Source organism: Myotis nattereri, assembly GCF_964212035.1.
Source record: "Myotis nattereri genome assembly, chromosome: 1".
Taxonomy (NCBI): domain Eukaryota; kingdom Metazoa; phylum Chordata; class Mammalia; order Chiroptera; family Vespertilionidae; genus Myotis; species Myotis nattereri.
The window spans coordinates 184699931-184772019 of NC_138075.1; the positions used below are offsets into that span (position 1 = coordinate 184699931).

A 72089-nucleotide genomic window follows, 5' to 3' on the forward strand; every position below is an offset into this window, starting at 1 on the left:
ATAGAATTTGTTGAGCACTTATCATGTGCCCAGAACTGACTTTCACAGAATTACTTCATTTTAGCCCTCACAGCAGATAAGGAAATTGACACTGAGAGAAGTTAGATAACTTACCCAAGGCCACAGACATAGTTGGGAAATAAGCCAAGATACAAACCTACGTCTGATTTAAGCACCTGCCTCTTAGGATTCACCATGCTATAGTGAAATAGCAATTCATTATATCTTGCAGCAAATGCAGTGTTTGGAGAACAGTGTATATGAACACAGACTTGGATAGCATACTCTTTGATTGCCACTTCATACATAGGCTGGTGCAAAGAAAGTCACCCAGTTTTGACAGGACTCAAGGCTCCAGGAGAATTGCTATGCCTTCTTGCAGACAACTGTTTAAATGTCTAAAACATTTCATGTGGTACATAAATTATAAAACAAGAAATATATAAGCAATGACATTCAAATAAAACAAAAAGGAAATACAGTAAACATTTTTTCGTTGATTTTTAGGAATCAAAAATCCCTCAAGGTGAGTATAACTTACAGTTATGATATAAAAATCTTTTTTCTCCACTTCTTATATACCTAAGAAAGAACTTAAAGGCAAATACAGTGGGGTCTTGACTTACGAGTTTAATTTGTTTCTAGACCAAGCTCATTAAGGAGCTCATTAAGGAGCTCATTAACTCAAATTACTCTGTCAACTCAAAGCAAAAAATTGGCCGAGAGACAGCCTATATCTCAAAAAACTCGTTAGTAGGGACTCTCAGAAGTCAAGGACCCACTGTATATTACTTATATAAAGGGACTTATTTGCATTGCCTTAGTGCACCATTAAGTAACTCGAATTCCTTTGTCAGCCAGTCAATATTTCAAACACCTGTCACTTTCTTGGAATTTATCCAAATATTTGTGTGTGTGGTGCTTTTTGGTGTTTAATTTTCTGTAATGTCACTGCATGGCCATAGAAGCTTTTGTACATTAAGTTATTTTGGACTTCAGGGAATTGATAGATGATAGACATTTCTGCAGTGTTTTATATGCGAAAAAATATCTTCCATAGAGGTAGGATTTCTCTGATGAGAATAAAAACTTAGAATTTGTTAAGCACTTTCCATGTGCTCAGAACTGACTTTTACAGAATTATTTCATTTTAGCCCTCATAGAAAATAAGGAAATTTATGCTTGAAGAAGTTAGAAAGTAAGCCAGGCTACAAACCCACATCATATTTAAGCACCTGTCTTAAATATTACCATAATGTAATAAAGAGCAGTTCATTATATCTTACAGCAAAGTCAGTGTTTCAAGGATGCAAATGAGAAAGGCTTAAAGAGCATAACCTTCCTAGTTCTTCTATACCTAACCATTAACCATAACAAAAGAAGACAGAGGAGGAGAGGAAAGATTTTTTAAAAAAATAAATTTTGTACTTTTCGTCCCTAAAAAATAAAAGTTAGATTCCAAAAAATATTATTTTTTATGATATTAGTTGGTTCTTAAGTTATTGTCTTTCGTGTTCAAGTGCATTCTTCTGCTTTTTATAAAGCTGTGAGTAGGATTATGCATTTCTTTTCTGTCAACTAATTCCTATTAAATTCTATCTGGGGACTTTAGAAGGAAATTTAGAAGGCAGGAGGAGGAGTAATAAATGTGAAAAGTAAAATATGTATATAAGAGCAGAAGTTGGTGAAATGGAAAAGATAAAACAGAAATTCATTACACACAAAATCTGGTTCTTTAAAAATATTAATAAAATCTCCAAACCTCTGGCTAAATTAATCAAGAAAAAAAAGAAAGCACGAGAAATTTTAATTGAAAAGAGAACACACAACCAAAGTTACAACAAAGATGAAAAGAAATAATAATATTGGAGGTTTCTGTTTCCAGCATAACAAACTAGATTATTTTAGATTTCACAAATCTGTAAAAACTAGAAGCCAATAGAAAATGGGCTACAAACAAAGAAAAAAATGTGAGATAATAACACCATATAAAAGTAAACTCCAAACATCCTATATAATAAAAGGCTAAATTCAAATAGACTGAACAGTGGAAAGACTGAACAACCGGTCGCTATGATATGTGCTGACCATGATGGGGGCACTTGTGAAACATGGTGGGCGTCAGCAGCAGGTGGTAGAGAGGGGAACATGGTGGGCATCGGCAGCAGGCGGTAGAGAGGGGAACGTGGTGGGTGTCGGCCATGGTGGAATGGTGGAGCAGGTGAGCGGGGGCACCAGACAAAGGCAGGGCACCAGTTGGTGTCATTGGGGCGAACCTCTAGTGGTTACTGAAAATTCTTTGCTCCCGTGCACCACAGTCCCGCCTGGCACTTGCACCTGCTGCGGGCACCAGCCCCACTCACACCTGCTGCTATCAACGGGTGTGAGTGGCAGCTGCCGGCACTAATTGTCCCTGAAGCTTCCCCACCTCCCCCTATTCCTGAGTGGCAATTGGGGCAGCAGTTGCCACTCGCACCCACTACTGGTGCTAGCCCCAATCACTCCTGCTCCAGGCCATCAGCAAATACGAGCAGGGCCAGCCCTTCAGCACATGGGGGTGGCTGTGGGAGCGGGGCTGCTGGCATACAGGGAACCAGGCTGTGGCAGGAAGGGCCAGGCAGGAGCACAGAGGATGGGCCGAGACCAACCCCTGTGCCCACCACTGCCTCAGGGCCCACAGTTCCTTTCAAGGTACACAAATTCATGCACTGGGCCCCTAGTAAACTAATAAAAGGATAGTACAATGAATCTTTGCAGAAGATGGGACTCAGACATTTGAGGAGGTTCATATTTCTAAGCCAGCACAATAAGGCTACTTTTAGGAAGATATAAAGAAGATTAAAACTGGAACCAATTGCTATTTGTCAGGGTAAACGGCCATTAATAAAGCTAAGCTGAGCTATCAGCCAACTAACAGGAAACAAAAAGCAAACACAAAGCATGTGACATTGGTGTATAATAGTGTACAACCTTTTCGAAGGCAATGTGGCGATATGGATCCAAAACTATAAAAATGTTCATACCATTTGACATGGCAATCCATACTTTGTAGCTTAACCAAACACAAGATTTAGAGATGTGCCCAAACATTTATATTCATGGTAGTTCATGACAGTATTAAAATTTACCTACATGCATAATAACTACATGCATAAATATGTCCTATGCAGATAGGGTTCTCCTTTTCACCCTAGCTCTTTCAGTACTCATATTAATTAAATATTACATACATAGAAAGTCTTTACTTCAGCTCCTGATTAAGCAATTCCCAAACCACTAAAATGTTACCAAAAAAATTAGTCAGAAAATTAAGATCATAATAAAAAAGAAATGAAGTAATGATACATGCCACAACATGGGTGAATCTTGAAAATATTATGCTAAATGGGAAATATAGTTTCAAAAGACCACACATTGTATGATTCCATTTATATGAAGTAACATAAATGGGCAAATAAACAGAGACAGAAAGTAGATTTACAACTGCTTTGTCCAGAAGGAAGTCGGACATCCGGAAGATGGCTGGTTGACCCGGTCTAATTAACATATTACCCTTTTATTACTATAGGTAGATTATGTAGGATAGAAGTGCTTAAATGGAATAGGGAAGCCTTTTACAGCAGGAGGAGATGCTCTTGGCAGACAAAAACACATAATTCCTATATCTGGACTGATAGCCAGCCATATGCACTATACTGCCAAACTGGTCATGAAAAAATGGAACTTCTTTCTTACACCTTACACCAAACAGCGGATGCCCTTAAAACTCCTCCTCAGCCCCTACTTTAGGTTCTGCCTTCACAGTTCACCCAGATTAGGTTCTGATTGGTCAGTTTCTATGACAGTCAGCATCTCTGAGCCTATCTCTGAGCCTGATTAAAGAGGCAGGGCTGATCAGCAGCCCCCAGGTAGGCCCAGAGAGAAATAGAGGCAGGCTGCTGGCAAAGCTGGGACAGAAAGAGAGAGGCAATGGCTGATCAACAGCTGCAACAGAGGCTGTGGATCAGACCCTGCCTCTCTCTCTGCAGGCCATTCTCCCGGCCTTATCCACAGCTCCCTTGGCAGTCAGTGCTCAGTCACTGGACCGGCACCAGCTGCAGTCAGTGCTGGGTCGCCACAGCAATCCAGCACTGATTTCCAGTGTACTGGTGGAGTCTTCGGTGGTTGTGGATGTTACAGACCCTGGCTCTTTATATATATAGATAGATAAAAATGAAAGCAACCGAAAGGTCCATCAACTAATAAATTGGAAAATAGAGCATGGCATACACATACAGCTGGAAAAGAGTGTCACTGGAAAGTGACCAGGCCCAGGCCCAGAGCAGGTCTACCTCAGGATGTCCTATACCAGTGATGGCGAATCTATGACACGCGTGTCAGAGGTGACATGCAAACTCATTTTTTTGGTTGATTATTTTTTTTGTTAAATGGCATTTAAATATATAAAATAAATGTCAAAAATATAAATCTTTGTTTTACTATGGTTGCAAATATCAAAAAATTTCTATATGTGACACGACACCAGAGTTAAGTTAGGGTTTTTCAAAATGCTGACACACCAAGCTCAAAAGGTTCGCCATCACTATCCTATACTGTGTGGGTTCTGACGCTGTGCAGGGAAGATTTCAGGTGATTTTGAGAGTAGATTTATTAATGCTGGGGACAGTGAAACAAAGGAAGGGCTTAGGGTAGAAAACGCAACAGGAAAGAGCCAAGGCAGTGCTCTGCTCTGGCTGTCTAGAAACTTGATAGGAAAGGAGAGAGCCATACTGGGATGCATGGACTCCCTGAGAAGTAAAAGTAGCAGTGAAAGAAGTGAGCTAAGGTGGGGCTGTTTTTAGCTCCCTGAAAAGTCTAGAATAAAAGAAGCAACAGGAAAGAGCCTAGGAGGTGCACTGCTTTGACTCTATAGAAACATGATAGGACAGAAGTGAGCCATGCTGGGACTGCTGTTAGCTCACTGAGAAGTCAGAGAAAAGGAGGCCTTGGAGACAGGCTGAGGGAGTAAGCCCTGGACAAGCTGCCACTCACTGCCTGTTAGTCTCCTAGTTGCAGGTTCATCCCTTAGATACAAGTCTTGTATCTTAGAATTTAGGAGAGAAAAGTAAAGATGCACACCTGAGAAGAAAGAAAGGTGTGGGCCTGCTTCAGAGACAGCCCTCCCCACATGCTGATTTTGAAAGAATGTGATAAGTCAGATGTGAATATAAAACACTGCAAATCTCTAAACTTCATGTAGCTGCCTTTCAGAAAATATTAAAGACATAGTAGAGGCCCAGTGCACAAAAATTTGTACACTCAGGGGGGTCCCTCAGCCCGGCCTGTGCCCTCTCGCAGTCTGGGACCCCTCGGAGGATGTCCACCTGCTGGCTTAGGCCTGCTCTCTGGGGGATCGGGCCCAAGCTGGCAGTCAGACATCCCTCTGGCAGCCCGACAGCCCTCAGGGGATGTCCACTTACCAGCAGGGAGCAGGCCTAAGCTGCAGTCGGACATCCTTAGTGCTGCTGAGTAGGTGGGAGAGGCTCGCGCCACCACCACTGTGCTGGCAGCCATCAGCCTGGCTTGTGGCTGAGCAGAGCTCCCCCTGTGGGAGTGCACTGACCACCAGGGGACAGCTCTTGCATTGAGCATCTGCCCCCTGGTGGTCAGTGTGTGTCATAGTGACCAGTCATTCCCAGTTGTTCTGCTGTTAGGGTTAATTTGCATATTACCCTTTTATTATATAGGACTAGAGGCCCGGTGCACAAAAATTTCTGCACTCGGGGGTGGGGGGAGGGTCCCTCAGCCTGGCCTGTGCCCTCTCGCAGTCTGGGACCCCTCGGGAGATAACGACCTGCTGGCTTAGGCCTGCTCCTGGGTGGCAGAGGTCAGGCCTAATCCCTAGGTTCAGCCCCTGGTCAGGCTCAGAGCAGGGCCGATTGGGGAGTTGGGGTGCCAACCCTGTCATACACAGAGCAGGGCGGATCGGGAGGTTGTGATGCCACCCTCAGTCATGCTCAGGGTAGGGCCAATTGGGTGGTTGGGGCACCGCCCCCTGTCACACTCAAGGCAGGGTCGATGGGGAGGTTGCGGCACCACCCCCTGTCACTCACAGAGTAGGGCCCATCAGGGGGTTGGGGCGCTGCCCCCTGTCACACACAGGGCAGGGCCCATCAGGGGGGTTGGGGCTCCGTACCCTGTCACTCACAGAGCAGGGCCAATCAGGGGGTTGGGGAGCTCCCCCCTGTCACGCACAGAGCAGGGTCGATCAGGGGGTTGGGGAGCTCCCCCCTGTCACACACAGAGCAGGGCCCATCAGGGGGTTGAGGAGCTCCCCTCTGTCACACACAGAGTAGGGCCGATAGGGGAGTTGGGGCACCGCCCCCTGTCACACACAGATCAGGGCCGATCATGGGGTTGGGGTGCCGCCACTGTCACGCTCAGGGCAGGGCCGATGGGGAGGTTATGGCTCTACCCCATCACACACAGAGCAGGGCCCGTGGGGGGAGGGGGGGACAGTTAGGGCACCGCCCACTATCACCCACAGAGCAGGGCCGATCAGGGGGTTGGGGCACCGCCACTCTCACACTCAGGGCAGGGCCGATGGGGAGGTTATGGCTCTACCCCGTCACACACAGAGCAGGGCCCGTGGGGTGGGGGGTTTGGGCACCATACCCTGTCACACACAGAGCCACAGGGCGATCAGGGGGTTGGGGAGCTCCCCCCTATCAGGCACAGAGCAGGGCCGATCAGGGGGTTGGGGCACCTTCCCCTGTCAGGAACAGAGCAGGGCGGATTGGGAGGTTGTGGCCCCACCCCCTGTCACATACAGAGCCGCAGGGCAATCAGGGGGTTTGGGCGCTGCCCCCTGTCACGCTGATCCCGGTGCCAGGAGGCCTCACGGCTCCGCTGATCCCGGTGCTGGGAGGCATATTACCCTTTTACTATATAGAATGGAGGCCTCGTGCATGGGTGGGGCTGGCTGGTTTGCCCTGAAGGGTGTCCTGGATCAGGGTGGGGTTCCCCACTGGGGTCTCTGGCCAGCCTGGATGAGGGGATGATGGCTGTTTGCAGCTGGTCACACACCCTTCAGGGTGGGGGTCCTCAGTGGGGTGCCTGGCCAGTCTGGGTGAAGGGCTGAGGGCTGTTTTCAGGCTGGGACTGAAGCTCCCAACTGCTTCTTTTTTTCTTTTTTCTTTTTTATTCTGGGCCAGCTTTAGCTCTGGCTCCAGCTCTGAGGCCTCAGCTGCTGAAACAATCAAAACTCTGTATCAACTCCAGCTCTGAGATCCCGGCTTGCTGAAATCTGGTTTCTGAGGTTTTGTTTAGCTTCTATATTTGTTAAAATGTTTCAGAGTGCAAGCTTAGAGGCCGGCAAGGCAGGCGGGGAATGTTGGGGTCCTCTGTCACTGAATCAAGCAAGCCTCATATTCAGTTTAAGCTGCCTGGCTGCCGGCCGCCATCTTGGCTGGCAGTTAATTTGCATATCGCCCTGATTAGCCAATGGGAAGGGTAGCAGTCGTACACCAATTACCATGTTTCTCTTTTATTAGATAGGATTGGTTTCAAAAATTAAAGTGCTAGTGAGCAAATGAAGGAAAAGTACATAAAGTACAGTGGGTCCTTGACTTACGAGTTTAATTCGTTCTGTGATGGAGCTGGTAATTCAAATTACTCGTATGCCAAATCACTGTGAGGTTTGCTGCGCCAACTAGCGGTGGGGTATCTGAAGCTGGCTCGTAACTCGAATTTTAGCTCGCAATTCAGCTCAAAGCAAAAAATCGGCTGAGACATGGCTCGTTTCTCGAAAAACTCATTAGTTGGGACACTCGTAAGTCAAGGCCCCACTGTAGTGAAACTGCTGCAAAGGTTACCTTGATGATATTGAAGATACAAGTCGTGAAGGCAAGTCATTGCTACACACAATGGACTTTCATGTCCCCTTTGCTGTGGGAAGCAAGGAGAAAAATGAGTCAATATACTTGTGCCAAACATGCAGTGTTGGCAAGCTTTAATATTTTTCAGTTCCTTTAACCAGCATTCAAATGACAATAACAGAGAGTCAGGAAATCATATTGCTTTAGAAGACTGACTCTTCAGTTCATCTTTGAAAATATTGAATCTCTAAGGGATATTACTATACAGAGTATACATGTAATATCTTAGAAATGAAGAATTGCTTTTGAAAAATATTCATTTTTACTGGGAAGGGCCATTCAAGGATTTAAGGTAGAAACTGCAAGGAATATTCTGAGTAGATATATAGGTCAATTTCCTTAATGTAAATGTTATACTTATGTTGTATTTTTAATTTTATAATTCATTTCCTTAATGTATATAAGCATATACACATATACATGTGTATATACATAGCCTTTATGAGTTTTATATTAAATTTTAATTATCTTAAAATTTAATTAGGAACTTATATGCAATTATTGATGAGTTTATATACCAATCTTCTTTTACTAGCTTATACTACAATAATAAAAATCCCAATCTCTCAGAGATTTACAGCATTTACAATAACAAAAGTATTTTTACTTTATTTGTGAACTGGTGATTAGTGTGTGCTCCACATGCCCTTCCCTTCATGATCTGGGTACAAAGTAGCCTCTATGTGGAACTTTGTCACTGTTGTGGCAGAGGGAAAAGAGAGAGAGCAGGACATAGGATGTCTCTTCTTAGAACTTCTGGCCAGAAATGGCACACAACTTCCACTTACACTCCTGTGGCCAATGCGTGTAACCTGGCAACACCTGACATCACTGAGCTGGGAGATATAACCTTCCCACAGGAAAGGACACCATGAGCCATGTGGCTGAGCCTGACATCACAGGAGGGGGAATCATCAAGCTTTCATAGGAGGAAACAGCAAATATCCTATCTAATAAAAGACAAATAGGGTAATTAACCATACCTCCGATACACTTCCCATTGGCTAATCAGGACGATATGCAAATTAACTGCCAAGAAAGATGGTGGCTAATTTGCATACTGCAGGGCGGGCAGGACAGCACCATCCCGCCTGACCCGCTGCCATCTGGGCCTGCTATCTGCAGGTGACCACAGTGATCTGCCACCGACCACGCCCACAAACGGCCCTCCCGTGGGGATCCCTGGTTGGCGGGTGCTAATGCACTGATCTGCCACCAGCCACGCCCACATACGGCCCTCCTGCGGGAGGTATGCAGCCAGGAGAGGGGTGCCAGGGCTGGGAGCAAGGGGAACTTTCCCGGGGTGGGCTTCAGGGATCCTGGAGTAAGGCCAGAACTTCTGCCATGTTGCCATGGCAACGTGTCACAAGTTCCCGCCCCTTAGCTGCTTGTTCATTCACTTACTCTCTCATTCATTCACTCATTCACTCACTCATTATTCACTCACTCAGCAAACCCTCTCAGGTCCATGGCACCAGGCCAGCCAGGCACTGAAGTTGAAGCAGGATAAGACAGAGGTATGTCCTCAAGATGTTAGAAATTCAGTAGGGTGAAGCAGGCACATGAACGAGGCAGTTGTATGCACAGATGCACTGTACTGGGTTCGGTGAGGGCTGTAACTAACGCCGACTTTGTTCTCTTGATAAAATGGGGCCTCGGGAGCCAGGCTGCCCAAGCCTGTAGGCCTGTGCCTAGGCCAGGAGCGGCCGGGGTCCCGGAACATGACAAAGGGTGCAGGTCAGGCTGAGGGGTCTGGCCCCACCCCTCACCCTCAACCCCGAATGCACAAATTTTTGTGCACCGGGCTACTAGTCCTATATAATAAAAGGGTAGTATGCAAATTAACCATCACTCTGCTACAAAGATGGGGGCACCTGCTGGAGCCACGAAGCTGGTGGGGCAGGCGGGAGGCTTGCCTTCCAAGCATCCCACATGCCCAGGCCAGCCGCCAAGGGAGACATTCGGGGAGTGAGCGAGGTTCCTGGTCTGGGGGTTCCAAATCTGCCATTGGTTCCTTTCACTGCTGATTCTCCTCCTCGCAAAAGCCATTCCATGCAAATATGTCATGTCCTAATGGGTGAATCCTCAACCGAATATGTCACACCTGGGCAACCTAACTCTCATTAGAAAAAGGACCTAAGAGGAGGGGTTTAGGAATCACGAAGCCATCCTGACCTGCTCGGTCTCCGGAACTGCTGTCAAACACGGGCAGTCTGACACCCTCCCAAATACCTGTGCTAAACCTGAGAACCAAGGTATTTTCAAGGCCCAAAGTTGACGGGGGTAAAAGGGCAGGGGAGCAAAGCAAGAAGAACAGCCAGCTCAGCCAAAGACACAGGAGCCTAGGTAATGCAGAGAAATGTCCTGGCCACTGATGCTCTCCCGCAGACATGGTGCTCACACCCAGCAGGGGGCGGAGGTGTGTACCTGAGGAATTTAAGGCCACCGGCAGGAGGGAAAGTGAGGCATGCTTAAGGATTGTTTGTACATGTCCCACAGTCAAGAAGCAGAAGCAGAATCAAGAAGCGAAGTCTTACCTCAGCGCTGGGGTGTTTAAAAGTATCTAAAAATAGCAGTTCCATCACCTAGTCCACCACTATGTTTGCCCCCATGAGAGGTGTGCGAAGGACTTCCAGGGCAGCCCTATTACCTCCAGGCTGTGACAGCAGCTCTGGAGAGGGAAAAACCGCAGCACTTCCTGTGTCCACAGTGCTTGCGCTGCAAACCTTGACCTATCTCCAGCGGCAGGGAAAGGCAGAGAGGAGAGGTAGGTATGGTGGCTCCAGTGGTCCAAATCCTGTCATTGTCTCGCATTACCTAGCCTCAGTGCCCTCCAGGGAAGCCTCAGTGCCAGTGCAGAGGAGGCTTTGGAGAGGGTGGTGGTGAGGAGAATGCTTCCGACTCTGGATACCCAGTGAAATTGCTGTCAGGAGCCTTTCTAGAGCTGGCAGGGAAACGCAGCAATGAGTGAAGAATAACGTCTCAAAATGAAGAGGTTGGTTTTGTGGGGTTTTTTTTTTTCTCATCAGCAAAATGTGAATATTACCTAACCCACAGACTCTGCAAGAATTAATTGAAATAAAGTTCCAGAAATTGTATAATGGCTGGGCTGAAGCGAGTAGGGTGGTTGAGTGTGGGTGAGGTCCTGTGCACGGAAAGGTTGCAGGTTCGGTTCTAGGTCAGGGCACAGCCTGGCACATACTGGGTTTCAAGTTGGATCCCTGGTCGGGGCTCCTGAGGAAGGCAACTGCAGGGATGTTTCTTACATTGATGTTTCTCTTTCTCTATCCCTTTCCCTTTCACTTTTTCTAAAAATCAATGGAAAAATGAACTAATGCCATATCTACAAATGTGGATAATCTTTAAAAAAAAAAAAAAAAAAAAGAGTGGGCGGGGGTCCTAACTGGTTTGGCTCAGTGGATAGAGCATTGGCCTGTGGACTGAAGTGTCCCAGGTTTGATTCCAGTCAAGGGCATGTACCTTGGTTGTGGGCACATCCCCAGGTGGGGATGTGCAGGAGGCAGCTGATCAATGTTTCTCTCTCATTGATGTTCCTAACTCTCTATCCCTCTCCCTTCCTCTCTGTTAAAAAAAATCAATAAGATATATTTAGAAAAAAAAAAAGAACAGGGTAAAAGAGGTTCAATATGTACTATATAATTTAAAGCATGTAAAATAATATAACTTTTTAGGAGCATATACGTTATCTATACTAATAAAATGGTAATATGCCAATTAGACCGGACATCTTTCGAACATCCATCCAGACGTCCTTCTGGACAAAGGCACAGTGGTGGGGGCCAAGGCACAGGCCGTTACAGGTGATCAGGCTAGCAGGGGAGGGCACTTAGGGGAGACCAGGCTGGCAGGGGAGGGCAGTTAGGGGAGATTAGGCTGGCAGGCAGAGGCAGTTAGGGGTGATCAGGCAGGCCGGGGAGCAGTTAAGGGTGATCCAGCTGGGAGGGGAGCAGTTAGGGGCGATCAGGTGGCAGGCAGAGAGGTTAGGGGCAATCAGGCAGAGGTGGTTAGGGGTGATTAGACAGGCAGAGAGGTGAGCAGTTAGGAGCCAGCAGTCCCGGATTGCGAGAGGGGTCCCAGATTGGAGATGGTGCAGGCCAAGCTGAGGGACCCCTCCTGTGCACGAATTTCGTGCATCAGGCCTCTAGTGTAAGAATAATAGTTTGCCATCATGGCAAATAACAGGATCTGAAGGAGACCTTAGAGATCATCTCATTCATCTCATTCAAGCCCATCTGTGGGGAAGAAATCAGAGGCCTAGAAAAGGAAGATAATTTGCTGAGAGTTATGTAACTCATTAGAGCCAAATCTCTAATAAAGAGTGCCCTCTCATCATAATAGAATTTACCTTTTATACATGAAAAATCTATAAATGAAAAAGCAATAGAGTAAAGCAATTTAACTATGAATCTGCACAAAAGAAAAATAGATGCCAAGAGTAACTCTTTCAACCAGCAAATTCAGATGTATTCTACAAATGATCAATATTATTTATATTCACAGGATACTTAAAAAAAGCAAAAGTATTAACATTTATTTTGGGAAACATTAACAATCAAATCTTTTTTTTAAAATATATTTTATTGATTTTTTACAGAAAGGAAGGGAGAGAGATAGAGAGTCAGAAACATCGATGAGAGAGAAACATCAATCAGCTGCCTCCTGCACATCTCCTACTGGGGATGTGCCTGCAACCCAGGTACATGCCCTTGACCGGGATCGAACCCGGGACCCTTCAGTCCACAGGCCGACGCTCTATCCACTGAGCCAAACCGGTTATGGCAACAATCAAATCTTGATTTGTTGTTTGAATGATGGATTTAAGAAAATGTTAATGCAGAATAAATTCCATTTCTGGAGCAGAGACATCAGTACACTTAACCACATGCTCCGTCTTAAAATCCCTGATGATAAATCATGTGGATATCATGTACCTCCTGATGAGAAATGAGAAGAACAATTCACACACTCACACACACAGTCACATCTGGGTGTCTTCATGTTCTGGTTGCCCAATCTGTGTAGCAAAAGACATACAGTGAGAGCCAGACAGAATAGCCACTGTCTCAGAACCAGGGCGGGCATTGGGCTCCTGGACCACTCTTAGGCTCAAGTGTTCAGAAACTTTAGGGAATCTGCTTGACCCTGCAGAAATTGGAGGAAGCTAGGCTCCAGGGTCCCATATTGTAGAATGTTTTTCCAAAAGGTTTAAGTCCCCACTTGGTGTCTGAACAGCAAGACATTCCAGGCAAGGGCACGCAGACCAAATCCCATGTGGGTCCAGTTATATGGAAACATCTTACTCAAAATCTAGGTCTGCCTCTGAGATCCTGAACAAGCCACTCCACCTCCATTTCACCCTTCCCAGGCTCTCTTACCCCTTTGTGATGATGGCAGCAAGTGGGGAAAGTATTTGATACAATCAATATGAGGCCAAAGTCAGGGTTGGGTTTGGATGGGGGAGAGTGTGTAAAACTCCAGATGCAAAAGGAGCCTTTTTGTGTTAACTTGGTACCAAAACCTTTTGCAAGCATCATACTTAAAACTATAAAGCATAATTATTAAGGACAAAATAAACAAGTTGTGGAATACCATGTACAATATAAAACCACTACTATAAAAGTAACAAGGCTATAAATTACTTTTAAGTATGTAAATTCATAGACAATGATCTGACATCAGTGACAACATCTAGAACCAGTGAAAAGAGGCCCAATATTGAGTGTAACATCTAATTTTTATAAGAAAATCTTATCTTCCAACTCTTTTACTTCCTCCATTCTACAAAACTTGTTAAATTTATTATACTCTTAACGTATTGTCCTAGACTGTTAAATTTCTTTCAGGATCAGTGTTTTCTTCCCCACACAAATAACTATCCTTACAATCATCTCTATCTTCTTTGTACTTCGCATTGCTTAGAAAGTTCTAGTGGTAAAGACACACCATGTTTCATATACCCTACCTGTACCACAATCTTTACTCTCTTTCCAGAATTATAATAATACTAAAATGTTACTTTCAATGTTTATAATCCACAACTCAGAAGAGTATTAATGTTTCTTTTAATTAATGATCCCAAAGGAATGCGAAGCTGTGCAATGAAGTGGGGGGGAGGGGGGGACAGCGAGACTGCAAAATTTTCAGGATGGCGACGACTCTGAAAAATAACAGTCCTCAACCATGATATTAGATTTTTAAATTTGTTTTATTAATTTCATAACAAATAACATAGGCAAAATATTTTTTACATTGTATGTTTTTTAGATGGACCATGAAATGAAAAACAGATGAATAAGATGCGGGTCTTCATTTCTCTTTCTTTCAGGGAAATCTGAAAAATAAAAGTACAAATATAAGTACTGTTTGTAAAATATCGTGCATTTTCAAATCTATTTATTTTATTTTTTAATTTAAGTTATTTATTATATAAGCCTCTTTTTCCCTCATTGATCTATCCCTGGACACCCCCAACCTCTTCCCCTCCCCCACATCTGTGTCCATTGGTTATGCTCATATGTATGCACACAAGACCTTTGTTTGACCTCTTAACCCTTCACTCCCCCCCACCTTCCCTCATTCAAATCTATTTAAATGAATGTCAAATAGCCTCCAGTGGTCAGCAAACTGCAGCTCGCGAGCCACATGTGGCTCTTTGGCCCCTTGAGTGTGGCTCTTCCACAAAATACCACGTGCGGTCACGCACATACAGTGTGATTGAAACTTCATGGCCCATGCGTAGAAGTCGGTATTTTGTGAAAGAGCCACACTCAAGGGGCCAAAGAGCTGCATGTGGCTTGCGAGCCACAGTTTGCCGACCACTGGAGATTGTCTTTCTGCAATTTCCATTTTCACCAATGAAAATAATTCAAGCTTGCCTTCAACCCATGGCAGCTGAATTCTTCTGCTGAGCTAGGGGAGAGGACACTCCACTAGTTATTGTAAAGTCCTCTCTTAGTCACTGACATCCTCCTACTCCTCAAGCTTCAGAGTCACAGATGCCATCATCACTCCTCCAAGTTATTCACTAAATATCTATTTCTTACCTTCATAATTACAAATAAGCAAGGTGTCTTCCCAAATTACACCTCAAGGAATAAAATCTTACCACTTAGTACTACAACAAACCATTTTCAAACAACCAAATTTTCAAAGACAGGAAGTTCTTCCTTGCCTGAATGCACAATATGTAGATACTAGAGGCCTGGTGCAGGTACTTCTGAACCTGTGGGGTCCCTCAGGCTGGCCAGCAGGGATTGGCCAAGACTAGCTCTCTGACATCACCAGAGGGGTTCCAGATTGCGAAAGGGTGCAGGCCGGGCCAAGGGACCCTACTGATGTACAATCGGTGCCAGGGAAGGACCGCTGGAGGGCCCATCTTGCCCAGTCCTGATCAGCCAGACCCCAGTAGCAAGCTACCTACCGGTCAGAGCATCTGCCATCTGGTGGTCAGTGTGCATGATAGTAACTCATCAAACAGTCGGACACTTCACATATTAGGCTTTTATTATATAGGATTATCATTTAGCAAATAGTAAGTTAAAACGTAGTTAGTGGAATAAGCATCATGGTCAGTTTGAAAAATATTAAAGAAATCCATGCTACAAAATTATTAGACAACTTATTTTAAGAAAGTTTATTCTATTTTTTAATTTTCCCCAAAATATAACAACCAAAATGGATAAAACATGTTAACATGTTTATTGTCAAACACCTAAATTTTAAAGTGGACCTTTTGATCTAAGAAGAGCAAGTCTTAAAACTCAGAATGTTGACATACTGGAAACTTAGTAGCAAATTATTTACTATTAAATAGGAGCTCACAGGGCAGATTTCTCATATTCTCCAATGACATGAATTTGGTATTGAGTTATTAAGTTGAACCTTGTGCAATCATTGTCATTCAGCTTTTTTACCCTGCAAGAATGCATATGGTCCAGCCTAATTCCTGAAGTAATCCACTGTGAATCATTGCTTAGTTCAATGGCTCTGTCTATCTATCCTACCACACTAAGTCAGAACAGGAAGCAATTAACTGTCAACATCTGGTTTCAGCTTTAAATTGTGGCTCCACCTCTCAGAAGCCCAGTGATCCTCGGGTAAACTACTTAGTCTATGGTTGATCTGTGCTTTCATTTTAGCATCTGAAATATGGGAATAATAATGGAACTCAATTCAGAAAACTATTGTGAGAATTAAATAAGTTCATCTACACAAGGGCCCTAAAAATAGTGATTGGCACTAGACCATATGGTTCTTATCTATTTTAATATTAACTATTATCATTAATTTTTTAAAGAAAATCCCGAGGATAGTTACCTGAAATGCTTGTGATTATGCTGATTTTAGGCTAAGGCAGCTTGACTTGAAGCAACAAGTTTTGGACCCTGAATACAAAGAAATGACATATTTCAGGGAAGTATTAGAATCATTATTAGGATAAATGAACATTATACAGACATTGATGATTACAAAATAACTGTCCATGCTTCACACCCTTTAATACCAACTTAGTACTAGAATCTCTAGAAGGAAAATTACTGACACCCATTGTGCCCAAAGACATAAAAACATTACTGTCAAGTCATAGGAAAAAACAATAAATGACTCAGACATTTAAAGATAAACTCCCCCACTTTCCTGTGAAATCTTAATTGTAAAACTTAAGTTCAACCAAATTGCAGACCAGAACTTTTAAAGAAAATGCTTAATAAATTAAGGTTCTGGTTTAATGATGTCTCTACCAAAAGATTTCAGAACTTCTGAATATTCCTATTTGAATTCATAAATGGCCCAAGTTTGTAAACAGAACAAACACTACAAACATTTAACAATATGCTTCAGTGCAGCAGGAGGGGAAAAACACAAGAGCTAATTTAGGTCATTTTTTCAGACAATGTATGTAGAATAAGATTCCTGGGCCCCAGGTACAGGGTGTCCTTCAGATACAGAGACCACTGAGCCCCAGCCTGAGCAAGCAACAAAGGACACTGTATATTAAAATGAATGTGACTCCAGCACCTCCTCTGCAAAGCAGGCTTCTTTGTCAGCAGCTGCGCAGCACTTCTGGAAGAAAGCTGAGAAGTTCCCCATAACAGTTTTCAGTTGTTCCCTAGTTGCTTTGGGCTTGTGTTTCAACAGCTCTGCAAGTGCACTGCATTTAAATGAACCAAAACAAAACACGGAAGAGGTTACTCACAAGAAAAATGGAGATGCTTCTGCATACTTCTCCAGTCTGCAGTCTCTGACTTTCTACTAACAATAAAAAGCCACACGACTGAAAAGTCAAAATGGTTCCATATAAAAAATATTCCCAATGAATTTCTAAAACATTAAAAAATTTTCAAGATGTAAGAAATGCTTTCAATTCGTATTAATATTTCTCATATGGTGTATTCACTGCAATCTGAAAACTCTAAATATTTACTGTCATTGGTGGGAGTCCAATGGGAATGGGAAGAAGGAAAGCCACTGCCTAAGTCAGTCAGAGCATTTCCATTCCGTACAACAGCTCCTATTCCAGTAAACAGCACCTCACCAGATGGGCTGGCTTCATTGCGCTGTTGTTTGAGATCATAATTCTTGGAGCCAGGCAAGTCTCTGATCCTGAGGCCCAGGCTTACCACTACAAAATTCAATATTCTCATTTCCATAGGAGGAGGAGAAAAAAATTTACCTTCTTGGGGTTGGTGGAAGGTTCAAATAAAATCATCAATGCAAATTGCTCAATAGTAATAGTGTCAATAAATCAATAAACTCTTCCCAGACATATTTTGGAAATTATATGTCATTACATTTAAAAAGTATTCAGTTTATAGCAATGTAAGAACTAAAATTGATCCTTAACAGCTTAATTACCTTGGACTCCATTTTAAAGTTTCTAATTCAAGAATCTATATATTTTGTCTTAGAAATTGGCCCATTCAAAATAAATATGCAGGAGCCATGGGAAATAAACTATCCAAACTCATGGACCTGGCGGTTCTCTTTCATTGACGTCTGCACAGATAAAAGTGCTAGAGAGTCGTGTGAGCACAATAAGTTTTGCAATATTCCAATTAAGTCTATGGCCATGATCAGAACCCACCAGACAGGACAGCAACTTTATGTTGCCTATCTAACCCCTTGTGACAGCCTCAGAGAGTCTAGTCTCAGAACTCTCATTTCTAGATGTTTTTCATCCAAATTCCTTTCACAAAAGTTACATCTCAGAGGTTTGCCTTGCCTGCAGGTTGCCATAGCACAGAAAAACAACTTAAAATCATTTATGTCTAGACATATATTCTTCTAAGACTTCTATTAAGTTATTTACTATCTGCACAAATGAATCAGTTAATTGTTCAGCTTTTTCAATTGAACCTGGATAAGATATTATTCTACTGCAGTCTTTATTTACATGACTATTCTTGCCTGGCCAGTGTAGTGCAGTGGTTGAGTGGCAACCAATGAACCAGGAGCTCAGTATTAGAATTCCTGATCAGGGCACATGCCTGGGTTGTGGGCTCAATCCTCAGTAGAGAGCATGCAGGAGGCAGCCATTCGGTGATTCCCTCTTATCATTCATGCTTTACCTCACTCTCCCTCTCCCTTCCTCTCTCTGAAATAAATTTTTAAAAATAAGATTATTCTAAATGATTGCTAGGCCAAATTATAATATAGTTTTGTTGTACTTTTCTTTCTTTCTTTTTTTCTTTTTTGCTAAGAAAACAAAAATCTATCCATTTTAATTTTTACACTTTTATCACTTTCAAAAGGCCAATACTTACATATTAAGGAATTTAATCACTTTTCTAAGGAATTTAATCAATACTTCATAAGAAGTCACCCATTCAATGGACAGTTCTCACTATCAAGATTACAAACATATGCAGGAATGAAATGCTCCTCACGTTTGTTTCTTGACTTGTTGCTCAAGCTCGGGAAGTGTGCATACATCTGCATGGAAGGTGAATGTTTCAGCACTAAATTCTTTGGGAGCGTAGGTTTCATCAACCTCCAGAGCATAAAAGCATGATGATCTGTTCACCAATGACCCTGTGCAGCATTTGGTAACTCTGTCGCTCACTGGTGACTTTTCATGTGCCACACACAAACTGTTCAGGACCTTGAACAGCTGACAAACAGAGAATAGAGCAGAAATTCAAAAGAAGCATAATGAAAAGTTTTCTTGAACTCTACTTTCCAATGGACCAAAAAAAGTGTTGTGTTTTAATTACCAATGCTGAATGCAAGGTTGACTTGAGGGAGTGATTTACTTACTTCAAGTATTAAGGGACATTTATAAGTCTTTTCTCTTTTAGATATGCCTACATTTTCAGAATAATCCATTTGAGAAAATAACTTATTAAAATAATTTGAGGTGACTCCTAGGTATGTATTGGATTGGGGAGAAAGCAGTCATATACTGATACATTCAGGGAAAGTCACCCCAAAAAGTAAATATATTTTCATGCCAGGATGAAACATTAAAAATTCATGGAATTTTTTTCAGAATAATTTATCATCTTTAGAATCTTATCTAAATCCTGATTCTGATAGTCAGGATAATGTGGACATCCAAGTCCTGGCTAACCCTAACACACACACACACACACACACACACACACCACATATACACACACACACACCACATACACACACACACACACACACAACACACACACACAATTAGTTCACTCTTGCTTCTGAAAGTTAATTTTGTAAATATTTCAAGGCCAAATTTCATCACTATTGACTTATTATATTTTAAAGGACTCACATGGTCATCAGAACAAGCTGTTCTTTGTGATTCGGGGAGCTTGCAACACTCGCTGCCCGCTCTTGCAAGTTTTCTTGAGAAATCCACAAGAGTTGGAGTTGACACTTGGGGTACTTTCTTGGTGTAATGAACTAAGACTCTGTAACAAAAGAGTCCATGAGTTCTCAGCCAGGCAAGAAACTACTTTTTCTAGCATAGTAGGTGAAGCAGAGAACACCTAGACAAAATTAATTACAATAATTTTCCATTCATGAAGTTATCTCCACCATGAGGTAAAGTTGGGAGACCTTGTCTTAAGCAACAAGGTAAGCCTAATTTTGAATTCCACGTGTGCTGTATAATCTTAGGAAAGTGATTTAGCTTACTATAACTCAGTGTAATTCATGTATTTATTAATTGCTTCTTTCTTTCAATAAAACCTACTTAGAGCTTAATATACAGGGTGGAATGAAGTAGAATTACAGTTGTTCATCTGGAAAAACACATGCGGGTTAGGATTATTACCACAGATTTATTAACTATGCTTAGCTTACTCACAACTGTAGACCTACTCTTGTCCACCCCTGTGTAGCAGCACTGTGCTAAATTAGAAAGATATGAATGAGTTTTCTGGCCTATACAATGGGAGGATCTGTACCTGACCCAATAGGAATGGTGCAGAGATTAAATTAAAAAAGACAAAGTATGCCATCAACCTGGCACAAAGTGACAATCCTTTATTAGGAATTCCAACCACCATTTTAAGGCAATATATGGCTGTAATCTACTCAAGGGAAGAGACTTGTTAATTATTGCTATCCCTTCCACCCACAGTTAAAAGAGTGCTGACATGACTAAGTTGAACAGTAAATATCTACCTAATGGTGTGTCCCTCCTTTGACTTTACCTCTATCTGTAAGGCTCTATTAGATCAGGATATTAGTCTATCAACTCATATATTACAGTACTTCCTGAGCCACTGCTACTCAAGACAAACCGTTTCTTATTCTGGAAAGCATTGCTGTCTTTTGTTTGTTCATAAACTATTCCTTAACACTCACAGAGCATCCACAGTTCCTATATTCCAAGGAAAAGATTTTGTATTTTCCTTCCCAGTCTCAAGAGGATAATTTTTAGAACTTCATTCAAATATAGGTCTCTTCAACCCATCAACTATTTCATCTCCCATTATCCAGTCTTTCTTGTCAAAGAAGAATTAGAAATATATACTATATTTTAATGACTGAAAGTTGTATGACAGGGAGTATCTATAATAATAAAAGCATAATATACTAATTAGACCTGACGTCCTTCCAGATGTCTTTCTGGATGAAGCTGGGGTTGCGAGGGAAACATGGGTCCCAAGTGCCTGCCAGCAACCAGAGGATAGCCTGGAACTGGGGTGCCAGAGGGAAGCCAGTGCCGACAGAGGGGGGAAGGAAGGCCTACTCTAGCATGAATTTCATGCATCGGGCCTCTAGTATATACATTATGTCTTTAAAAATTACAAATTGAATAGGAAAAAAATTAGTCAAAAACAAAAATACATACACATTTTGGAAGCCATACTCTCCAAGGTTTCCTAAAACTTCACAGGTTTTTTCTACTATTTCATGTGGCTCCTTCACAAGAGGCTGAAATTCATCAAGCTAAAAGATAAAAGAATTGTGTTTACAGGATTCCACCGGAGGGCCAGATGCAGGTTTCTTCCTTTCTGCTCAAAGTCATATAAATAAATCTTTGATGCAAATCTTCTCAGGTACCTCAAAACTGCATAGCATAACGTAGTGAGTAAGAATATTCACGCTCTGCAGGCTCTGGTATTTGCTCATTTTCTTGTTGTGGAACTTTACTTCTGATTACCAAGTTTTAGAAACCTCACTTCTAAGATAGGGATGAAGATGGTACTCAACTCAAAGAATTGCTCCGTAAAAACCACCTGAGCTAATGAAATGATAAGCTTAAAACAGTGGTTGGCGCACAGTCAATGCTCAAGAAATTATAGCTGTGATTATAAGCATTATTTTTATTATAAAGCCAACTCTCCAGCTGGATTCTGAGCTCTCTGAAGTAAGAGATTTCACCTTCAGTCATGGATTCAGCATGGTGCCTAGCATACAGCAGGTTCTTAGTAGAGGAAAAAATGACTTCCCTCTAAATCTAAACTTTGGAAACCACTACATTTGTTAAAGGTGCTAAATATGCTAAGCCTGCTAAAATCCCATCTGAGCATAGCGAAATATGCTAAAAATCCTCAAGAACAGATTCCCTCACCTTACATAATTTCTTATATATCCATTTCTAAACCTTATCAAAAAATTTTTAAATTTTTTTAAATAAATAGATTTCACAACCTCCCTTAATATCGTAACTCTTGATACTTCATAAACCTTGAAACCAGGTAAACTCTCTTCATATTTAAATTACATCTCTTTTCATTAACATTTACATTCACCTTATCTTATTTTACTCTCAGGACCTGGAGAGAGTAGAAAGATATGGTCAAGATTTTGAAATTAGAGCTTGCTGCATTCGAATCATTTTCTCTTGACTTATCTAGGTTTTATTTACCATTCTATTGAAGTCATTCTTCCTAAAATGTCGAAGAGCACAAAATTGAAATTATCTCAAGAGAATGGCTCAATTGCATTATAGAAAATTTTGCATTCTGGCATTATTTTTCTCTCTTTTTATTGAAATCACCAAAGAGCTGCATTTCATTCTTCCTTTGAGAAACCTACCACTTTGGAATAGCATGCCTGAGCATCATCGGTGGCACAGAACTTCTCCAGTGTAGCTTCATACCTCTTGGCAAGTCTCAGTAGCAATGAAACAGGGTAGTCAGGATGCCTTCTTGAGTACTCATACAAAAACCTAATTAAGATGAAAATAAAATAGACTTCATTAAACAAAGAAGCAAGAAAATCACCTAACTAACCACAAGCATGACTCATACTCCATAGGTCTCAATTTGACTAAACCCATGCAATAAAGGGTGGTGGCCAAGGGCTAGGGGTTCAGGGTAAAGCTACCTTCATTCAAATCCTCGTTCTAACACTTATTTTACTATATCACCTTAGGCAACTGATGAACACTATCAGAGTCTTAGTTTCCTCCTCTTTAGAATGGATGTAATAATAGAATCTAACTTATAAGGTGGATTTTGAGGAACACATGCCATAATTTGTGCATAACACACACTGGCACATATTAAATGTTTGATAAATAACACCTATTATTATGTATCTCTTGTTTGATTTGAACTATATCTCAAAAAGCTTCTCATAGATATAGATGATTGATATAGATAGATAGATAGATAGATAGATAGATAGATAGATAGATACATAGATAGATGATAGATAGATAGATGATAGATAGATAGATAGATAGATAGATAGATAGATAGATAGATAGATGATAGATAGATAGATAGATATTCTTACATTTTTATGTTCCTCTCTGTATGCTTGAAATCTGGAAGGATACATAATTTTATGAAATATTATTTAGTGCACAGAATTTTATCCAAAATTGAAATTCAAAGTTTATCACCACTTACTAACTATATATAATTATTTATTTTATCTTGTTTTTAATCCTCACCAGAGGTAACCTTTTCAATTGATTTTAGAGAGAGAGAAACATTGATGTGAGAGAGCCACATCAATTGGTAGCCTCCCCCATACACCCCAAGCAGGGCAAGGAACCTGCAACCCAGCTACGTGCCCCTGACCAGAATGCATATCCAAGACACGTTGGTTCTCCAGCGGACACTCTAACCAGGTCTGAGCCATGCATGTAAGCCAGGGCTATTTCTTTTATCTTTTAACTAAATGCTGCCTTGTCATGCTATGGAACTTCTTATCTTTACAAACAAATATAGGGCACCTGGTAGCAGACTCCATACTTCTCTTTATACTTCTATGCCGCTGTCAGACAGATACAGAGGGAGATACAGAGATATAAAGATGTATGACTTATATACACTCATGTCATGGTACATTCAAGAAATAGTATTTGAATAAATACTTGAATGATATGTATATAATTCATGTATATACGTAATGTTTTTAGAGATGTTCCCAGAAATATTCCTAGGGAGCAAGGAATGAGGAGGGAGGGATGATAGAAAAGCCTAATTAAAACTTTGTATTCTCTTCTCTATTGATTTAGCTTTTGCCATGACTGGTATTGTTTTATGACTATTTTTTAAAATTATTAACTTTTCCCAAAAATGTTAAAGGCTCAGAAAGAGAAGGATGAATAAGCATTGCAGGCAACAACTGTAACACCTCCAAAGGAAAAGCTATAAGTGTTTTCTAACTCCTCAGACTATATCAATGCTACGAAAGGATAATTCTTCATACACTTACTTGCCCAGGAAGTCATCTTTTGCCTCCATATAGTTTTTGCAAACGTCTTTATTTTCAACAAAAGCAGCAGTTACTGAGGCCAGGTTAGCAGCTACGTTAGCAGCTGAATTGTCACCTGCCTTCTCAGCAAGACAGTGAGATTTTTCCAACACAGGCTTATTACAGCATTCCTTCAATTTAGTAGAGATTGATGCTTGATTTTCACACATATAGTTTGTAAGATCTGCCTGTAAGTTAATTGATGGAAGTTATTCAAAATGAATTGACATCGTTATAGCTTTTCTCCAAATTTTTATTATTTTGGCAGAACATGTCCACTGTATTCTAAGACCATATACATACCAACCTGCTTTCTAAGAACATTTTCAATCAATGCTCCTAAATCTGTAGATTCAGACAGCACTACTAAAATATTTCCACTTGATTAAAAATGAGTCAGTAACAGTTACTTATTAATTTTATATTTCCTCTGTCAAGGCACTTAAGTTTTGAAATTGAAGTCCAGTGTTAGGAGGCTGGGTGAAAAAGATGAAGAGATTAAGAAGTACAAATCTGTAGTTACAGAATAATCATGGAGATGTAAACTGCAGCACAGGGAATATAGTCAATAGTATCCTAATGACTGTGTGTGGGAAATATCAGGGGTCCACTCTGTACTATAAAGCACATGATGTACTAATTACCTATGCTGTACATCTGAAAGCAACACAGAATAATACTAAATGTAAACAGTAATTGAAAAATAAAGCACATATATATAGAACCTAGTATTGTTTTTCCAAATATTCCCTGACATTAAGTGCAGGCATTGTGTAACCAAATGACTAAATACAGTGCAAGGGATTTTTTGAAAAATTAGTCAAGAGCGTAGTCACAGGCCCTACTTACACACGTAAAATATCTGCCTTAAATTTTCCATAAAGTGTTCCGAGAGATTAGGATTCTGGTAATTGGTTATATATTTACATTGGGGGGGGGAGATATATTATGCTAAATATTTGTGTATTAAGGGAGGATATATAGAAAAAAATTACATACTTTCCAACAATGTCTTCAGGTACCAGGTCTTCTCCAACTCTACCCATGTTCCCAAAGAAATCTACCTTTGCAGCTGTCCTACTTCAGTTTGAACCTTTGTTCTCAGGTACAATATGACTGAAAGGGATTACAAATTAGTGAATGTATGTATCAGATCATTTTGTGACTGGGATAGCCAAGTTTACAAAAAATAAATACATACATACATACATACATACATACATACATACCATGCCACAAGGCAGGGAAAGAATTGAGTATATTAGACATAGAAGAAATTTCAATTCACTGTCCGCTGTCACCAATTATACTAAATAGATTCATTGTACCCACTGAGCATGTTACCAAAGCAAAGACACCAAAGAGAATACTGAGCATTCCTTACCCAGTCATCTGCACATTCAAGCATGTCACTTTGGCAGCATTCCTTGTGGACTTTGGAAAAATCTGTTGCCAATTTGGAAACCATCATGAAGTCAGCATTAGGAAATCTCTTGCTCAGGTCAGATACGAACCTAAAAGGAAAATTCCCCATCACAATTTATTAACATGTAATATTTTACGTGAAAGCACTACAAAAACACTACTTATAACAAGTAAATTGAGGACAAAATAAAATATGTAAATAATTTGTAAAATTCATTAGTTCATATTTTAGTGCTAGTTCTAAACCAAGTTATTTTAGGGCAAAATATTTGCTCAGGGCAGAATTATCTATTCAAGGTGTGTGTGGTGGGTAGAAAGAAGTCAGCAATTCATAAAATTAGAAATCATAGAGGATTCTGAAAGAGGGGACATCTGAGCAGCATCAGGTTTGGATTCCATATCTGACTTCCAGATATGATTTTACTGCTCATTAGCAGTGCGATCCTCGGATAGTTACTTAGAATCTCTGAGCTTCAGTCTTGGAGAGACACATCGCGTGCTGCATCAAAGGACTGTGGTGAGAATTAAATTAGATGATGCATAGGAAAGCACTTTATAAACTGGAAAGGCCAAACTCCAGTTATTTTTTTTATCTAATTAAAAGTCTTCCTCCTGAGTTCCAAAGGACGCTGAGAAAACAACTTTCATAACTTTTTAAGATTATAGAGTTTAACATATTTATACCCAGAAATTTATCCAGCACAGACTCAAGCCTGATCACAGATGTGAAAGGCTAATATGCACAGGCTTTCACAAACCATTTCAGACTTGCCTACATCTGATAAATGATACTTCTTCCCCCAAACCAGTCACAGCCTGTTTACATGTGCGTTGTTTCACATTGGGATGGTTTTTTTAACTTATTTGCTTGATTTTGTTGAGCAAATAGTAGAAGTGACAGGCAAAGATAGTTCAAATGATAGTTTCTGGAGACCTTGATAAATGTCTATTTCCTTTCATTTTATCCTCTGTTTGTGATGATTAAACACAACTAATTTGTCTAATTAATTGTTGACTAACAAGTGAGGGATTGGGGACAAGGGTGAGATTTATTGGCTCAGATGCTGAAGGATGGATTCTCCGAGAACCAGCTAAATTATATAAAAATAGAGGCCCAGGCAACAAGAGATTAAGAACAGAGCAGGAGCCATGAAAAAATGAGAAGTGATCTTGATGGCTGAATTTAATTAGCAGAACAAAAAGTAAGCAGTTTCTGATGATTGCAGGGGGCAATAAAATAAATGACCCTGACTACAACTGTATAAAAATCATGGACCAATTGAATATGATCCCTAATCTTTACAAATAAATGGGACTTCAAATACCTGGTCTTGAATGATAAAAAAAGATACCCTCAAAATTTTTGAGTACCTTGAGAAAATATGATTAAAAATGATGAGAAATTGTCATTTATGCTCTGATTTTTCACTTGTGTTAAATTTGTATATTGTAGACAAGCAAAAAGACTTATGTAAAAACACTGTGTAAAAATGTGCAATTTTTTCAACTGAACCATTATTCTTTACATCATTATAAAGTACAAATCTACTTTCAAAATACCATTTTTGCAAAGCACTTTCTCCGCTATTTTGGAGCATGGAACACTTGACTTCCTCTCTGTAAGCTGCACGCAGTACTTCTTTTTGCAAGGCATCCAACTGAAAAAGAAATAATTTTGAAAAAAAATTTTTAATTTCACATGAATAAAAAGAAAAAAAGAGAGGAAAAGCTCATGGACATGGTGATTAAGAGAAGTAAGAAGATGGGGGGAGAGGGAGGAGGGTACAGGAGGATAAATGGTGATGGGGAAAATAAAATAGAAAAATAATTCTACATGAAACACCCCTTCATAAGTTCAGATGAGACTATGAAAAATTAAATTTTAAAGACATACTGTACACCTAAAGTCCCAAATACTCAATGTTGGAAAATAATTATTTTGCTATGTCGTTAGAGGAAAAATCAGTTTGGTCATAGTGAAAGCCCATCTGTGGTCGGCAAACTGCGGCTCGCGAGCTACATGCGGCTCCTTGGCCCCTTGAGTGTGGCTCTTCCACAAAATACCATGTGCAGGCACACACGTACAGTGCAATTGAAACTTCGTGGCCCATGCGCAAAGTCGGTATTTTGTGGAAGAGCCACACTCAAGGGGCCAAAGAGCCACATGCGGCTCGCGAGCCACAGTTTGCCGACCACTGCCCTCGATAATGAACACCCAGCATGGGGCATTGCCAGGGAAAAGGGAACAGAAGGGAAAATACACTAATATCCCAGGGAATAAAATTTTACTGATTTTTTTATTTTGCATAAATTCATTTAAATCCCTCCTTCACCAACTCTCACATCAATAAACTCCCTAGTAGCCTGGCCAATTCCGCTTAGTGGTTGAGCATCCACCTAGAACCAGGACATCAGTTTTCGATTCCTGGCCAGGGCACATGCCCCCGTTTTGAGATTGATCCCCAGGAAGGGGCATGTAGAAGGCAGCCGATCAATAATTCTCACTCATCTCTCCATCTACCTTCCCCTCTGAAGTTGATAAAAATATATTAAAAAATAAATACCTTAAAAAAATAAATAAATACCTTATAAAACATGATGAGTGCATAATAAATATTTATAGAATGAATGACTAACCCCAGACTTCTAGAAGCAGTGAAATACTCCACTTTGAATTTCGTCCCCAATATGAAAGGTTCAAAAATGATAAACAAAAGCTATTGCTCTTTGCTGTGCAATTTAACTAACGAGTTTCTGTATTTCACTATAAAATAAAAGGGGTATTTAGACACATCCACAGTGGTTCCCTCTATCAGATCCAAGGAGGAATAAGACTGTTAGAGGCCTTCAAAGAGGGTGAAGAATCTTTGGTGTGGGTAAGAGTAAGGAAGGCTTTTTTGAAGGTAAAGAAGTTTATATCAGAGACTTAGATGCTCTACAAAAGCTGCACCAAATCTGAGGTTTGAGTCTGAACTGGCTCTTCTGTTCTTCTGCTGGGCATACCTTTGGGACCAGCCTGGCATCTGCACCAGCACCTTGGCAGCATTCTGTCAAAGTTTCTTTATATTCCTGAGTATAGTACAGGAGCGCTGGGCCATAAAAGTAAGGATGTCTCCTGGCAATTTCATGTATGAACCTAAATTTTTAAAAAGGACAGGCAGTCACTTTTCTGTAGCAGACAGGATTACAGGAACACTTATTATCAACATTTTCTCTAGGAACTCCAAAATCTAAAGACATCTGACTTACTAATTAAACTCAATTTGACCTTGCATTTGTCATTTTTTATGTCATTGAAAAATCTAAACTTATATACCTATATAAAGTGTATACACACATATAAAATAGTTAAGTATTGGTGATATAAGGTTATTGACTAAAATGAAGTTAATTCTGGCAATAGCAAAATATATATCTTCATAATATTTTAATACTTGTCAATGTTTTTCATGTAGATCATATCTGTTCTCATGGATTCCAACAGATCATTGATCAAATGTTTTATTGTGTAACATTTTATATCATTAAATAATATTTCTTTCTATTTGTCATTAGAACAAAAGCTTTGAAGTTTTTATATTGGAAATATTTTGTGGTAGTAATTTTTATCATTGAGTCTTAACCTATTTCATAATTTTTAAATTTGAAGCGTAAGTTACTTAAGTTCCCAAAACCTTCTGTTCGAATTGATGAAAGGCAGTGCATGTTGCACTGGGGTCTATTGCCCCCAGTGGAGGGATGTCCAGATCATCATCTTTGTGTTTCAAGAAGCATTGATTTCTCTCAGGTTCTTGTTTTGCGCAGCACTCAGCCAGGTCGCCAAGAGATTCAACTGAGCACAATTTCTCTCCCACAAGGGTGTGCTAAATGGCAGACAGAAGGTTTCAGTTTAGAGGGTGGTATTGTATAGTTTGTATAACCCAAAAAACAGTATTAAAAATGTAATGTACCAGTAAACCTTGCTGAGGAAGTCATATAGAAATCTACTTTTTCTCAGGGTTAGTTTCCCTTAATTTGATCATCTATGTTTCTTTTTAATTTGTGTTTGTTTATTGTTAATCCTCACTTGGGGATATTTTTTCCATTGCTTTTCAGAGAGAGTGGAGGGGAGGGAGGAGGAGGGCAAGCGAGAGAGAGAAACATCCATGTGAGAGAGACACAGCAATTGGTTGCCTCTCACACAAGCCCCAGGTGGGGCCAGGGATTGATATGTGCTCTTTTTTTGTGTTTGGTTTTTAATCCTCATCTGAGGATATTTTTCCATTGATTTTTAGAGAGAATGGAAGAGAGAGGGAAAGACAGAGAGAAAAATGAATGTGAGAGGAACACCAGGGAGTGTGGTCGGGGAGGAACCCTCAACCAAGGTAAGTGCCCTTGAGCAGAATTGAAACTGGGACCCTTGAGTTCTCGGGCCAACATTCTATCTGCTGAGCCAAACAGGGTAGGGGCCAGATATGTGCTTTTGAACAGGAATCAAACCTGAGACTCTTCAGGTGCACAGTCCAATGCTCTAACCACTAAACCACTGGCTAGGCCTATCTTTAATTTTTAAGAAGTAACTGTCACACGAATAAGACAGTAGTGCAGCATGCCAGCCAATGGCTTTAAAGAATGAGTGTTAATCCAATTTTCACCCGAGGCTAAAGACTAGAAGCAATCATAATAAAAATCAAGGGAAAATACTCCTCTAAGAAGCAGATGAATTCACATCAGAGAGGAAAGTGTTGGGATAGTTTCTTATTTGACCTACTCCCTTTTGATAGGTCCAACTTTTCTGCAGATACTGTTTTAAAACTGAGAAATACTACAATTCACTATATATTAATTGTTATTGCATTAAAATATAAATCTTTTTTATTTCAGAAACTGTTGTCTCAAAACCATTGCATTAAAGGAATTATTTCCATCCCCATTCACTTTTATTATGAAAATACTTGTAATACCAAGGAAAATATACTGCTTAAGACAGAATTTATTGATTTTCAAAAATATATATTTATTATTCACATTTAGAGTCAAAATATTGTATGAATTTAAAGTACTGATTCTGACTTCAGGGGTAGACATATATATAGAGAAATAAGAGGAGGAATAGCTTCAGTGATAAATGAAAAAAGGACTTTACGCCCTGGCTGGTATGGGTCAGTGGTCAGAGCATCAGACTGTGCACCCAAGGATTGATGGTTAGATTCCCAGTCAAGGGTGCATACCTGGGTTTCAGGTTTAATCCCTGGACAGGGGGAGGTGGGGGAGGGAGGCCATGCTGGAGACAGCCAATTTATGTACCTCTCTCACATCGATGTTTTTCTCTCTCTCTCTCTCCCTCCTGCCTTCCTTTCCACTCTCTAGAAAAAAATCCTCAGGAGAGGATTAACAACAACAAAAACCTATCTGGAAACACCAAAAGCTCAAAATCCTTTAAAACATTAATGCCTTCAGATTTGATTTGATATAAAAGTATGAATATCCTTAAAAGGGGGAATATATCGCTGTACTATTATTATATCCAGCTAACAAAATTAGCGTAAAAATCACCCAAGTGCTTTCTGAAAATTAAAAACCATGCTATTAGTATTAGCCTCTATGAAAACAACTCAAACTTCAGATTTAAAACAAAGAGACTTTCACAAATGACAAATTCATTGTGTGTGGTCTCAATAAAGAAATGCCTGAAAACTGTGGACATAGCTAGAATGTCTCTATCACAGAAGGTACAATGGTTCTACCCATTTGTGAGTGTTTCTCTCAAATATAATCATTTAAGTAATAACTAAGAAAGCCAAAATAGGTTCTTTTCCCTTTGAAATGCTCAGGATTACTTAAAATAAAAAGTAATAATATTGAAAATCACAGTGTACTTACAAGTGACTTGCCACAATTTTCAGCTAACTCATTAAGAGCACATACATCTGCCAGGTCTGTTAGTTCATTTGCTAATTTTACAATCGCATCTAGGGGACTGCGGAGAAACTGAGAAAAGTCAACCAGCAACCTGAAACATGGGACATAGGAAAACGTAGTATAATAAACTTTAATATAAAGTCAGTTGCTATGCTAGAGAACAAATTGTTATCAGTATATATCCCATAGTATTTTATGCATCTCACTATTATCCTGAAAAACTATTCACATCAGCAATTATCTGAGGCCTAACCAGGGATAGGTGGTTTTCCAAACAAAAAGGATATGCACTTCCACCATGTTTGCATATCTATGTGAGTAGATGAACACATACAGAGTAAGAAAGCAACATGCATGCTAAATAGATCTAACTGTTAAGATGAGGGTGTTACATAGACCCTTGGACTATTTAAAACAAACACACAACACACATCTCCTTTGATCAGGATATAGAATAAAACTGATCTTTAAAAAATAAACTATTTTTTAATTCTTACTGGATTAAAAAAAAAATTAAAATGCTCTGGAGAAACCAGAGATCTATTTGCTAGGTAAAGGAATCTGAGTGTGTGCTGGGAAAGGAACCATAATAAGATTTTCCTTCCATCAAGCTTAGGTAAGAGTTCCAGAGCTACTACACTTCCCCATACAGTAGCCATCAGCCACATGTGACTATATAGTTAAATTAATTAAAATTAGATACAATATACAATTTAAACTTTTGATCCTCAGTTGTGCGTTCAGTGTTTAAAGTACTCAGCCTGGCTGGTGTTGCTCAGTGGTTGAGCATCAAACTATGAACCAGGAGTTCACAATTCAATTCCAGGTCAGGGCACACGCCCTGATTGCAAGCTCAATCCTCAGGAGGCAGCTGATCAAGGATTCTCTCTCATCATTGATTTCTCCCCCCCCCCCCCCGCTTTTCTCTCAGAAATCAGTAAAAATATATAGTTTTTAAAAGTACTCAACAACTATGTGTGGCCAGTGGCTACCATATTGGCCAGCATTGATATGGAATGGTCTCATCAATGTAGAAAATTCTATTAGACAATACTGTTCTTGGGTCTGGACTCTAAAGACAGGGGAAGATAAGAACTTCAGAATAATAGCATGTTGTTAGAAACATTAAATTTGACTCTTCAATATTTTAACTTACAGGCCTTTGAAAAGTTCTTTTCCCAAATCCTTATATCGATGAGCAAGCTCACTTGTAGCTGGCAGGGGAGAAAGAAGATTTGTTTAAATTTGGAAGAAAACAACTGGTTATATTACATTTATGTTTCTCTCCATTTCACTAGGTATTCACTTGCTCCAAATATTGGGCTCTGATTCTTTCAAAATATTTTAGGATGATGGTGAACTATTTCTTCTGCTTTTAAACAAAAGCAATATTGAATCACCAGAGATACTATTTGAAAAAAGTCATTACAATTATTAAATGTCTTTAGATTTATATTCAAACTTCAATAAGACCTAAAAAGTATCTACTAAAGCTCTTAATATCTATTAACAGCTACTGAGAGAACAGTATGAAAAATCTACACTAATAAAATACTAAGATGCTAATTGACTGTACCTTCACTACACCCACCAGCCAATCAGAGGAGTATGCAAATTGACCCAATAAAGGTAGCCGTTAAATTTGCATACTGCAGGTGGGGCGGGCAGTGCCGGACGCCCCGCCAGATCCAGGTCACAGATCAGAACCGTGGAGGCGGAGCCAGCGATCACCCCTGGACAGAAGCCTGAGGCCTGGGTAGGCAATTAGAGCAGGCTGGGGGTCCCCTGTCCAGGCCTAATGCCCTAGCCATAGGCCTAAGGCCTGGGCAGGGACGGTTCCTGTGATCAGAGCAGGCTGGGGGTCCCCTACCCAAACAGAGGCCTGAGGCCTAGGTAGGCAATCAGAGCGGGCTGGGGGTCCCCTGCCCAGGCCTAACACCCTGCCAGAAGCCTGAGGCCTGGGTAGGGGCGGAGCCTACAATCAGAGTGGGCTGGAGATCCCCTTCTTAGGCCTGAGCAGGCGATCAGAGCAGACTGGGGGTCCCCTGCCCAGGCCTAACACTCCTCTGGCCTGGGAAGGGGCAGAGCCTACTATAGGAGCAGTCTGGGGGTCCCCTGCCCAGGCCTAAAGCCCCAGCCAGAGGCCTGAGGCCTGAGGCCTGGGCAGGGCCAAAGCCAGGGATCTGTGTGAACTACAGAGGAAACACCTTTTCAGACCACTCATTGGCTAAGCTCCCTGTATTCCACTGGTAATATTCTTAGTAACTTGGGTAACAAGAATCCAAGAAGGTGATGTAGGGTTTATCCACCTCACTCCAGGAGAAAAAAACAAAGGTCCTCTGCTGGAGGGCTAAGAAATATCATATGCTGTCCTAGCTGGTTTGGCTCAGTAGATAATGCCTCGGCCTGCCTACCACAGGCTGGGTTCAATTCTGATCAAGGGCATGTACCTAGGTTGCAGGCTCTTCCCAGGCTGGGGCCCAGGTCAGTGCTCATGCAGGAGGCAACCAATCAAAGTGTTCCTCTCACTTTGATGTTTCTCTCTGTCTTTCCCTTTCTCTTCCACATTCTCTAAAAATCAATGGAAACATATCCTCAGGTGAGGATAAAAAAATAATAATAAAGAAATGTTATACCCTATGAAAGACACATCTTGAAAATGCCTAAAGAAAGTTGTCATTTTTTCATGGTGAAGGGACTGGAGTCTGTGTTGTTGAAAACACCTTGGTGGCTGCTGTGACTGGCAGTGGCTGCAGCAGCAGGGTGATGGAGCTGGTGCCTTCCCCTGATCAGCCTGGTTGCTTCCCACAAAAGGAGGCCAGACTGCGGCTTAGGCCCACTCTCCAAGGGGAGCAGGGAGTGGGCCTAAGCAGTCAGTAGGACATCCCCTGAGGGCTCCCAGTATGTGAGAGAGGGCAGGCTGGGCTGAGGGACCACCCCCCCAGTGCACGAATTTCATGCACCGGGCCCCTAGTATATCCTATATAATAAAAGCCTAATATGCTAAGTGTCTGGTCATCCAGTTGGCCATTCAACCAATCAAAACGTAATATGCTAATGATATGCTAAGGCTGCTCAACCGCTTGCTAAGACATGCAATGACCAACAGGGGAGCAGACTCTTCGACTGGTAGGTAGCTGGCTGCTGGGGTCTGGCCGATCGGGACTGAGCGAGATGGGCCCAACACGCCCTGGAGCACTCCCGGGGTCCCTCCCTGGCTGGCCAACCTCCCGCATCCCTCCCTGACCCCGATTGTGCACTGGTGGGGTCCCTCAGGCTGGCCTGCACTGTCTTGCAATCCCGACTGAGGGACCTCCCACCCTGAGTGCACGAATTTCGTGCACTGGGTCTCTAGTATATATATATATATAAATACAAATTCTATTTATAAGATTGACTAACACAGTCAAGTTTCAGTAGATAGGGTTTTGGCAATTTCGAGTTTTAAATTCTATCTTCCACTATATTCTGTGAAGTTTAAGTTGCTCTATCTCCCTTCATGTGCAAAAGGAAATTACAGTTACTAAATATTATCACCTTTTTTTTAAACTTAGAATGTTAGAATTATCCTATCTAATAAAGATGGAATTGACCATCACTTCTCAACAAAGATGGCAATGCCCACAGCCAATAAGGAGGGAATATGCAAATTGACACGGCAAAGATGGTGGCAGCTGGGCTGGGACACTTGCTTCATCGCCATGGTGATGACGTAGGTGTTCTGTCCCACCCCGGCCGCTCCGGGCCTCTGGGCATCACGCAAGGGTGGAAGGCAGCTCCAGACCAGAGAGAAGGCGGTGCTGGCAGCCAGGGCAAGGAAAGCCTATTCTTGCACAAATCTTCACGCACTGGGCCTCTAGTCTAATCTAATAAAAGAGAAACATGCAAATTGACTGCACCTCGGCTACACCCCAAGCCATGCCCACCATTCAATCAGAGTGAATATATGCAAATTAACCCAACCAAGATGGCAGCCAGAAGCCACAGAGATGGAGCAAGCGGGAGGCTTGATTGCCCCGGTGATGGAGAAAGCCAAGCTTTCCGCCTACCCTGACCAGCTGTGGCCTCCGTTCAAGGCACCAAAGTTTCAATTATAGAAGATAAATAAATCCCAAATACCTGCTTCTAGCCACCCTCCACTGGGAGCTTGGGTGGCTGGCGGCCGTGGCCAGCCTGCAAATAGCCATCAGCCCCTCACCCAGACTGGCCAGGCACCCCAGCGGGGACCCCTACCCTGAAGGGGCTGCGGCCAACCTGCAAACAGCCATCAGTCACTCACCCAGACTGGCCAGGCACCCCAGAAAGACCCCCCACCCTGAAGGGGGTGTGGCAGCTGGCAAACAGCCATTAGCCCCTCACCCAGGCTGGCCACACCCTCATGGGATGAGGGTCCCTGCTGGGGGGCTTGGCCAGGTTGCAAACAGCCATCAGAAACTCACCCAGGCTGACCACACCCTCATGGTGTGAGGGTCCCCACTGGAGGCCTTGGCCACCTGCAAAAAGCCATCAGCCCCTCACCCAAATTGGCCAGGCACCTCAGCAGGACCCCCCAACCTGAAGGGTGTGGCCAGCCTGAAAACGGCTCTCAGGCCCTCACCCAGGCAGGCCAGGCACCTCAGTGGTGACCACCACACTGAAAGGGCTATGGCTAGCCTCCAAACAGCCATTGCCCTTCACCCAGCCTGGCCAGGCACCCCAGGGGGGACCCATACTCTGAAGGAGCTGTGGCCAGGCTACAAACAGCCATCAGCACCTCACCCAGGCTGGCCAGGCACCCGAGTACTGCTCCAGGACACCCTGCAGGGCAAACCAGCCGGCCTCCACCCATGCTCCAGGCCTCTATTCTATATAATAAAAGGGTAATACACAAACTGATCCTAACATCAGAATGACTGGGAATGACTTGCCACTATAACACACACTGACCACCAGGGGGCAGATGCTCAATGCAGAAGCTGCCCCCTGGTGGTCACTCAGCTCCCACAGGGGGAGTTCTTCTCAGCCACGAGCCAGGCTGACAGCTGCTAGCATAGCGGTGGTGGTGGGAGCCTCTCCCTCCTCCTCAGTAGTGCTAAGGATGTCCGACTGCAGCTTAGACCTGCTCCCCACTGGCAAGCCCACATACCCCGAGGACTCCCGGGCTGCCAGAGGGATGTCTTTCTGCCAGCCTAGGCCCAATTCTCCGGGGAGTGGGCCTAAGCCAGCAGGTGGTCATCCCCTGAAGGATCCCAGGCTGCAAGAGGGCACAGTCTGGGCTGAGGAACACCCCCGAGTGCACAAATTTTTGTGCACTGGGCCTCTAAGTATTAAGTATTAAGATAACTCTAAGTATTAAGATAACTTTCAGAGGGGTCACAAATACAAAATATCAAAGTCCAGAAATTAATGCTAAAGGAAAACTTTCTTCTTTAAAGATGCAGGGTATACTGAAAATTTCTTTTACTAGAAAAATGAAATAAATTTGAACAATAAAATCATAGAATTCTTACGTGCATCTCGGCGAAACACACCCCTGGAGTAAGTAAGCGGAGTCAAGAAGAAAGAGAACACAAATAAATGTTACCCACTTCATCGTGCCAAAGGCTTGTGGGGTTGAAAAAAGAGAAAGGGCGGGATGAATGGAGAGACATTAGCACTAATATACTCTTTAACTAATCATTGTAGATTATTAACTAGACTTATCTTTGTATTTTCATTGTCCTCAACTGATTATAAAATTCATAGCTTTCTTGCCAACAGTTTGTTTTACTAAATTTCCTGCATATGTTTGCCATCTGGAACTGTTTTCTCCATGAGACTTTGTCAGTTCATTACAGTTATATAAAACATCTTATCCAATTTTACCTAAGCGTTAAAATGATCTGTACCTACCGGGTAGGGCAAAAGTAGGCTTACAGTTGTGAGTAGGAGTGTACTCTTGTATAATTACTTACTAGTGATTGCATTATTTTCCATACAATCACCTGCAAACCTACTTTTGTCCCTATAGGCATTATTCATTTCCATGTTATTTGTGTGTGATTTACCATTTGAACATTTTAGTTTTTAAATATTTGCAAAAATTTAGCCAAACCAATTACTTAGCATAGAAACAAGACTTACTAAAAGAGCTAAGCTCTGAACTATATAGATTACTAATTCCAAATATGCTTTTCACATGAATAATGGAGCTTGACTTGTCTTTCAGACCACTAAGGAATAGAAATAAAAGAATGTCTGCCTATGGAATTATTTCCATTGGAGAAAACTACTTTTAAAGCCCCAAAACTTAAATTAGAAAAGAAAAAAAGGAAACTATTCTAACTTCTTAAATAGAGAAAGTAATTTCCTTTTGGATAAATTATATTGGCTTCTCTTTACCTCCTGAGAAAGAAGAATAAGCACTTCTTTTTTTAAGTCAATTTCTAACGGTAGCCTTTTTTCAATATGAGTTTCCAAGGAAGACTTCATCAAACATGCAATTGTTATAACTGGATGTAGTGTATTTCTAATTTACAAAATTAGTCCTCTGTCAGGCACACATCTACTTTGTGCCTATTTTGCACTTAATAAATGAAAATATTAGTATCTGTTTCTCAATCTCCTTTTCACTGCAATATCATATTGTAACACAATAGTTAAAATAGAAAACAAAAAAAATCAAATTCATCATTTTTGAAGCTGAGAATTGATTTTCCTATATTTCATGAAGCTCTCATAACTCTGAAATACAAAAATATAATAATAGTCTAATAGCTACTCATGGTGTCAGATGGGTGTGAGATTTATCAGGATGCTAACTTATTAAGTTATGTAATGTCTATTCATTGGGGAGCACACCTGAAACTAATATAGTAATGTATGTCAACATTAATTGAAAATAAAAATGATAAAAGCAAACAGTGAAGAGTAAATCTCCTCCCATAGTACCCAGAGAAAACTATGGTTAAAAAATAAAATTCTTCACAATTCTTCGGAGACAATCCACACATTTACAATCTTCCGTATACCCACCCCCTTCCTCTCCCCCACACACAGGAGCTTAGGATACATAGTCTTCTCCTTGCTTTTTCACTTGTCCTGGAGATGGCCCTATATTAGCCTACTACAGGCCCAGTGCATGACATTCGTGCATTGGGAGTGTTCCCTCAGCCCGGCCTGTGCCCTCTTGCAGTACAGGACCCCTGAAGGGATGTCCACCTTCCAGATTAGGCCCACTCACCAGCTGTGAGCCCGCTTCTGGCTGAGCAGCCTTCCCATTGCGGGAGCGCACTGACCAACAGGGGGCAGCTCCTGCATTGAGTGTCTGCTCCCTGGTGGTCAGTGCATGTAATAGCAACCAATTGCTCCACTATTTGGTCAATTTGCATATTAGGGTTTTATTATATAGTACTAGAGACCCAGTGCACAAAAATTTTTGCACTTGGGGGGGGTCCCTCAGCCTGGCCTGTGCCCTCTCACAGTCTGGGACCCCTCAGGGGATGTCCACCTCTGGCTGGTGGACATCCACTGGGGGATCGGGCCTAAGCTGGCAGTCACACATCCTTAGAGCTGCTGAAGAGGCAGGAGAGGCTCCCACCACCACCACAGCTATGATGGCAGCCATCAGCCTGGCTTGTGGCTGAGCAGAGTTCCCGCTGTGGGAGCACACTGATCACCAGGGGATGGCTCCTGCATTGAGCGTCTGCCCCTGGTGGTCAGTGTGTGTCATAGTGACCAGTCATTTCCAGTCATTCTGCTGTTAGGGTCAATTTGCATATTATCCTTTTATTATATAGGATAGAGGCCTGGTGCATGGGTGGGGGCCGGCTGGTTTTCCCTGAAGGGTATCCCGGATCAGGTGGAGGTACTGCTGTGGTACCTGGCCAGCCTGGGTGAGGGGCTGAGGGCCGTTTTCAGGCTGGTCACACCCCTTTCAGGGTGGGGTATCCCAGCCTGGCCCACTGGGGTGCCTGGCCAGCTGATGGCTGTTTTCAGGCTGGCCAAGCCCCCCAGTGGGGACCCTCACCCCATGGGGGTGTGGCCAGCCTGAATGAGGAGCTGAGGGCTATTTTCAGGCTTGCCACACCCCCTTTAGGGTGGGGGTTCCTACTAGGGTACCTGGCCACCCTGGGTGAGAAACTGAGGGCCATTTTCAGGCTGTGACACCCCCTTCATAATGGGGGTCCCACTGGGGTGCCTAGTCAGCCTTAGTGAAGGGCTGAGGACTATTTTCAGGCTGCCCACAGCCACTTCAGGGTGGGATGCCACTTAGCCAAAAGCTGGGCTCATGCCTGGTGAGCTCACGGTGGTGGCAGCAGCCTCTCCCACCTCCACAGTAACACTAAGGATGTCTGACTGATGTCCTAAAAGTGGCCTAAGCTGTCAGTCAAGCACAGGCCAGGCTGAGGGACACCCCCAAGTGGACGATTTTGTGCACTGGGCCTCTAGTGTGCATACATGCATAACCTCTGGACACAGGCAATAGGGTGGTGACGGCCTGGAGCTAGGAGTGAAGGTGGGCTGGAAGGGGTCAATAGAAAAAAAAGATGACATAAGTAATACTATCAAGAATAAAGATTAAAATTAACTAATTAAAATATCTTTTTAATTTAAAAAGTAAAATAAAATAAATAATATATGTGCAAAAACCTCCTAATGTGAGAGTAATTCCAATTTATTTTAATTTGTGATACTGTAAAATATGTTTAAAGATACTCTCCTTTTTTTACATTACTCAATTTTCTTAAGGGTTTATTTTTTGTAATTTTCCAACTGCAGTTTACATTAAATATTATTTTGTATTAATTTCATGTGGATAACAGTGATTACACAATTATATATCAAAAATAAAAATTACTTATAAGTAATGTCAAATGGTTGACTGTCTGAAACTTCTAGGAGTTTTATGATTGAAGTCTTACATTTAAGTCTTTAAATGATTTTCAGTTTATTTTGTAGATGGTGTGAAAGAGTGATCCCAGTTTCAATTTTTACATGTATCATTCCAGTTTTCCCAGCACCACTTGGTGAAGGGACTATCAGTTCTTCATTTCTCCATTGGATATTCTTGCCTCCTTTGTTTTAGGTTAATTAACCAAATAAGCAAGGGTTTATTTCCAGTTTCTCTATTATGTTCCAAATTGATTTGTATTTAACTTTATTCTGAATAGAATATGGTTTAAGTTTATATATTTAAGGGCATTTGAGCATTTATTAATGCTTGCTATTTAAACTCACAAATAAAAAAGAAATTATTTGTTAAACCATGAGTATGTATTTTTCATTCAAAATATAATCCACATAATTTAATTGAATAGGCACTAGTCTTTTATTCCAATACCTAATAATGATTACAATAATGATACATAACAATGCAGCATAATATCCTGTAAAATGTTAACTATAATTCTTTCAACAGCACTGGAGGACAATGAGAATAGTCCAGAGAAAAGAACAAACTTGATTAAGTTTAAAACGCAAATGAGTGGCAGAGCCAAGACAAAATCCCTGGTTCTTCTTAGTTGGGATCTAGTAGCTTTCTATTATCCTGCACTTCATTTAAAATGCCTAAAATAGATGACATATGAAAAAAAGAGGAAAATTTACCTACTACTCACACAAATATCCAAGAAAAAAACAGCATTTTAGTGGCAAGTGAAAGAATAAAATCAGGAAATAACAATAACAATTCTGATTTGGTTATGACTTGAAAAGTAGAAAGACAAGTTTGGGTTTTTTTGAACCTTTAAAATAAAACTGAGAAACTATCACATTAAAACCGGGAAAGGGAAATCCAAATGAGCTGTAAGAGGTGCTCACTTGTAAAGACTAGCATACTGAGCATTTATTAAATGAGTTTTGAGAAGGTTTACCCTTAACCAATTAGTGTTAATATTTTTTAATGAAAGGTTCTTCTTTGTTAACCAGTGAGATTTTTGTTAAAAGTGAGATATCTGGTTTATAGGATAAAATACAGGTCTATTTCTGTTTTAGCACTTAAAAACTGAACACACAAAAGAGCCTGAACTTGAGTTTAGCAATCAAGTCACAAGCTTAATCCTGTTATAGGCACAAAGACCATTGTAGATGCCTAATAACTGTGTTAGGTCACCTGCCATTGAATTGAGTAAACTGAATTAAAATTAAACTATAACTATACCAATTTAAAATGGAAAGGCACAGGGGAAAAAAAAACTTATAATATAATCACTCAGCTCTAAGAACCAAGAAATCTATAGTGAAATATAATTACCTGAACTTTGAGGGGGTGAAAAATAGTGATTTAAATATGGACAATGAGGCTCAGATTAGTAAATTTATACTTCATTGAGAGTCAAGGTTATCATGCTTCTCTAAACAAATTCTAAAGCCCAAACTTGGTAACCTTTGAAATTTTAACAGGGCATCACCTGGCTTGCACTGATTGCTTCAGTTTGCTTGCCACTGGTCATAGAACTTTGAACTGGCCACTTTTCTTTGGAAAATGTTTATATAATACTAGTGGCCCAGTGCACGAAATTCGTGCATGGAGGAGGGTGTGTTCCTCAGCCCAGCCTGCACCCTCTCCAATTTGGGACCCCTTGAAGGATGTCCCAGTTTACAGGGATCAGGCCTAAACCAGCAATCGGACATCCCTCTCGCAATCCGGGACTGCTGGCCCCTAACCGCTCACCTGCCTGCCTGCCTGATTGCCTCTAAACACTCTGCCTTCCAGCCTGCTTGCCCGCAAATGCCCCTTCACCAGCCTGATCACCCCAAACTGCCCCCCTGCTGGCCTGCTCACCCCTACTTTCCCTCCCCACTGTCCTGCTCATCCCCAACTGTCCCCCTGCTGGCCTGCTCACTCCAAACTGCGCCCCTGCTGACCTGACCACCTCCAACTGACCCCCACTGATGGCCTGCTTGCCCCCAACTGGCCCCCCTGCTGGTCTGCTTACCCCCAACAGCCCTGCCCCCCACCAGCCTGATCACCCACAACTGCCCTCCCTTCTTGGCCTCTAACCGCCTCTACCTCAGCCCCGCCACCATGGCTTTGTCCAGAAGAACATCTGGAAGGTCTCCTGGAAGGTCTCCCAGTCTAATTAGCATATGACTCTTTTATTAGTATAGATATATTTGTCTGTAAATATGATTACGATTGCAGATATGAGTAGGACCAGGGAAAATATTATAGAATGGGCCTTTTATTACAGATTGTTTGCCATGTATGCATTTTTTCTAAAGAAGCAAAAATTATTTTAAAAAATGTTTCAGAAAGACTTTGAGAAATTTATAGTATCTGCTTTTCTTCCAAGAAAGTTCTCACTTTTATGCCAGAGTGAGCATTATTTGTATGCTTTGTATGTCAGCATTGGGCCACTGTGACTGGTGGGCACTTAGCTTGACTTGAGAGTAATTATCTTGCTGAATGCACAATTACCTGATAACTCATTTACCTCTTAATTTCCTCCAAATACTAGTAACTTCTATATCTACCACTGCTCTGAAACTACAGCTCAAATATTCAACCTCAGTAGAAAGCCATTTACTTTATATTTCATGCACATGGAAGAACTCAGTCAATGACATTTGTTAACTCCTATTATGTTGATTTCCATGAAAATATATTATTCTAGTTCCATATTTGCTTATTTCTGATAACATTTTTTTAATCTTTTAACCAAGGGCCTTATATTAAATCAATTAGAAATCATTTCCTTCTTTCAATCTATTTATTCTCTCTCATTTGTTTTTTGTTATAGTAAATGTATCAATGTTTACACACTTGAAACCACCAGCAATCCTGCATGTCACTCCTACAAATATCATCCCAAAATGTCATCTAAACATCTAAAAGGCTAAGTGACTGACCATACATACGTCCGACCAACCAAATTACTGACTGGCTGATACATATGACGTGCACTGGCAGTTTAAAAGTAAACATGTATTTGTGCATGCATGATATAAATAAAGCCAAACACAAGCAATGCCAGAATGTATCTGAAAACCAACTATTGGAACAATGTACCTCTGAAGCTGAAAGAAAGTGGCATCATTGACAGAATATGTCTGAAGACCAACTATTGGCAATTAAAGTCCTTTCAATTTGCACTAATCCATGTTATTACACCGGGCCACTACTGTGTAATAAGATCCTCAGAAATTTATAATAACTTTATTTCCTATAAAATAGATCCAAACAAAAAATGTAAGGGGCTCTGGTAAAAAAGGGGAAGCAGCACCTCTTCAATCTAGAAATGAGTCTTTTAGAATTGGTATCATTTGGCCACTTTAGGATTTTAAAAAATACAGGATCTTTTAAGGCCCTCAAAAGTCAACAGATAGTCCTGACCAGTTGGCTCAGTGGATGGAGCATAGGCCTGCAAACTGAAGGGTCCCAGGTTCAATTCTGGTCAAGGGCATGTACCTTGGTTGTGGGTATATCCCCGGTGGGGGGTGTGCAGGAGGCAGCTGATCAATGTTTCCCTCTCATTGATGTGTCTCTCTATCCCTCTCCATGCCTCTCTGTAAAAAAATCAATAAAAATATTTTTTAAAAAAGGCAACAGATTGGTGAACTACAAAAGGAGACAATTACACATAATTGGTGTCCAATAAGCATTTGCCAATGACCTGGAGATCTATGTTTCAATTAGGGCAAGGACATATACAGAAGGTAAGAAATAGGCTTGGGGATAAAAGGTTGGGGATACAAACATGCCTAATGGATACAAGGTATAAACAAAAGGAAATGGTGAACTTAGAGTTGGCATGACCTAATTGAAGGTAAAAGAAGTAATATTCATAAATATCTGGTTGCCAATAGTGACACACAAGGATCTACTAGGGACAGGGAGAAGAGAACCTCGGAATGAGAGAATGCAATTATATCTATAGCAAATCATTAGCAATAAAGCCAATTTACTGAAGATCAGAAGGCAGACGAAGGATCAATAGACATAGACATGAAAATATAAACATATTGAGAAACCAAGATGGCGGCATAGGTAAATACCTGAAATTGCTGTCAAGATCAACAGAAATTAATATACATGTGAGAAGTCCAGTCAGAAGGTTGAATGGGGCTTTGATATTCACAGGGCTGAATATCTGCATTTTATTACCTGCTACTGACTCTATAGCTGAAGGCAAGCTCTTCTAACCTGATGATCTCTTTACTGTTTACTAAACAACACCTTTTTAAAATATATTTTATTGATTTTTTTTACAGAGAGGAAGGGAGAGGGACAGAGAGCCAGAAACATCGATGAGAGAGAAACATCGATCAGCTGCCTCCTGCACACCCCCCACTGGGGATGTGCCTGCATCCAAGGTACATGCCCTTGACTGGAATCAAACCTGGGACCCTTCAGTCCACAGGCCAACGCTCTATCCACTGAGCCAAACCAGTTATGGCTAAACATCACCTTTGATATGTTTGTTTGCATTCCAAAATGGCAATTGTGTATTCTAGTAAATAAAAAGCAGATGGGAACGGAGATTCAGTGGAACTTGGTCCCTTGAACCAAGTTCACAACTGGCTTCCCCCATAATTTCCAAATTTATATTTCTTGTTGTGTGCATTAATTTATATGTCAGCCCTTTCTCCAGGTTTTGAACCCAGGCCACGATGGCTGTAGCCTCACAGAAAGATAGAAAAATAAATTAAAAATTGAAATCAGACTACTATTGTATAGCACATACAATAATTAAGTCAAAATGGGTCAAAGACTTGAATGTAAGACCTGAAACCATAGTACTACTAGATAAGAGGTAAACTCCTTGACATGGGCCTTGGCATGTCAAGATTTTCTGAATTCTACGCCAAAAGCAAAGGTAACAAAAGCAAAAATAAACAAGTGGGAGTACAGCAAACTAAAAAGTTTCTGCAAAGCAGAGGAAAAAATAAAAAGGTAATCTACCAAACATTAGAAAATATTTGTAAATCATATATGTGAGGAGTTAATATCCAAATTATATAAAGAATTCATAAGACTTAATAGTAAAAAATGAACTTTTAAAAAATAAACAACACAATCCAATTTAAAAATGGGCAGAGGATCTGAATAAATATTTTTCTATAAAAGACATACAAATTACCAACAGGTACATGAAAGGATGCTCAACATCACTAATGATAAGGGAAATGCAAACCAAAAACCAATCAAATATCATTTCACACCTGTTAGAATGCCTATGATCAAAGAGTTAAGAATCCCAATAACTCAGAAATAACTATCAGAAAGTATATGTACACACTTATGTTCATAGCAGCACAATTTACAATAGCTAAGATTTGGAAACAGCCTAAGTGTTCATCAGCAGGTGAGTGGATTAAAAGACAGTGGTACATCTACACATTGGAATACTACACTACTGCAAAGAAAGAAGGAACTCTTACCATTTGAAACAGTATGGATGGACATGGAAAGCATAGTGCTAAGTGAAATAATCCAGTCAGAGAAAGATAAATATCACATGATTTCACTCATTTGTGGGATATAATGAACAACATAAACTGATGAACAAAAAAGGATCCAGAGACAGAGAAACTTCCAATAGATCTTCATACTTCAGAGCGAAGGCGAAGGTAAGAGTGGGAAGGGAAGGGTGAGAGATCAACCAAAGGACCTGTACGCATGCATAGACACAGACACTAGGGAGTTGAGGGCATGTGCTGGGGGATAGGGGTGGCCGAGAAGAGGTCAATGGGAGAAAAATGAAATATATATAATACTTTAATCAATAAAGAGTAAAAATAAATAAATAAATAAATAAATAAATAAATAAATAAATATAAAATGTCAAAAAAAGATGACATAAATCAATGGGGAACAAGGGAGGTCATCTGTAATACTTTCAATAATAAACACAAATTTAAAAAAAAAATTAAAAAACAGCCCTAGCTGGTTTGGCTCAGTGGATAGAGCATTAGCCTATGGACTGGAGTCCTGGGTTCAATTCCGGTCGAGGGCACATACCTTGGTTTCAGGCTTAAGCCCCAGCCCTGGTCAGGGCTCATATGGGAGGCAACCATTCAATTTGTCTATCACATCAATGTTTCTCTCTCTGTCTCCCCTTCTCTACTCTCTCTAAAAATCAGTGGAAAAATATCCTCAGGTGAGGATTCACAAAAAAGGAAGGAAGGAAGGAAGGAAGGAAGGAAGGAAGGAAGGAAGGAAGGAAGGAAAGAAGAAAGGAAGGAAGGAAAGAAGGGAGAAAGGGAGGAAGGGATAGAGGAAGAGGGGAATGGAGGGAAGATAGGAGGGAGGGAAGGAGGAAGAGAGGGAGGAAGAAAGAAATAACAAGTCCTGGCAAGGATGTGAGAATAAGCAACTCTGTGCACTGTAAGGAAGGAAGGAAGGAAGGAAGGAAGGAAGGAAGGAAGGAAGGAAGGAAGGAAAGAAGAAAGGAAGGAAGGAAAGAAGGGAGAAAGGGAGGAAGGGATAGAGGAAGAGGGGAATGGAGGGAAGATGGGAGGGAGGGAAGGAGGAAGAGAGGGAGGAAGAAAGAAATAACAAGTCCTGGCAAGGATGTGAGAATAAGCAACTCTGTGCACTGTTGGTAGAAATATAAATTGGTGTAGTCACTATGGAAAACCAGTATGGAGGTCCCTTGAGAAATTAAAAATAGAGCTACAGTATGATCTAGCAATTCCACCTCTGTGTATTTATATGATGAAAATGAAAACACTAACTCAAAAAGACATCTGCACCCCCATGTTCATTGTAGTATTATTTTAAATGACCAAGAGACAGAAACAACCTAAGTGTCAAATCAATGAATGAATGGATAGAGAATATGGTATATATTATACCATGGACTATTGTTCAGCCATGAAAAATAAGGCAGTCTTGCTTTTGAGACGACATGAATGGACTTTGAGAGCATTATGCTAAGTGAAATAACATAGACAGAGAAAGACAAATACCATATTATCTCACTTATATGTGGAAACTACCAATAAAAATAAAAAAACAAGCTCATAGATTTGAAGTTCAGATTGGTTCCAAAGAAGGAACCTATTATATGCTGCCAGAGGGGTTAGAAGAGGTGTGCAAAATGAGTGAAGAAAGTTAAAAATTACAAACTTCCATATCCTATATAATAAAAGGGTAATAAGCAAATTGACTCTAACAGCAGAATAACTGGGAATGACTGGTCACTATGACACACACTGACCACCAGGAGCAGATGCTCAATGCAGGAGCTGCCCCCTGGTGGTCAGTGCGCTCCCACAGGGGGAGCTCTGCTCAGCCACAAGCCAGGCTGACGGCTGCCAGTACAGCGGTGGTGGTGGGAGCCTCTCCCACCTCCTCAGCAGCACTAAGGATGTCAGACTTCAGCTTAGGCCTGCTCCCCGCTGGCAAGTGGACATCTCCTGAGGGCTCCCAGGCTGCCAGAGGGATTTCTGATTGCCAGCTTAGGCCCAATCCCCTGAGGAGTGGGCCTAAGCCAGAAGGTGGTCCTCCCCCAAGGGGTCCCAGACTGCGAGAGGGCACAGGCCAGGCTGAGGGACCCCCCCCCCCACTCCCCAAGTGCACAAATTTTTGTGCACTGGGCCTCTAGTATAAAATAAATAAGCCATAAGGATATTAAATATAGCATAAGAACTATAGTAGTAAGACTACATTTTATATTTTAAAGTTGCTGAGAGAGTTGAGCTTAAAGTTCTCATCACCGAAAAATATTTTTGGAACTATGTATACAGTGGTGGATGTTAAGTGGACTTAATGTGGTGATTATTTTCAATACTAGAGGCCCCAGTGCATGAAATTCATGCAAGAGTAGGCCTTTCTTCCATGGAAAGACTGCCTCTGTCTGCAAAAATCTTCAGCTCTGGTCAGGCAGTCCTCTCCCTATAACTACCCTCTCTGAGTTCCCCAATCTGTTCCCTCCCCTTGCTTCTTAAGGCCTAAGAGGAGGACTAGCTCCTCATTTGCTAGCCCAAGGGAAGTTTGTTTTTCCACATCTCCACAAGCAGTCCTCTTCTCACTACTTGGAGGTATCTTCTGATTGTTTCCAGGATCTTGACTATTCAAAGGCCTTAATTCACAGTTATAAATAAGAACTTGCAAGCAGACTAATTTTACATTTAACAATAGGATCCTGTAGTGGTTTTTCATTTGTTTTTTTGTTATGTTTTGGGGGGTTTGTGTGTGTGTGTGTGTGTGTTTTAATTCTTTATTGTTTAAAGTATTACATATAATATTACATATGTCTACTTTTTTCCCATTGACCTCTCTCCGGCCACCCCCACCCCTCAGCACATTCCCTCACCCCCCTAGTGTCTCTGTCCATTGGTTATGCTTATATGCATGAATACAAGTCCTTTGGTTGATCTCTTACTCCCCATCCCACCCTTCCCTGCCTTCCCTCTGAAGTGTGATAGTCCGTTTGATGCTTCCATGTCTCTGCCTCTATTTTTGTTTATCGGGTTTGTTTATTGTTTAATCCAAATATAAAATAATGAATATCAAGAGGATCTTCTGAGGCAGTGTTAACTAGCAGAGGAGGGCTCAGAGATTTACTGTGGGCAAGAGCCAATGCATTTGGAAATTACTAATATAAACTATAGTAAAAAAAAAAATAGCAGAAAACCATCTGTAAGTTATAACCTGGGGGGGAGAAAACACTATTGCTGCCAAATTTTCCCCGTAACAATGATGAAATTTATCCTTGACATTTTAAAGAATAATTCAATAATTGGACTGGTGTAACAGAAACACATTGCATTTGCTACCACGCAGTCAGGCACTTTACATATACTTCAGTCCTCACACTCTTGCCCAGTAGAGGTGGTCAAAGAAGGCTTACAAGAGGAAGTGATGACTGTGTTCATCCACAAAGACAAAAGGACAGAGAAAGTCCTAGGTAGAATGCTATCATACACAATAAAGCAGATACAAGAGAACAGGTTGCATTTCAGGAACTTCAGACACTTCAGTAATGAAGAAAGAGGGACGATTGGTGGTATATGAAGCTGGATTTTATCCTGAAGATCATGGGGGGGCCATTATTTCCACCTAGAAATGTTCATTATCTAATAATTGTCTTGGGCATGTGTAGGGAGCACCAGTGAAAAGATGATTGTCATAAAGATTAAAATAAATAATGAAGGTAACTAATAAGTGTACTATTAGTTCTTATTTTTATTTGGCTGTTGCTCTATGACGTTTCCCCCCCCCTGCCTTATTGTACCAGTCCACTTTCTGAAGCCCACATATGGCCAGCACTGTGTCCAATTGCTGCTTCAACTGTCAGGCAGACTCCCAGTGGTGTTCAGACCAACCACATCTCTTGAAGCGGTGCATCCTTTGACTAATGAGTTGCTCTGTAGCACTCACTGGGACAAGAGTGCCACCTGGTGTTGCATCACTGACTGTTCACAATCACCAACTGCTTTTTTTTCACTTGAGCTACTTGTGGATGAGGCCACCAAAGTTTCCCCCCAGGAGTAACTTGGAAAAGAAAATTGTTAACAAATGTGTTGCCAAATACAACAGAAAGGGATCCCAGGCCCTTTTTCAACATAATAGCAGGGCTGCTGCCTGAACTTAATAGACTGATGGCTACATGCTGGAAAATGCTTAACCTATGTCCTCTGAACTCTTTATTTCATTGTATATAATAAACTTATGAGGTTTTAAAACTTAAGTTTAAAAATATAACTGAAATTATGATCTAGGACTGAAATAGGTTAAGCAAAAACCTACCCTGCTGTCTCTCATAGAGGCCCGTCTCAATAACAAATTCTGAGAAGGGATTCCAAGAGGTTGTTTGAAAGTGCATTCCTTGATGTCTGCAAAGGAGGCTGTAAGCCTTTGCAGACAGACCAACTATTTAAACTATTTTTGAAGAATTATTGAAGGAAGAAATTGCCTTAAATTCCTGGAGAAGGACCACGCATGAATTCTTTCTGCCTCCTCCTCCCCACACTTTTCCACAAGCAGTTTGGCTTTATTTTTCTCCAACTCTGGCTTCATTTGTTTTCTCGGACTTGAAAAATGAGCTCCCAGTACCTGAAAATCTGTTGTTATTTTATTAGGTGAAATGGACAAATTCCTGTAAATATGCACTCTTCCAAAATAGAATCAGAAAATATGAATAGACAAATTACAACTAGTGAAATTGAAGCAGTAATTAATAAACTCCAAACAAACAATAGTCCTAGACTAGATGGCTGGCTTCACAGGCAAATTTTACCAAACATTCAAAGAAAAACTAACACCTATCCTCTCAAACTATTCTAAAAATTCAAGAGGAGGGGATAGTCCCAAGCTCATTTTACAAGGTCAACATTATCCTAATTACAAAACCAGGTAAATACATGACAAAGAAAGAAAATAATAGGCCAATATCCTTGATGAACAAAGATGTTAAAATCCTCAACAAAATATTAGCAAACCAGGCCCAGCATCATTTAAAAAAGATCATGCACCATGATTAAGTGGGATTTATTCCAAAGATGCAAGGTTGGTAAAATATCCACAAAATAATACATGTGATACACCACATAAACAAAATGAAGGATAAAAACCACATGATAGTATCAGTAAACACAGAAAAAGCATTAGATGACAGCCAGCACCTATTTATGCTATAAACTCTCAGAGAATGTGAATAGAGGAAACATACCTGAACATAATTAAAGGCTAAATATGGCAAACTCACACCCAACATCATACTCAATGGGCAGAAACTGCAAGCATTTTCCTTAAGATTAGGAGCAAGACAGGGATGTTCACTTTCACCACTTTATTCAACAAAGTACTAGAAATCCTAGCCGTAGCAATCAGATAAGAAGAAATAAAAGACATTTAAATTGGAAAGGAAAAAGTGTAACTGTCATTATTTGAAGATGACATCATGTATATAGAGAACCCTAAAGATTCCACCAAAACACTACTAGAACTGATAAATGAATTCAGTTATGTAAACGGATACAAAATAAATATTCAGAAATCAGTTACATTATTTAAAATATATTTTTATTGTTTTCAGAGAGAGGAAGGGGGTGGGAGAGAGAGATAGAAACATGAATGATGAAAGAGAATCACTGAGCAGCTGCTTCCTGCATGCCCCACACTGGGGATCAAGCCCACAACCCAGGTATGTACCCTGACCAGGAATCAAACCTTGACCTTCTGGTTCATATATTGATGCTCAGCCAGTGAACCACACCAGCTGGGCTCAGTTACATTTTTTAATATATTGATTTTAGAGATGAAGGGAAAGGGAGGAGAGAGAGAGAGAGATAGAAACAGCAATGATGAGAATCATTGATTGAATGCCTCCTGAATGCCCCACACTGGGGGATCAAGCCTGCAACCTGAGCATGTGCCCTTGACCAGAATTGAACCTGGGACCCTTCAGTCCGCAGGCCAATGCTCTATCCACTGAGTCTAACTGGCTAGGGCTCAGTTACATTTTTATACAATAATGAGCTATCAGTAAAGGAAACTAAGAAAACAACTCCATTCACATTTGCTTAAAAGTAATAAAATGAAGTAGCACCTTGAACCAGTAGCTCAGTTAGTAAGAACATCATCACAATATGTCAAGGTTGAGAGTTGGATCTCCGGTCAAGGCACATACAAGAAGAAACCAATGAATGCACAAATAAGTGGAACAATAGATCTCTCTCTCTCTCTCTCTCTCTCTCTCTCTCTCTCTCTCTTTCTCTCTCTCTTTCTCTCTCTCTTCTTCCTATCTCTCTAAAATCAATTTTTAAAAAAATAAAATACCTAGGAATAAATTTAACTAAGGATGTAAAAGACCTGTACTCAGAAAATTGTAAGACACTGAAGAAATAAATTGAAGAAGAGAAGAAGATACAAGTAAGTAGAAGCATATACCATGTTCATGTATGGGAAGAATTAACATCATTAAAATGCCCATACTACCCAAACAAATCTATACATTCAATATAAATCCTATCAAGATATCAATGGCATATTTCATAGAACTAGAATCAATATTCCAAAAACACATATGGAATCACAAAAGATCCTGAATAGTAACAGCAATCTTGAGAAAGAAGGACAAAGTTGGAGGAATCATGCTACCTGATACAAACTATACTACAAAGCCATAGTAGTCAAAACAGCATGGTACTGGCATAAAAACAGACATATAGATCAATGGAACAGAATGGAGAGAGCCCAGAAATAATTCCATGCCTTTAGAGTCAATTAATATTTGACAAAAGAAGCAAAAAAATACAAATTGATCTGTATGCCTCTTCTTATGCCAGTACCATGTTATTTTGATTACAGTGACTTTGTAGTGTAACTTGATATCGGTATTGTGACACTTCTTCAAACAGGATATACAAATGACCAATGGACATATGAAAAAATGCTCAACATCACTAATCATCAGAGGGATGCAAATTAAAACAACAATGAGGTGCCACCTCACACCTGCCAGAATGGCTACCATCAATAAATCAACAAACAATAAGTGCTGGCAAGGATGTAGAGAAAAAGGAACCCTAGTACACTGCTTGTGGGAATGCAGACTGGTACAGCACAGCCACTATGGAAAACAGTGTGGAGTTTCCTCAAAAAATTAACAATGGAACTGCCATTTGACCCAGTGATCCCACTTCTAGGAATATACTGGTATCCTAAAAAGCCTGAAACACCAATAAAAAAGCCCTGGTACATATACACAGTGGAATCCTATGCAGCTATAAAAAAGAAGGATCTCTTACCCTTTAAGACAGCCTGAAAACACCTCCAGAGTATTATGCTAAGAAAAATAAGCCAGTCAGAGAAAAACAAATATCACATGACCTCACTTTTATGTGGAATCTAATGAGCAAAATAAACTTTCAAACAAAATAGATCAGAGACATTGAACCATGCAACAGACGGAAGTATTTCAGAGGAAAAGGGCGGGGGAAGAGATTAACCAAAGAACTTATATGTACATATGTGTAGCCCATGGACAGACAATAGTGTGGGGAAGGCCTGGGGCGGGGTGGGAGCCAGGTAAAGGAGGTCAATGGGGGAGGGGGGGCAACATCTGTAATATTTTCAAAAATAAAGATAACATTTTTAAAGAATTAAATTTTACATTTAAAAAAAAAAATGGGCAAAGGAGGCCCTGGCTGGGTAGCTGAGTTGGATAGAGTGTTGTCCTGATTCACCAAGGTTGCAGTTTGATCTCTGGTCAGGTAACATACAAGAAACAACCAATCAGCCCAGCTGATGTTGCACAGTGGATTGAGCATCTCATGCACCGAGAAGTCATAGGTTCGATTCCTGGTCAGGACATATGCCCAGTTTCGGGCTCGATTCCCAGTAAGAGGCCTACAGGAGGCAGCCAATCAATGTTTCTCTCTCATCAATGTTTCTATCTTTTTCTCCCTCTCCCTTCCTCTCTCTCTAAAAAAATCAATAAAAATATGTTTTAAAAAAACAACCAACAAATGCATAAATATGTGGAACAACAAATTGATATCTCTCTCTCTCTCTCTCTCTCTCTCTCTCTCTCTCTCTCTCTCTCTCTCATACAAAAAATAAAAGTGAGCCAAGGATCTGAATAGACACTTCTCCAAAGTTGGCATACAGATTGCCAATAGACATATGAAAAGATGCTCAATGTCCCTAATCATCAGAGAAATACAAATTAAAGCCATAGGGATATATATCATCTCACACCTGTCAAAATGGCTATCACCAGTAAATCAACAAACAAGTGCTGGCCAGAATGTGAAGAAAGGCTTTCATAATATTCTAGTATGATCCTTTGTATATCTGTGATGTCTGTGGTGATTTCTCCTCTCTCATTTCTGATTTTGTTTATATGGGTCTTTTTCATTTTTTCCTTAGTGAGTCTCGCCAGGGGTTTGTCAATTTTATTAATCTTTCCAAAGAACCAGCTCTTTTTATAATTGATTTTTTGTATAGTCTTTTTGTCCTTTATTTCATTTAATTCTGCTCTAATTATTATTATTTCCTTTCTTCTGCTAACTTTGGGTTGCTTTTGTTCTTCTTTCTCTAGCCTTCTAAGGTATGATGTTAGGTTGTTTACTTGGAATTTCTCTTGTTTCTTGAGATAGACCTGTAGTGGTAAACTTCCCTCTTATTAGAGCTTTTGCTGCATCCCAGAGGTTTTGATATGTTGTGTTATCATTCTTCTTTGTCTCTATATATCTTTTGGTCTCATCTTTTATTTCTTCTTTGACCCAGTCATTTTTTAGTAGTATGTTGTTTAATCTCCATGTATTTGTAGATTTTTTTAAATCTCCTTTTTGCAGTTGATTTCTAATTTCATGGCATAGTGGTCAGAAAATATGCTTGGAATAATTTCAATCTTTTTGAATTTGTTGATGCTTGTTCTGTGACCAACACATGGTCTATCCTTGAGAATGTGCCATATACACTGGAGAAGAATGTATAGTCTGATGTTCTGGGATGAAATGTTCTGTAAATGTCAATTATGTCCACTTGGTCTAGTGTTTCATTTATTGCCAATATTTCTTTATTGATTTTCTTGTTTTGTTTTGTTGATCTGTCTAGAGCTGTCAATGGAGTACTAAGTTCTCCAACTATAACTGTGTTTTGATCTGTTTCTCCCTTTAGTTCTGTGGTAGCTGTTTAATATATTTCGATGCTCCCTGGTTGGACGCATATATATTAAGAAGTGTTATGTTTTCTTGATGTAGTTTTCCATTTATCATTATAAAGTGTCATCTTTGTCTCTTATTATCTTTGTTATCTTGAGATCTATTTTGTCAGATATAAGTATGGCTATACCTGCTTTTTCTGTGGATGTTATCTGCTTGGAGAATCATTTTCCACCCTTTTACTTTGAATCTACCTTTGTCTCTGCTGTTTAGATGTGTCTCTTGTAGGCAGCATATGGTTGGTTTTGTTTTTTGATTTACCCTGTTACTCTGTGCCCCTTTACTGGTGAATTTAGACCATTTACATTAAGGTTAATTATTGATGTATGAGGATTTCCTATAGCCATTTTATCTTTTGTTTTCTGGTAACTCTGTCCCTCCATTGGTTCTTTTCCTTTATGCTCCTATCTGTTGTTTTTTGTTTTGTTTTTTTTTGGTGTGTGTGTTTTGTTTTGTTGTGTTTTTGTTTTGTTTTGTTTTGTTTGTTTGTTTGTTTTTGTGGTATTCCATATATCTTTCCCCTGTTCCCTCTTTTTTTTAAGCTATATGTCTTGTTTGGGAAATTTCTGTGTGTGGTTGCCATTAGCTTTATAGAAAGTGAAGTTGCATATATACCATAGTTTTTTCTTTTTGAGTGCATCTGATCTTCATTTTCTTTTGTCTGTTCATACCTGTCCCTCTTCCCCTTTTATATTTTTATTGTCAGAAATGATCCCTTTTTATGCTGCAAGTTGTTGGCAATCCTACTGGTAGTGTTGTGACCAGGTAGAATAACTCCCTTGAGTATTTCCTGTAATGGAGGTTTTCTAGTGATAAAATCCCTTAGCTTCTGCACGTCTGGGAATGTTCTTATTTCTCCTTCATATTTAAAGGATAATGTTACTGAATATAATATGCGTGGCTGGTAATTTCTCTCTTTCAGACATTTGAATATTTTGTTCCACTTACTTCTGGCTTGTAGAGTTTCTGCTGAGAAGTCGTGTGAAATTCTGATGGGTTTTCCTTTGTAGGTCACTTCCTTCTTTTCCCTGGATGCTTTGAGAATTTTTTCTTTGTCACTAATTTTTGACAGCTTCATTACCAAGTGCCTTGGAGAAGGCCTCTTTGGGTTGAGGTAATTAGGTGTTCTGTTTGCTTCTTGGATTTGAGGATCTAATTCTTTCCGTAGATTTGGGAAGTTCTCATCCACTATTTGTTTTAATAGACTCTCCATTCCATACTCTCTCTCTTCCTCCGCCACTATGCCTATGATTCTGATGTTATTTTTTGTTTTTATGAAATCAGAGAGGTCTCATAGGGCTATTTTGTATTTCTTTATTCTCAAGTCTCTCTCTCTCTCTTCTTCCCTCTGCATCATTTCTTAATTCCTATTTTCAGTATCACTGGTTCTTTCCTCTAACTGGTTGGTTCTGTTTTCTATGCTCATCAGCTCATTCTTAATTTCTTTAATTGCCTGCTTAATTTCCAGGATTTCTGATATATTCTTTTTTTAAATTTCAATTTCTATGGAGAAGTATTCATTTTGTTCATTGATTTGTTTTCTGAGTGCACTGAATTGTCTGTCAGTATTTTCTCACATCTCATTGAGTATTTTCAGAACTCCAATCTTCAAATCTCTGTCATTCAATTTGCATAATTCCATGTGTTCCAGCCTGTTTTCTAGGGATTTTTCATTTTCTTTCTGATCATCGTTGTTGTGGTGGTTGTTCACGGAGTGCACTGTTCTTTGTTTTCCCCTTTATCTCTGAGGAGGTCTTTCTACTCTGTTCCAGTGGATGGCGCTGAATTTGCAAGATTTTTTTTTATCCTCTGTGACCTCACAGTTTTGAACCTCTGCAGCTTGGGAATGAGGTTTGTTTTTCCCTCATAGTGATGGCAACCCCTGACCTCCAAGGTTCCAATCCAAGCACCCCTCCTGGGATTCAGTCACAGAGGGAAACACACTGTGTTTCTACTGTAACAGCTCTTGGCCTACCGATAATACACTCCTGTAGCCAACTCCAAGGGCAAATGGAGGCCAGATCTGGGAGTCTAATCAGTGGCAGGGCGCTGGGATTTATTCTCTTTGCCGAAAACCTGCAGCCAGGCCCAGCCATGGGGAGGAACTCTGCAGGGAGGGTGTCTGCTGACTGGCGGCTCACACATGCAACTCAGGCCCCATTCACAATGCGCCCCCAGGGTTCAGACACTCTCTCCCTGTTTGTGTGCGCAGCCACACAATGCCGCCACTCCAGTGGCCACTCCAACAGCCAGCCACTTGCCGGTTAGTTCTCTGTTCCTCCCGGTCAGCTGAGTGAAGTGCCCGTGACTGCTGCTGCCAGCTCCCAGCTGCTGCACTGCAGCCCTGTTCGGCCTCCCTCCCTTCTTGTCTCCCCGGTTATTCCAAGAGGCCCACCTTAGTTTTTCCAGTGGCCAGGCCTCTCAGTGTGCATCCGTGTTGAGCAGGGACTTCTTTGTTGAATTATAGATGGTCATTTTGTTGAAATGTTAGGGGGAGAGGATACACGCACCCTTAGTCGCCATTCCTCTGACGTCACTCCTGTCAATGTCTTTTAATGTGAGCTATTGTCTAGATTTGAAAACAACTAAATCCACACCCAGATATACATTAGAATATCTGATAAGAATACTCATGTAGGTAAATTCAGTTAAATCTTCAATTGTATTATTCCTTTTTATTGGTCTCTCATGCTCAGATTCCCTTATCCTATGAGTTGGTCAGATTTCTCTTAGCTAGTTTTCAACCTACTAGTATGCCTAAGTTAAAATTTTGAGAAAGTCGTTCGTTTGATTTTGTTGGTTTTTTTTTTTTTAACTGTTCAGCATATTTAGAAACAGCACTCCAAGCTCACTCCTGGTACTCATCTATATCAGTCAGCATTTTTCGTTAGCAACAAAAATAACCAAGATCATTTGATTTAAGCAAAATATTAAATAATTAAAAGAATTTTGGGTAGCTCACAGAATCATTAGGAAGCCTAGACAATTAGAGACACGGCTTTGCACCGAAAATTACTCCATAGTAGTGGTCAAATGGGAACCCGCTCTGGCTCACACCGAACAACAGCTATTGCATCCTGCTTTGAAAACAAAGCTGGCTCAGGATACTAAATGACACCAATAGTATTGGTGCTACTACTGCTACAAAAGTTAATCTTGTTGCGATAACCTACATAGCTGTCCAGAGTTCCTCTTATCTGATGCACTGACTCCCAATTCTAAGGACAGAGCCAAGGTTACATGTCCACATCCTAGGTGAAAGGGAGGCTGAGAAGCATTTGACCTTTTCAGTGTTTATCATGGAAAGAAACCTCTGCCTCCCACCATATTTATAAAATGGAAAGTTTCCAAAACATAGGAAGGCAAATTAGTTGATGAGCAGCCACAATGAATGACAAATGTCAACTATGATTAAAGTTATATGTACTATATGTACTCTATGATCCACAAATTCTGCCTCTAGAACTTCTAAAGAAATTGTCACACATGTACAAGACAGGAATAAGTATGCTTTCCGAAGTGTTGTATGTGATAACAAAAATGTGGGGAACTCAAATGCCACTGGTAGTAGATTAGATAAATATGTTGTGATATATTAATATCATATCATTTTTTAAAGTTCAGGTATTGAGAAACTACAGTGTCAGACACAATGTCAAGCACTGTCGTCAGAGACTGGGATGAAATGGAGAGAGGGTTACAAATAAAAATTTTTTAAAGGCTGCCTTTGAAATGCTCCCAATGGAGCAGGAGGATGGACACATAAGTATATCAGTAGCACATCAATAGTATATGAAAGCTCAAATGAAATTATGTGTATGGTGCTGCAAAGGTACACCTAGAAGAATATAACTGCCTGCATTAATGGAAGAGTCATCACGAAGAAAAAGATACACATGTAAGTTAGGCCTTAAAATATGTAAAAGAGAATAAGATGTAAAGGAGGAAAGATGAATTCCAGACAGTTCAAATTTTATTTATAAAGTAACTAAAACTTGTTCTAATACAGTGTTTTTCTGAAAAGTGCTTTAAAAATGTTTGCCATGCTTGATATTAAACAAATAGTGCTTCATAACAGTACTATAGCATTAGGGAAAACCTCCACGATGAAATTTTAAGCTTCATAAGATCTCATCTTCAACCGCAAACTAATGTAAAACATAATGTGAACAGATAGAAGAAGAATTTAATACTCCAATTCCTGTCCATAGCTATATTACACCATTGGAAAAGTTCCCTACAAATAAAGCAATTATATTTGACCAAAGATAAATAATTCCTTCACAGAAAGTCAACCAATAAGAAAATTGATGCCAAAAAAATTGGACAATCTAGAAGAAATAAATAAATTCCTAGAAATATACAACCTACCAAAACTGAATCATGAAGAAATGGAAAATCTGAACAGACTAATAACTAGTAAGAAGATTGAATCAGTTCTCAAAAACCTTGCAAAACAAAAAGTCCAAAACCAGATAGCTTCACTGGTGAATTCTACCAAACGTTTAAAAAACTAATACCTGGGCTCAGTGGTTGAGTGTCGACCTATGAACTTGGAGGTCAAGGTTCAATTCCCAGTCAGGGCACATGCCCGGGCTAGATTCCCAGGCATGCAGAAGGCAGGCATTGGATATTGATGTTTCTTTCTCATCAATGCTTCTTTCTATCTCTCTCTCTCCCTCTCCCTTCCTTTCTGAAATCAATAAAAGAATATTTTTAAAATAATAATAATAAACTAATACCAAAGTCTGCCAAAAAATAGAAGAGTCTGGAATACTTCCACACTCATTTCACAAAGCAAGGATTACCCTGATACAATAACCAGACAAGGAGACCACAAGAGAAGAAAATTATAGGCCAATATCCTTGATGAACATAGATGCAAAAATATTCAACAAAATACTAGCAAATTTAATTCAACAGAACATTAAAAGAACCATACACCATGATCAAGTAGAATTTTTTCCTGGGATGCAAGGATAGCTCAACATACAAGTATCAATCAATGTGGTATACCAATAAACAAAATGAAGGATTAAAAGTCATCTAATAATCTTAATAGATGCAGAAAAACTGTTGACAAAGTTCAACATCCATTCATGTTAAAAAAAAAAAAATCTCAACAAGTTAGGTATAGAAGAAACGTACCTCAACATAATAAAAACTATATGACAAGCTGCAGCTAACATACTCAATGGTGAAAAGTTAAATGCTTTTCTTCTAAGATCAGAAAAAAGACAAGAATGCCCATTATTACATTCTATTCAACATAGAACTGAAAGTCCAAGCCAGTTAGGCATAAAAAGGAAATAAAAGACATCAAAATTGAAAAGGAAGAAGGTTTTTGCCTCTATTTTTTAGATGATATGATACTATATATAAAAAAAAACTATAGACTCCACCAAAAAAACTGTTAAAACTAATAAGCCAATTCAATAAAGTTGCAAGATACAAAGCCAATATACAAAAATCAGTTGCTTTTTATACACTGACAACAAACTATTATAAAAAAGAATTAAAAAAAAAATCATATTGCCTGGTCTGTGTTGCTCAATGGTTGAGCATCGACCCAAGAACCAGGAGGTCACAGTTCAATTCCCAGTCAGGGCACATGCCTGGTTGCATGCAGGAGGCAGCTGATCCATGATTCTCTCTCATTATTTATGTTTCTACCTCTCTCTACCTTTCTCTCCCTAAAATCAATAAAAACATTTTTAAAAATCAAAACTGAAAAAAAGAATAAAATATCTAAAAATTAATTTATCCCTAGCCAATTTGGCTGGATAGAGTGTCAGCCTGTGGAATGAAGGGTCGTGGGTTTGATTCTAGTCAAGGGCACATGCCTGGGTTGTGGGCTAATCCCCAGTAGGGGGTGTGCAGGAGGCAGCCAGTCAATGATTCTCTCTCATCGTTGATGTTTCCATCTCTCCCTCCCTCTCCCTTCCTCTCTGAAATCAATAAAAATATATATTTTTTAAATGTAACTGAGCGGGAGGTGGAGGTGGGCATAGGAGGGATAAATGGTGGACAGAGACTTGACTTTGTGAACACACAATACAGTGTACAGATAATGTGTTATAGAGTTGTGTACCTGAGATGTCTATAATTTTGTAAGCCAGTGTCACCCTAATCAATTCAGTAAAAAGAAAAAAAAATAAAGATAAAAATATGTCAACATATTAAAAAACTACAATGAGCTATCACCACATACCTGTTGGAATGGCCATCATCAAAAAGCCAAGAGATAACAAGTGTTAGTAAAGATGTAGAGAGAACGGTCCCTCATCCACTGCTGGTGGGGATGTAAACTGGTACATTTCTATGAAAAACATTATGCAGGTTCCTCAAAAAATTAAAAATAGAACTACCATAACATCTAGCAATCCCACTTCTGTGTGTATATTCAAAAGAAATGAAAACAGAATACTGAAGAGATATATGCACTACCATGTTCATTGCAGCATCCTATATAATAATAGAGAAACATGGTAATTAACCGTAACTTCGCTACCCTTCCCATTGGCTAATCAGCAAGATATGCAAATTAACTGCCAAACAAGATGGCAGCCGGCAGCCCCACAGCTGAAGCGAACAGGAGGCTTGCTTGCTCCAGTGATGGAGGAAGCCAACGTTCCCTGCCTGCCACAGCCCAGCTCTGAGCTCCGGATGCAACGAAGTTGCAATTATAGAAGCTAATCAAGCTCCAGGTACCTGCTTTCAGCCAGCTTCAGCCTCAGAGCTTAGAGCAGCAGTGATGGCAACAATGTTTCAATTATAGAAGCTAAATAAAGCCACCTGCTTTCAGCAAGCCACACCTCAGAGCTGGAGCCGGACCTCAGAGCTAAAGCCAGCTCTCAGCTCCAGTGACAGCCATAGAAGGTAAAAAAATCCCAGAATGAAAAAAAAAAAAAGAAAGTAAAAAAGGAGAGGTTGGGAGCTTCAGTCACCCGCCAGCCTGAAAACGGCCCTCAGCCCCTCACTCAGACTGGCCAGGCACCCCACTCCCATCAGCCCCCACCACCATGATTGGCCCACGGCCCCTCCCCCCAGCCAGCTCCTCTCCCAATCAGCCCTCCCCACACCAATCAAGGGAGGGGCTAGCTAGCCAACCTTTTTTGGACCCTCCCCCGGCCACATTAGGGGATAGGGATGGCCCACAGTCCCTCCCCACAGCCAGCCCCACCCCCAATCAGCCCCTCCATCCTAGTTGTGGGCGGGGCCCACTGGCCAATCACCCATGGCTCCTCCCCCGAGCTGGTCTGGCCATGATTGAGTCTCAATCAGGGCGGGCCCACCAGCCAACCTCCCACCATCTCCTCCTCCTGACAGGCCTGTCCCGGATCTGCCAATTGGGGCCAGGCTGGCTGGATCACACCCATGCACGAATTCGTGCACTGGGTCTCTAGTATATATGTAATTTAGCCACGAGAAAGAAAGAAATCCTGCCATTTTTGATAACATGGGGCATTATGCTAAGTGAAATGAGACAGACAAAGAAGACAAATAATGCATGGACTCAGTGATATATGGAATCTAAAAAGAAAAGAAAGAGAAAGTAGAAACGTTGTTGGCAAGGGCCTGGGGATGCAGCAAATGGGCAGAGGTTGGTTAAAGGGTACAAAATTTCAACTATAAGAATAATGAGTTGTGAAGATATAATGTAAAATATGGTGACTCTAGTTTATAACACTAAATTGTATAGTTGGAATATGCTAAGAGAGTGAAACGGAAATGTTCTCACCAAAAGAATAATTAAGTAATGGATGTGTTAATTAACTAAATGAGGGGAATCCTTTCACAATATATACATTTATCAGTTCACCATGATGAACTGATGCAACAAAGTTGCAATTATAAGTATTATAAGATACTTTAAGTATCTTATAATCTTATTTGTCAGTTGAACCTCAAAAAGCTAACTTTTTAAATAAAAATAAAATTGAGTTACTTTTCCACCTTAAGTAATAAAAACTTGAAAATGATGCCATCTAGTGGCATCAAACTTTCAAAAAATAGCCAGTAAATTAGCCAACTGTTTCCTAGGAAAAGTTTCCTTAGCAGTTTCAAATAAACAAATGTTACACTGTGCCTCTGTTTTAGGAGAAAGCACTTTGCATTTACCCTGCTGGGTTTTAAAATTTGGCTTCATCATTTACTAGCTGAATGACCGTAGGCAAGTTGCTCAATCTCTGTAAAATGCACATGAAAATAGTAGCTACCTCTCAGAGTTGCTAAAATTAATGAAAAAATCCATATAAAGTTGTTTGGCACAGCATTTGGTTCATAGTATACACCCAATAAGTAGTAATTAGTACATTACTTGATGGGGGGAAGTTCTGTCAGTGAGACCAAAGTTGGAATGATATATCACTTAAACTATAACACTTTATATTTTCAATTCTGGTTAGAGTATTATACTCTTTCCTTAAAGCAGAAGAAACGTTGTATTGGAAGATGCTTGCTATCTAGATAGTAGCTATTAATGACTGGAATTGTCTTATTTTGACAGATCCCTGAATTAAGCTGTGATTGTGACTTACTATCAACAGATTTATAAAATATAATTTACCCCTGATTTGGTCTGTTGACTATTCTACAAGATAATATAAATCTTGCTATGAGAGCATAAATGGAAGTGGAGGAAAGAAAGCTTCACAAGTTAGTTTTAAAAAAAAATCTAGGCCTCTATAATATGCAATCAGCCCTAAAACTGCCTGTTTTGAAGGTGAGGATGGAATTGTCCTATTTCTGACATCCTTTGAGCTATAGCATTGCTATGACTTATTTTACAGTCCTTGAAACTTATTTTAACTTGATCTCACCTGTCCAAGGAAGCATAAGTAGTGTGATATTTAAAATATGTTTGACAAAAAAAATATGTCTCCTAAGATCTCCAAGGACATGATGATAAAATGTTAGTCCAATGGCAGCACTATTGAGAATTTACAGCTAGGCAACCAGCAATATTCACAGTATTTTTGGAAGAGATTACCACAGTATTTTTTTAGAGGACAGGAATCAGTCTGGGGGCAGGGGAAGCATATCACAAGACTGTCATGAACACCACTTCTTATATGTGTTATTAAAAACTTGGGTGAATAATACATGCTTTGTTTAAGTTACAGAAAACTCTGAATAGATAGATGTGGTAGGCAGCCTCTAAGACAATCTCAAAGATTTCTGCTTCCTGGTATTCACACCTATATGTTACCCCCTCCCTTGTGTGTGAACTCGTCCTAATGACTCAATTCTAATGAATATAATACAGCAAAAGTGATAGGAGTCACTTCTGAAATTAGGTTACAAAGAGACTATGGGTTTCATTCTGCACGTTCTTTTTTGCTCTCTCATGCTAAGGCAAAGGCACCCAAATAAGCCATGCCCTGGATTCCTGCCCCATAGATCATAAAGTGAGATAATATTGTTTGGTATTTTAAGTAACTAAGTTGTGGGATAATTTGTTATACAGCAAATGATAACCAATACAGTTGATCAGGGGTCAGCAAACTACAGCCTTGGGCCAAATCTGGTCTCAGGGCTGCCAATGTACAGTCCTTAAACTAAGAATGGTCTTTACACTTAAGAGTTTTTTGTTTTAAATAAAAGAAAAAGTATAAAATGTAACAAAGATGTAAGGCCCACAATGCCTAAAATACTCAGTATCTAACTTTTTAAAAAATATATGTTTTTATTGACTACATATGTGTCCTTATCCCTCCATTTCCCCACCCACCAACCCCACCCCAAACCTGTTCATGACCTCACCCCGCTGGTGTCTGCGCCCATAGGTTATGCTTATATGCATGCATACAAGTCCTTTGGTTGATCTCTCCCCCTTACCCTCACCCTCCCCTACCTTCCCTCTGAGGTTTGACTGTCTGGTCGATGCTTCTCTGTCTCTGGATCTGTTTTTGTTCATCAGTTTATGTTGTTCATTATATTCCACAAATGAGTGAGATCATGTGATATTTACCTTTCTCTGACTGGCTTATTTTGCTTATCATAATGCTCTCCAGTTCCCACTTCTAGGAATATATTCCAAGAAACTAGAAACACCAATCAGAAAGGATATATGCACCCCTATGTTCATAGCAGCACAATTTACCATAGCTATGATTTGGAAACAGCCTAAGTGCCCATCAGCAGATGAGTGGATTAAAAACCTGTGGTACATCTACACAATGGAATACTATGCTTCTGTAAAAAAGGAAGTTTTTTCTAATTTTAATAGAATAAATTTTTATGAATATTAGAGAATCACAAGGAGATGATACTGTATAACCTTTTATATTTACTGGCAAATAATTTTATAAAATGGTTTGAGCAATTTATACAGATACCAGAAAAAATGTAAATGTTTCAAAATAATTTCACCATTAGTCATTTTAATTCTCCAAAAGTTTTAATATAGGAATAAAATTATATGTTGCTATTTAAAATTGCATTTTTAGTTACTACCGAAACTGGTCATTCTCCATGTCTTATTACTAATTTTTTCTTGTTAAATGAGCAAAATAAATTGTATGTTCATTTTTTTTTAGAATGTGGTATTTAGTTTATCACTTTATATGAACTCTTTATATGATATAGAAGCTAATATTTTTCCAATTTGTGTTTTCATTTAAAGTATCCAGATATATTCTATGTATTATAAACCTCTTCAAATTGTATTCAAGTCAATCAATATATTTTAAAGTTTCTTTTTTTGATAAAATCTTCCTCATTCACTTCCCCATTGTTTCAAAATACCGGATTTGTCATATGTTAAAATCTATATATATCAAAGCCTAAGCAACCGTCCCACTGACCCACTGGCTGACCGGACCGGCAGCTATGATGCTCACTGACCACCAGGGAGCAGACACTCAACACAGGAGCTGCCGAGCGACAACAACTTTGCAGAGTACCCTCTAGCACTCTGTGACCCCTCAGGGGATGTCAGACTGCTGGTTTTGGCGCAATCCCACAGGCCAGGCTGAGGGTACTCCACCTGCCGGAAGGACCTCACTCACTCCACAGATGCCCTTCAAGCCCCAGTGCTGCCCCAGGTGTGGCCAGCCAGAAAGAGACAGCAGGAGGTTGGCTCCAGGGCATGTCTGGCCCCTCTCTCCCAGTCCCGCCCCACCAGCCACCTTCTAATTAATTTACTTTCAATGTTCAGGAATCCATGCACTGGGCCTCTAGTAATAAAAAGTTATGTAGAGCTAGTTTTCCTCTCTAGTATTGTTTAAGAGAGTCATCAACCTCCATAATAATGGATAAATCCCTACAGCCTCACATTTCACCATATACAACATAGAGATGCCCCTGAGAGAAGCAACTCAATGACAAAGAGAAGCACAGACCTCAATTTCAGTTGTTCCAGAGAATTACTGCCTATCTTTTTGAAATGCTATCCACAAAGGGATTTCTAGATGCTCCTCGACTTACGATGGAATTACATCCTGATAAACCCATTGTAAATTAAGAATATCTTAGGTCAAAAATGCATTTAATACACCTACCCTACTGAATATCATGTCTAACCTACCTACACGTGCTCAAAACACAATGCCCATAAAAGAGCACAATGTCCATAAAACACTGACAACATGTCAACATGTAGAGCAGCGATTTTCAACCTGTGTGCTGCAAGAATTTTTAAAACATGCAATATCTGACTACTGGGCACTGACTGACCTCTTTTCCATTAGATTGTCAAATTAAAAAGTGACAATAGCTGCCTGGCCGGTGTGGCTCAGTGGTTGAGCATCAACCTATGAACCCATCAGGGCACATGTCCTGGTTGTGGGCTCAGCCCCCAGTGCAGGGTGTAAAGGAGGTAGCTGATCAATGATTCTCTCTCATCATTGATGTTTCTCTCTCTCCCTCTCCCTTCCTCTCTGAAAGCAATAAGTACACATATTATTTTTAAATGACAACAGCTAACACAACAGTAGCTGCCTGGTATGACTGAATCAAAATTATACCTATTTTTTTGTCAGATTGGCAAAAACTATAATCTGTTTTTTGGTGTGTCGTAGAATTTTAGTAATTAGTTTATGTGTGCCAAGAGATGCAAAAGGTTGGAAATCACTGCTGTAGAGTGTAGGCTGTTTACCCTTGTGACCATATGGCTGACTGGGAGCTGTGGCTTGCTGCCACTGCCTAGCATCACGAGAAAATATTGTAGCTCCAGATATCTTAATTCAAATGTTGAAGTACAGTTTCTACTGAATGCTATCACTTTTGCACCATTTTAAGTCAAAAAATTCTAAGTAAACGATCGTAAATCAGGGACCATCTATAGCTAGACTGGGTATTCCTGGGTTTTCTTTTCTGAGTACTTATATTATCTTATATTATATTATATATTACATTATATTTTTGGTCACTTAATTCTTTTGCATTTTGATTTGCATCTCAATAGCCTAAGGGTATCCTAAAACTAATAATTACACATATTAAACTAGTTTAAAAATAATATTCTTCATAGTATAATAAATACTCTCTGTTACATACATCAGCTATCAAACTCTGCAAATAGAAAACGAAAGGAGAAAAGAGGAGAAAGAGAACTTACAGTTATAGTCATATAACTTTTTATAGCATATAAATTAAAGCACAAATTGTATTTCTGATATTACTTGTAAATGACTGCTATTTTCACTTCCAAGATGCCAGGCTCTCCATCATTCCTGAGAATAAATACTATCCTATGTTTCAATTTAGACATTCTGTAAGGTATGATTTTTTATATCTTCCAACCCTTGTATTCCCAAATTCTAAAAACAGGAATGTATATTTAGATATACACTGCCCAGGGCAAAAAAGAAAGCCTTTAAACTATGCAGACAAGTATTTTCCTGTTAATCTGGTTTCATCTGTTTCACTAAAATTTTTATGTGTATTTCTAGGTTGTCATAATGTTCATCAGTGGTGTATGGGAAAATGGAAAGAAAAAAAAATTGTAGCATGAAAGATCCCAGATTAAGGGCTCTGAAATAATTAAGGCACTTTGGGGTGACCACAACTAGCATTTGTAAGAGGAAGATAGTGCTACAATTTCTCACTCACTGTAATATGAGTAAAGGGGAGGAAGGGTGGAGAAAAAAAAGTCAAGTATTAAGACGCGTACATTATTCCTGCATAAGCCCCATGACTATATTTAAATGATCCCTAGTATTCAACTAATCAATGTATTCAAATCACTTTGGAGGACAATAATTTTTAAGTCTTTACCATCCTCAAGTATACTTGAAGGGGGAATTTAACACAGAGATTAACAACAAAGCTTTCCAGTTAAAACATTTGGGCCAATAGATGGCTTTGTTTGCAACAAAAAGTATTCTTTGCCATTTGAACATGGAACCAGCAGAAAGTATTGAAAGTGATAGACTGTCACAATTGATATTTTTAAGTTTTATTTTTCAATTATAGTTTACATTCAATATTATTTTTAGTTTTCACAGTTGATTTTTATATTTTGGATTTAATATGAATCCTAAAACCTTAATTGAAAGAAAAGTTTTTAAAAGAGGAATCTGTCATGTAGATATAAAAAGCTTTGGTAAGGACATCTAACTTAAATTCTCAAAAAGATATTATTTGCCCCTATGGATACTGTAGGAAGAAAGTGATTTTAAAGAAACTATTTAGGTTTTTATGATATAAAGTCTTTTTTATTGATTTTTAAACAGAGAGAAAGAAAGAGAGACATCAATTTGTTTTTACACTGGGAGAGAGAAACATTGATTTGCTATTCCACTTATATATGCATTTATTGGTCGATTCTTGTATGTGCCCTGACTGGGGATTGAACCTGTAACCTTGGCATATCAGGATGATACTTCTAATCAACTAAGCTACCCAAACAGGTCTAAAATCTTAATCATACCATAAATTATATATAGACAATTTCTACTTCTTTAAATGTATATGACCTTCAGTTAAAGAAAACAAAATTTTTAGCCTTTACATTTTATGCACTATTGATTTTTTTTCTACTAATGTGTCATCATGCCCCTTTTTACGTGTTCTAACTTCCAACTAAAGGATGAAGTAGAAGGCACAGAGTAGAAGTTGTACAAACTATTGCCAATCTAATCTTTTAAACAGTGTTTTCAACAGTGAGTCCGTATTCACAACTACCTCCAGTCTAATCTATTTCTCAGGGTCCATAATCCTACTTTATTCCCAATAATCCTGAGTACTTCTCTTCTCTTTTGGTTGGGCCTATTAAATTCATTTGTTCAATAAATATTTGTTGAGTGCTTACTATATGGCAGGCACTAAACCACAATGTAAAATACCATTACTATGAGGCTTCTTAACCTCCATGTGCCTTTGTTTCCTTATCTGTCAAAAGAAGGTATTATAGTATATATCTATCATAAATATTAAAGGGAACAGAACCTAGACACAGAACCTAGAGACAGAACATGGCAAAAGATCCTGGTGAGAAACTGGCCACAGAACCTAGAGACAGAACCTAGCGAGAGAACCTGGCTGAAGAACCTAGAGACAGAACCTGGCTACAGAACCTGGATAGAACATGGCAAGAGAACCTGACTAGAACCTGGTGACTGAACCTAGCTGGAGAACCTGGACAGAACCTGGCTGGAGAACCTAGTGAGGGAACATGGCTACAGAACCTGGCTGGAGAACCTGGAGAACCTGGCTAGAGAACCTAGACACAGAACTTGGCTGGAGATCCTAACCAGAACTTCGCTGGAGATCCTGGCTAGAGATCCTGACTAGGCTGCTGATCAACTGAACGCTGTCTCCGTGTCATTCCTTCCTCGCCGACTCCGTCCATACCTTTGGGGACCCCTGGACCTGCTGGGGTTGGACCCCAGCACCCATTCATCAGTTGATGAGTATTACGGTTGTTTCCAGTTTGAGGCTCTTATGAATAATGGCGCTGTGAACATTGTGTACAAGATTTTGTGTGAACATGTTTCCATTTCTTTTTGGTATGTACCTAGAAGTGGAACTTCCGGGCCATCAGGTGACTCTGGTTTTCCAACGTGGCCCCGCTATTTTACATTTCACCCAGCAATGTACAGAGGGGTCCAATTTTTAAGCATTCTCATGAATGTTTTATTTTCTTTTAGTTTTTTAATCTTTAATTTCTTTATTGGTTAAGGTATTAAAAATGTGTCCTCATCCCCCCAGTAATCCCCAACCTCTCCCCAACCCCTCTCCCCCCCCCCCCCCACTCATGTTCTCATCCCCCTGTTGTCCATGTCCATTGGTTTGGCTTATATGCATGCATACAAGTCCTTTGATTGATCTCTTCCCCTTACCCCAACTCTCCCCTACATTCCCTCTGGGGACTGATAGTCTGATCACTGTTTCTGTCTTTGGATCTGTCCCTGTTCATCAGTCTATGTTGTTCTGTATATTCCACAAATGAGTGAGATCATGTGGTATTTATCTTTCTCTGACTGGCTTATTTCACTTAGCATAAAGCTCTCCAGTTCCATCCATGCTGTTGCAAATGGCAAGAGCTCCATCTTTTTTACCACAGTGTAGTACAGTATTCCATTGTGTAAATACATCTGAGTTTTGTGGGGGGTTTTTTACTGCATTTCTGTGAAATGTCCACCCCCCCCCCCGCCCCCCAGGCATATCCCTGGAGGCATATCCCTACAGAAAGGAGATTAGTGACTGCCTGGGGCTAGGGCGGGAGGACAGGGAGTGGGCACTGGGAAAGGGAGGTGACTGTTAATAGGTATGGGATTAAAGTCCTACAATTGGCTCCTCTCTGAGGGGGCGTGGCTAGGCCCTGGAGGGCGTGGCTGGACTTTAGGGCGGACCTAGCCAGCTTAAAACCCAGCTGAGGCAGGGTGACCCACACTGTGGTGGCTGTTAAGCAAGGAGGCATGGAGGCGTGCGCTTGCCTCTGCGGCTTGGGCTCTCCGCGGGGATGTCGGTGTCCTCAGGAGCGCCAGCGCCCAGCTGAGAAGGCAGCGGCCGAGGGCAAGCCGGCTTCGGCAGAAAAGCTCCTCGAGGCGGACGCCGCAGCGCGGTGCTGGGCGGGGAGTGGAGGAATCGCGAGCCCCAGGCCGCCCCCGCACTGCTCGCTGCAGGACCTGCCCGTGGAGATGCTGGTGGAGATCTTCGCCTCGCTCCCCGGCACCGACCTGCCCAGCCTGGCCCTGGCCTGCACCAAATTCCGCCACATCCTGCACATCGACAGCATCTGGAGACGGCGCTGCCGGGAGGAGTTTGGTGTTCGTGAAAACTTGCAGAATCTGCAGACGGTAGGTACGTCTTACCGAGAAGTCTATGCGAAGCTGCTCCACCCATACAGACACATTTTGGGATTGTGGCAGCTAGATACTAAGGGCTTTAAAACACTGCTGTATGGAGCGGTGGACGGCTTAGGCATCACTGGTTGGACGTACGTTCCTTGTCTTAACACCCATGTGGACGGTCCAATGCAATTCAAGCCCGCGTTCAGAATTCGCCTGACGGAGCGGAAATCAGCCGCGGTGGAGTGCATGGAAGGCCGCCACTGCAGGCCCCACAGCCGCCACCTGCAGATGCGGAAGGACAGGCTCACCAGCCAGTGCAAGAAGGCAGACCACCGAAGGGATTCACCGACACGGCTTAGGGAGGAATTCGGGACGGCGCTGTTGTTGGATGACACACTGCGGTATGACCGCCTGGCCTACCGCCGGCTCTACCTCCCGCCCAGCCGCCCGGACGACCTCATCAGGCCAGGCCTCTTCCAAGGCAAATACGATCGCTGCGGCCTATCGATTGTCATGCTCAGATTCCATGGGAAATATGCCAGGGTCACCAATATCTCGGGACACCACAACGACATAGAGATCCAGCTCAAGCACCGCATCCAGCTGCGAGATGGCGAGATCTTCCGTGACTTCAACGAGCTCTCCCGCGTGGTCCAGGAGATTCACAAGCAGGTGCTCCGGGAGCAGCAGCAGCTGCAAGAAGACGTGACTGAGGAAAGCGAGGGCCATGGCTGGCAGAGCCCTGCCCAGCCCAGCATCGGGGAGTCCGGGGCTGCAGCTGCAGAGGAGCAGCCTGTCCCGTTTGTTCTGCCTGTGGGCGTGAGCCCAAGGGACCAGAACTACCCCCGAACCTGCA

The 72089-nt window shown here is 40.7% G+C and overlaps 2 protein-coding genes across 2 annotated transcripts in view; one reads left to right on the forward strand and one right to left on the reverse strand.

Annotated features, from left to right (window-relative positions):
• Nucleotides 1–16279: 16279 nt before the first annotated feature.
• LOC308529808 (albumin-like) lies at nt 16280–36984 on the reverse strand (the record flags this gene model as incomplete). Its single annotated transcript, XM_081106147.1, is given in 16 exon segments — nt 16280–16321; nt 16956–17088; nt 18824–19047; nt 19693–19831; nt 21223–21320; nt 22413–22545; nt 24048–24274; nt 25471–25600; nt 27072–27169; nt 28515–28647; nt 28946–29052; nt 29186–29374; nt 31374–31503; nt 32569–32626; nt 36902–36932; nt 36934–36984. Coding segments are annotated over 16 exon segments (1923 nt in total).
• A 33775-nt stretch (nt 36985–70759) lies between these two features.
• The window catches only part of LOC308529817 (F-box only protein 31-like), a gene marked incomplete at its 3' end in the record, with an annotated part of 1569 nt that continues 239 nt past the window's right edge, over nt 70760–72089 (forward strand). The window contains exon 1 of the mRNA XM_081106159.1: nt 70760–72089. This exon is cut by the window's right edge and continues 239 nt beyond it. Coding sequence (XP_080962285.1) covers nt 70859–72089 — 1231 coding nt within the window. The 5' untranslated portion in view covers nt 70760–70858.